Below are 70,702 nucleotides of genomic sequence, written 5' to 3'. Positions count from 1 at the left end.
AAGACATGACACAGCGTGCTGGGGCTTTGTGGTGTTGCACCTCTACACTCTGGCCCCCAGCAGAGTATGGAGCTGCAGCCCGGCTGCTCCACCAGCTCACCTGTGCCCATGGGAACCAAGCCTGCGCCAGGGATTTGGGCAGTGGTTGCTTTGCCTTCACCTAAGTCCTGGCCTTAAGATACAGAGCAATCTGGCAAGGAGCCTCCAGAGTCTGCAGCCATAACTTGTGCTTTCCTGGGTCTTGAAACTCCCTTGAAGCCTGCCACAAGAAAAGGTGTCACCACATCTCTGCTAATTCAGTCATGCAACTGACCCTTGAAAACTTCTAGCAGCACGTGCCCAAGACTTGTCCTTGAGTCCTGCCTGGAGAGGCTTGATAAGCCTGTACCCACTGCTGCTCAAAGGCAGCTTTGCCCAAACTTTCAGCAAGTGTCCACTGCCTTGGAGGAAGGGTTTGCCAGCTGCCAGCTCTCCAAACTGGTAAAATTATTTTTCTTCCTCACTCTACCTCTCAACCTATGTACCCTCTGATACATTTGCCCAGAGGGGTGGTGGATGTGCCATAGAATCATAGAGTAGTTTGGGTTGGAAAGGATCTCAAGATCATCCAGTTACAACCCCCTGCCATGAGCAAGGACACCTTATACTAGACCATGCCACCCAAGGCTCCATCCAGCCTGGCCTTGAACACTGCCAGGGATGGAGCATTTACCACTTCTTTGGGCAACCTGTTCCAGTGCCTCAGCACCCTCACAGTAAAGAACTTCTTCCTTATATCTAACCTGAACTTCCCCTATTTAAGTTTGAACCCATCACCCCTTGTCCTATCACTACAGTCCCTGATGAAGAGTCCCTCTCCAGCATCCTTTTAGGCCCCCTTCAGACACTGGAAGCTGCTCTGAGGTCTCCACGCAGCTTCTCTTCTCCAGGCTGAACAGCCCCAACTCTCTCAGCCTGTCTCCATACGGGAGGTGCTCCAGCCCCTGATCATCCTCGTGGCCTCCTCTGGACTTGCTCCAACAGCTCCAAGTCCTTCTTGTGTTGAGGACACCAGAACTGCACACAGTGCTACAAGTGGGGTCTCACAAGAGCAGAGACGAGACATTCAAGGCCAGGCTGGATGTGTTTCTGGGCAACCTGATCTAGTTGAAGATGTCCCTGTCCATGGCAGGGGGTTGGACTAGATGACCTTTGAAGGTCCCTTCCAACCTAAACCATTCTATGATTCTATGACTAACCAACACCCCCCATCCTGCCCCACAAGCTGCAGGACAGGCCGGGCGAAGCATGGGTTGGTTTGGGGCACCATGGTGACAGGGGGAGTCCTTTGGCCCTTCCAGCAAACACAGCCTGAGGCTCTCACACTGCTCACTGCCTCCTTCCCCCAGCTTCACAGTGCGCAAAAACTTCACCTGCTCTTAATTGTTTTTCTCTTGCCTGCCCAAATGCCTTCTAAAGCCAAGCAGGCTGCCATGGGGATTTACTGCCCAGCACAGCGAGGTCAATAGCTTCACAGCCGCTCATGGCTTCAGGATGCTTTGTGGCCTTTACAAGTGCGGCAGTGTGACAGCTCAGGGCTGCAGGTCTCCTCATTGCCCCTTGGCTCACAACTGCATTAGTGACCTGAGCTGACCATAAATACAAGCTGCTGAGTGTAAGATGTGTGCAAAAGGAACTTCAAGGCATTTTAATCCTGTTTCCTTCCCCCTCATCCCCTAGGTTTTGGATGACGCCTACCTGAATTTATATATCTTCGCACCCACCTCTCTTCATCAGACCTTTCTTTGGTCCGTTTGCAATCCGCTTACATGGCTTTTGGGAAGATATTTTAATGACTGTGTTTCATCGCAGTGCCCAGGCTTATTTGGGTTTGTATCTTTGGACAGCCTCCAAAGGACTTTATTCAAGGGACTTAATTAGTCACCATTAATAAAGCGTATAAACAGCTGCTTCGGAGAAAAACAGATCATAAACCCAAGGATTTTAACAAGGCCACTGGCTTGTTAAAATATATGTGAGACAGAAAAATGTTAGCAGACCATCTTGCACCAGCCTCAGGAGATGTTTGAAAAAATGCCAAAGAAACGTAGGTGCTGGCATCCTCTTGTCCTGTCGCTTGCTGCTTGGGAAAAGAGACCAACACCCACCTCGCTACAGCCTTCTAAAGATCTGGTTTAAAAATTCGCTTCTCTTTCCATAAGATCCCACGCTGAGTTTTGTTATATTTTTTTCCTACATTCTTATTATCTTTTGATTTTTTTACTAAGCCCCTAAAACACAAAGGTTCATTAATATTTGCTTGTTTGCTACAAGTAAAATCCTACAGATCAGAAATATACTGTTTAAACTAATCAAACATCTACAGGCATAGAGAAGTTTCTACTGAAAAAAGCAAATGAAAGGGTATTTTTGTCATTTATGTTCCCTAATTTAGTACTGGTAGTTTGTGTAATGTTGATACTAAAATGTTCTTCCTACAAACTGCTCAAATACCGCACAGTGTTGAAGCTTTTAACTGAAAAGAAAATATAAATCCACAAGCCTTAACTACTAAGAACAAACTGCTAACTCACCTTGCCTGGTGCTGGTTTTCCAAAGGAGAAGAAAATAATTAAAACAGATTAGTACCTGCCTCCAATCGATAAGAATAGGTTACTGCCTTCCATTCTTATATTTGATACCTTTATCAAATACAACTCCTATGGTTTCTAAAAGCTCATGGTAAAGCCTACAAAATAACGTCTCCCTTTTCTTGTCATTACAAATCCACGTCAGCAAAAGACTTGAGACCGTCCTTCAGTCCTATGCACTGAAGCATGTGTTTCCTTAAGTCAAATGTCCTTACTGTTGCAGGTCCTAGAAATACTTTAACTTTCTCTCTAATACATTGATATACTTTCAGAATCCGGAGAGAAGCATACAGCCAGCAAGAAATTTTATGGAAATATTTAGTACCCCAAGGAAGGCTGAGGCAAAGAATTAATTACCCGAATATTGTACTATGGTTGGCCAACACTGGTGAGCACTGACCCATTAAGGCAACAGCAGCTGGAGAGCAAGGTGAGCAACAGCAGTTTAGTCCTCTCCAGTCCCTCCCAGAATGAGGGCAAGTCTTGCACAGTGCTGCAATAACCTTTGGGTGCTTAAATGTTTCATAGCTTTATGTTCTAGTGAAGGAACAGCTCATGCGCAATTTCCATTTGGGAAAAAAATTTAAAAAAAAAGAAAAAGAAAAAATTAAACCAAGAAGAAAGAAAACCCTACTCAAGAAATAAATCTGCGAGGATACAGCCAGCCTTTTACTCTGGTTCAGTGTAGGGACCCTTGCTTCAGCTCTGGTGAGACAAGCCCTGCCTGGGCTGCTGCACCCCAGGTCTCCTGCCTTGATAGCACAGACATCTCTAATGAGGGACTGAAAAGATTTATGTTCTGCACTGGAAGAGAAAAGGTTAGAAATAACAAGTAGTTCTCTCGCTGCATTTGGTGTCTGGTCTTATTTTTTGGAGATATTTATAATTAATCAATGCTAAAGCTTATTTCTGCATACTTGAAAGTTTCCTTGCTTTGACTAACACAGTCATCCTGTAAATGTGAAGTTCCTCAATGCAAGTACACTATAGCTAGTCCACATCTTACTTGGGACAGTAACATATGCACTAGGCAAGGGGACAGCTCACAGGGCTGCTCTCATGAGAGCAGCAGGAGGAATTTGGTGAACTTTGCTGCTGAGTTTGCCTCAGAAACATTAATAGCAGCGACATGATCATTTTCTGTCTTTAGATATCAGCACTGTTACATGTACATGTTAACTTGGAGAAACAACGGGCTCCCAAACTTTTCCGTGGTTACAGATTGATTGCTGTTAATGTGAAGATTACCTTCCAAAGCAAAAACACCCCACTTTTTGCTCTGGCAGAGGAAACCCTGAGACAACTGACTCAGCTGACCAGAGGTAGCCCTGGGAGAAAGAGGAACCACTCGGACCATACCATCTGGAAGGTGACAGCATTACAGTGAGCTGGTGTCTCCAGGGGAGAGTGTACTGTGGCACTGGGGGGCTGCCCCAGGAGTCGTCTGGGGCCAGACTGGAGATGCCTGGGCATAAATCTGGATTTAGTGCAGAGACCTCGCTTGTTCTGCTGGGCATCAGTGTACAACCAAATGCTTTCATGGAGGGAACTCCAGGCTAAAATTTCAGTAGTGAACTAGCAACTATGGACTTCGTAACAGCTAGCAAAATGTGATTTATTTCATAGAATCGTCATAGAATTAGCATGGTTTGGGTTGGAAGGAGCCTTAAATCTCATCTAGTTCCAACCCCCTGCCACAGGCAGGGACACCTTCCACTAGAGCAGGTTGCTCCAAGCCCCGTCCAACCTGGCCTTGAACACTGCCAGGGATGGGGCATCCACAGCTTCTCTGGGCACCCTGTGCCAGTGCCTCAGCACCCTCACAGGGAAGAATTTCTTCCTAATATCAAATCTAAATCTCCTCTTTTTCAGTTTAAAGCCATTCCCCCTTGTCCTATCACTACAGGCCCCTTGTAAAAAAGTCCCTTTTTTGGACTTCTTTCTAGGACCTAAGAGAGAAGATCAGCAATCCCCCTTGGGTGTTCATGTTTGAATCTTTCTGGTCACAGATGGGAGATTGGCCTCACAACAGCAGATCTTTGCTTTGGGCAGTGCCATCTTAAACCCAATAACAGCATAATCAGGGCCAAGAACAGAGCCAGGTCGGTGACAAAAGTAGGACTAATTTCACTGCTGCTCTCCAATGCTGGTCAGAGCTGCTAGACAACAACTGGCTTTTTACTGATCAGTTTAACAAATGGCACTTGACTTAATACAATTTCATGTTTCTCCTAGGCTGGAGGTGAAAACACAGAGAACCAGCATTTTTAATTCCTTATTTCTGCCCTTCGGAGTGAGACCATCATCACCCCACTCTGGAGGAGGAATTGAAGTTGGACGTGGGACTGCCTCTGGAGCTACTCCAAGAGGGCAAAGCACCTTCCCCCAGCTGTGAGATCCCTGGAGGTCCCACAGGGAAGGTGCTGGCACAGGGACAGGTCCCCTGCTCCCACTGCTCCCTGTCACAGGGGCCAAAATGTGCCACAGTGGCTCTGCAGAAGGGGTTAGCAACAGCCACCTTCTCGCATGGGACTGAGGGGACAGTGTCCCTCCAATGCAAAGTGCAGGATTCAGGTGAACTGACTAAGCTGAGCTAAGCAAAAATGTGAAGGGCAATTTGGAGCTTCCCTTCAAAAAGCTCATGGTCAGGCAGGGCTGGCTGACCTGCAGACTGCTGGGGAAGGCGGGGAGGACAAGCCTGTGGGATGATGTGCATATGAAGTGCTCTTCAGGCACCTCACGTTACAGAGTGGGATGATTCTGCAGGCACCAAAAAAGCTAAAGTAACCAACAGCAGAGCCTAAGCACAGTGAAAGTTTGTAAGCAGACAAAACAACGCAGGAATATGCATTATGGCAGTAAAGACCTCGCATTCTGTAATCCAGCGAAGATCTCTTAAGAGATGTACATACAGAGCCCATTCCCTGGAAAGCCTCTGTTCCAAGGATATTAGATGTCATTAATTTTAACTCGTAAGAAGATGGTTGCTGAAATTAAAAGAGAAAACATTTGGTACTTACAAAGATTGTTTTTTAAACACCATCATTATGCTGTGTGACTCACTGCCACACCGTATCATTGTTACCAAGAGGTTAGATAGAATAAATAAAAACCATAAACATGGTGTTTACATGAGTCAGGAGCCAGTATGCAACTGTATTAGACAGGGAAACCAATGCAAGAAACCTCTCTTTCTTTAGAGCACTGGTCCTGTGAGACACTGGCACAGGGTGCCCGGAGAGGCTGTGGCTGCCCTATCCCTGGCAGTGTTCAAGGCCAGGTTGGACACAGGGGCTTGGAACAACCTGCTCTAGTGGAAGTTTTCAGGAGGGATGGAGACAGTGGTGTAGGTCAAACACCACAGAGCACCTACTACCTGAAAAGCCACTTGTAAAATACATTTCCAGAGCCATTGTGCATCCATTCTTCAGCCGGGCACCAACATCTTGTCCCCTCGTGTCCCACAGACAGGCTGCCAGCACTGCTTCCAGGCACATCACTCCTCTGCCACTGACACCTCGTGTGCCCTGTAGTAACTGTCTTTGCCTCACACCTTCCTCAAGAGCCCTTTCACTCGTGGGACTCAAGCATCTGCAGCTGCAGTTACAACTGTCCTGTGCTGTAGGTCTTGCCTGCATACAGGGAAACAGCTTCCTCTTACTACAGGTATGCCCAGTGCCCAGCTCAGGATGGTCTTTATCTCAGCCAGGCCTCCTAGGTGCTGTAGTAATATAAGCAATCAGTCCTGCTACTGCACAGGAGCTCAAGAGCCCACGTGCCCTCAGAGCAGGTCAAAGCACTCAGCCCCTAGACCTGTTCAGGAGATGATACCTGTATGCACAACCTCAGCTCTGGGTTGGGGCACATCAGACAAACCCCTTCATGAGCAGGAGAGGGCTCCTCTATAGCCCTGCAGCAATTCCCTGTCAAATTTTGAGTCTGAGCTAAAAAACACACAGGATATCCATTTTAAGAGGTAGGGTTTCAACAAAGGCAAAAGAGCATTTTTCTTCCCCCTGTGTTCTAGTTCTAGCTTAACATTCTTGAAAATATTCAGCATGAATCAGGCCACTGGCATGGAAAGGTGCTATGTGTAGCACAGTCAGAAGTGAAGAAGAAGGCCATGTAACAGGCACTGTTGGGCAAGTGATCAGTAAGCACTGCTGCAGGAGTACAGTGAAAATATTACAGGTTTAAACAGAATATCTGCTGTTTATCAGATCTACCAAACCAAATGCTATGGGCTTTTGGCTTCTGCTCCCACCACACTCACAGCGCTGGGCCCACTGCTTTTGCTCTGCAACTGTGTCCTGGGAGAAAACAGCCCCAGACTCCAACTATTGCACACTGAAACTCCTGATCTGTGGCTTTCAGATACTTGGCCTAATACAAATAAATAAGTTAGCCTAAAGCTCCAAAACGCTTGTGAAAATGCAAGTACCCTGCAGATGACTGACGAAGCTGCTATTTGCTTCTTCAGGAAAAGCACTTAGTGCAGGGTTTTAAAACCTGAGCAGCATGCAAATGGCAGTGAGATAGGAAGATGCAGTTTTGAATGACACCTTAAAATGCTTTGTGTCTTCTAGCACGCTTCAGGGATACAGGGTAGAAAACCAGGGAGGCAGCAGCAGGTCTCACCATTTTCTATCCCAGCAGACAGCCCAGAATAGAGGTTTATATTGAAAAATCCACAAGAAACCATAGGTAAAGCAGAGTTCACTGAGGCAGGTAGATGAGTAGGTCTCAGGGCAGGAATTTGAGGGGATGCAGGTGAGAAAGGGGTGGGGGGTCTGTGAGTAGGTTTGACTTCAAGGCAGATGGAAAGCAGAGAGAGACTTCAGTTCGCAGCCAGGGAAATGCGTAAATGCTACGCTCACCCCAGCAATTTTCACTTGAGATCATTTCATGGTGTGTCTGTATATAGCAGCTGAAGTACCTCTGAAAGCTATAATGAAGAGAACCAGAACGCAGTCTAATTTCTTGGCTCGCTGTTTGGGCTATAGTTTTGTCGGTCTTGCCTCAGCTCAGTGTTCTCAGTTCTTTTAAGTAAAAACAGTTCAGATGCTTTTAGCTTCATCGCTCTTCTAAGCAAACATGGCTCATGCAATCATACCACCTCTCTGGTCCTTAGCAAAGCTTTTGAGCCCAGTGACACAAGCCTGACAGAGGGAGTAGCAGCAAACCTAAAGAGGATGATATTACTCCAAACCCTGTGCAAACTAGGAGCACAGGGAGGAGAAAGGCAGCAAGCCAGGCTCTGCTGCTGCCTGCTCTCCGCCAGTGTTGCTACTGTGGCTTGCTTGAGACAAGCCTCCTGCTCAAGGAGGAGGAGCAGCCGTGGTTATGGTGGATAAGGGAGGCAGAGGTCTCAAACCCATGGGAGGACAGGACCCTGCTCCTCTCACTGCTCCTGGACAACACAGTTCTGAGAAAAGTGGAAATAGGATCTTCTCTTTTCTTTTTAAACTAGAAGCTAAATCTTCCTGAAGCATTCTTGGGTCATGCCTCAGGGCTAAGAAAGCCAAAATTTGGCAGAGGCAACACTCTTGTGTGAGGCTTAAGTGATTGGTGTGTGTTGTGGATATATGGGCATCTCAGCCAGCAGTGATTAGGACACTCGCAGGTCCATGTAGGAAGCATGGTATCTCCCCACATCCTCCCCACGTGACACGGATGATGTCTGCCAGTCAGTCACACCACAAGTCTGGAGAGGTCAGAGCCAGAGCCACTGCCCAGTGAAAAAAACCCCATGGGGTTGGTAGCACTGTGCCACCCAAAGAGAGAGGTAATTCTGGTAGACACAGGGGCCAGTGGTTTGATTAGTGACAGAAAAGAGCCACAAACACACTTTTCAACTTGCCTGCATGTATTCCTGTGTGCATGCAGCCTCTTACCTCAAACAGAAAAGACGATTAAAGATTCCTGCTAGCTGTGAGCAGCGGTGAGAGAAACCGAGAGGTCAGAGAACCAATACAAACACCCCAGCAGCCATGGGCGCCAGACAGTTGGGTTTGAGCAAGGATCCCAGGTGTAGCACAGAATAGCAAGCAGTACCATTACGGATAATGCCAAGACCCCAAACAGCCCTTTAGGATGGAGGAGGTGTGAGGGAAGAAGAGACATCACAGAAAGAGCTGCTGCTGCAGCAGACCTTTGCTAAAGGATCTGTTTACTGAGGATCATCAGACTGAGGTGGAGGAGAGGAATGAGAGAAGGAAGGACATAGGCTTGAGGAGCAAGCGTAGCTTTAGCATTTGGGTTTGGCTGATAGAACCCCTGTCCAGTTCAGATTGACTGGCTGTTCCCAGCAGGCCTTTGCTCCCTTCCAGCATCAGAGAGCCATCCTGTGCAGGAGGGGCAGTCATGCTACCCGAGGAAGACCCACACACCCCTCTCTGCCTTCAGGCACGACTGTGGCAGGCACTCAGCAATAACCAGCCTTTCTAAGATTATGGGCTGCTTCCATAAATGACTTTTCATCCCCAGCTACTAAAAGTCTGTGCCTCACGAGAAAGAGAGAGGCAAGACCCACAGCAACACAGTCCATCACAGACCAGACAGGTTCATTTTCGAAGGGGGGAAGGAGAGGCAGAGGTAATGGCAACCCTGCAACTCCACAGCCTTTCCTCTGTCAGGCGTCCCTGCAAGTCACCCTCCTCATTTTTAAAGGCCCCATCTCCTCTCTGAGTGCCTGTGGCTGGATGCAGAAGAACATTAACTGCAGCAGGATCCATCCTGTCACAGTCACGCTGCAAAACATGTGTTCTAACACTACCAAAATTTCATGAAAGGAAAATGGGATCAAAACAGTAATTTTAGAGAGGGGTTTGGTTGGGATGCTGGCTTTATCAGATCAGCCTGCTTTATAGGATGCAGAGCCTGAAGTCCCAGTTCTACCTGACAGAGAGAGCTCCTCTACCCCAGATTACACCCTTAGTGAAGCAGAAGGACTTGGACCTGAAAGTCCCAGCCTAATATCTAACCACCAGATTAGAGAGTTGCTATGCTACCATCTACCCTTGTAGTAATATTATTCTCTGTATAAAACCCGTTGCAGATGTGATTTTCGTGACAAACATTCCCTGCGGGCTAAGCTCACGCTGCTGTGTGCTGTGCAGGTTTGGGATGCGCCACCTCTTTCCAGACTGCTGGAAGAGGGAACAGGGAAGTTAAAGACTGAGCAGAAGGGAATCAATATCAGCAGGATCTGAATGTCCTGTGATCTTATTTTATACGAGGTGTGGTAGCTTTCTCCCATTTCTTGAAGGAGTCTGTACTGGTTCTGCAAGCTGCTGTGCATACATTATCCTGAAGCTGCTTGAGTTCCTTTTTGGTCACCACTGTGAAAACATGTGAGTTTAGTTAAAAATTTAAAGTGACCAAGGCTGAATAGGCATATCCTGCTTGGATGGTATGGGTGTGAACCCACAGTTTCATCAGAAGTCTGCATGTTGTGCCAGCAGGAAAGCTGTTTACATCCAGCGATCAAGGTTCATGGCAGCATAGGCCAATTCAGGTTGGGAACGGTCTCCCAAATGTGTCTAGTCCAGCATCCTGCTCCAAGTGGGGTCAACCATGAGGTGAGATTAGGGCTTTACCCAATCTTGAAAACCTCTGTGGATGCAGAGTATTTTAACAATACTCATTGTGAAGGGAGCATCCTGGCTTGCAGGATGAATGATAGAAGGTTTATTCCACTTCAGTGGCACATATTAGACACTGCACCTTAAACACTGGCTGTAGTGACAGTAACCATTGTATGAAAGCACAACAAATGCCATTTGCTAACAATCCTTCAAGCCACAGCAGCGCAGGGGGCTAGCAACCTAGCTAGAGATGGCAAAGTTCAGAGTTAGGAGCTTGGGAAGTAGTGTCCTTCCCCACTACTGCTTGGGAAGGAGCAGTAGTGGAGAAGGACAAATAAGCTGGGTGAAGCTGCCAGAGGTCTGGGAACTGGACAGGATACCAAGACTGTGGCTAGAAATCATGAGGGCTCAGAAGTGCACAAACACTCACTGAATGTACTTAGTACAAGAGGAACAGGACTGATTGGCATGGAGATAGGGAAAAAATAAGCAGGAACACTGAGATTTATCCAAGTTACTTGAAATCTTTACCAAAAGGCTTGGGGATATAGGACTGAAAAGAACAATTGGGAGAGTTGGAGGTAGGGCAGAGAAACAGGCTAGAGAGGACCAGAGGGAACGGACCCGGTGCAGGAACCATGGCCTCTCCCAGCGTTCTGCACACGGGGGCAGAAAGCCTGTGATGGAGCTAGAGATCCAGGAGTTTGAGGAGGCTTTGCTGTTAGGATACCCCTGTGAAACCTGCTGGCACATCCTCTCATCCTGAGTTTCCCACAACTCATTACTGGCCTGTTTCTCTGCTGTGCTCCAGTGACGCTGTATTGTCACAGCCAAAGGCTTGTCCAGTGTTTAACTGGGGCAAATATAAGACACCTACTTGATTTTGGAGTAGGAAGAATTTATGAGAGAGGAACTGCACTGAGCACTGTATTAAAGAAGACGTAATATTAAAAAAAACCCAAATTCCTGCAAATATCACAGTTGAGATTGCTTATGCAATTTTAGTTCAGCCTGTCTCTGTGTGTGGTATAACCTAATTTAAATTAAACGATCACATGGATTATTATCTTGCTCCACAAGACCTCTGCCGCAGGGCAAACGCCAAGAAAGTCATTCAAGTCCCTACCCCAAGAGCTTCCAGTCCCAGGAAAACCAAACAAGGGCGCATGAAAAGAGCCACCCGGGAAGGAGATGGGGAGGGAGCACTGCTGAGAAGGAGCTTAAATAGAGCAGCAACATTTGCAACTGGATTTTTTTTTCTCAAGTCACAGTAATATAAGAAAAGATATAAAAATAATTAAAGCAAGAAAGAAGTTTCACAAGCTGCCTCTGACCATCTGTCCCATTAATCTGAGTGGGTTGATGAGGACAGGTTGCCGCAGACGTTTCAGGACCAGATAAGGAATAAACTGCTGGAGCATCTGCAACGGGGGTCTCTGGGGACAAGAGGTAACATGGATTAGGGATGAGGAGGCTCCTGGAAGACGGTAGCACCGGCGGCTCCACCGAACACAAGAAAAGGCAACAGGGAATGTTTCAATGCTAGAAGATGTGAATCAGAACAACAGTGCTTTTTGTGGGTTCCCCCTGCTGAATCCCCCTATCTATAGAGCAGGGGGGCAGGTACAAGGTAATGCCTCTTTATCGACCTGTGGTTAGCGTTACATCAAATGGATGGCATCAGTACAGCATATTGCAGTAGTGCCTTGTGGTCCCAGTGTCCTAGAGACAATGTAAGCACCTTGCTGGGCACAACCCTTTGGGGATCGCCCACAAACAAACTGTGTTTAAGAACTGCTACAGTGAAGCTAAAATGCCTCCAGCCCCACACAGCGAGGGCCATGCTCACCAGCCATTTGCCACCCAGCCCGTGGCTCCCACAGCATCACCGCATGTGCTTTTTCCCTCCGGTTTTAAGCACATGAGTGTGGGTGTGCTGGACCTTTCCAAGCTCAAAGTAAAAAGCCTCTGCTGGGAGTTGGAGGGAGGGATTTCCCCCTTCCTCAACTGCTCCAAGTGCAGTTAGCAAATGCGTTTTGCTGAAGATGAGCAATATGCAATGGGTGACAGCAGTTCAGCTGCATACATATAAGTGCAGTAAATATAGCCCATGTTACACCGCTTTGGAGCTCCCAGGGGGACAAGGGGGCTGTATCATGGGTCATTTGGTCTATAGCCTAGCAGCTACATCCTCCACCAAGGACATCTGACCTCCAAATGTGTTACCTGTAGGGAGGAGGCAGTGACTCATGACACCCATTTAGTAGCATCCACTGACCTGACTTGGGGTAGTCACCACCTTGGTGCTGATTAACCCCCATCAAGCCCTGTATGGGCATTTCCACCACCCACAGCCAGGCTGAAGCTGGTACTATCACATCGCTCACACCTCATGGGTATGAGTACTCTTTACAGCACTTCACCCACCTACCACCCTTACCCACAAAGAGGCTGACCTGGGTGGCTGCAGTCAGGAGAAATGATTCAGGCAGCCGGAGTCCCAAAGCACACTTGTTAAAGCAATTTATTTCTTAAAAAAAATAAACTCTGTTCTCTGTGGCATCTCCTCATCCACCTATAAGTTAGTCCATGGCCACCCTGACCAGTGGGTGTATAAAGGGGAAAAGAACTTTCCCTCCTCCCTGCTGGGGCTGCAGAGCAGCTCTGGCAACTCTTGCATGCATGGGAAGGGAAACCTCACCCCGGTGGCTGAGCTTCCTACACCCTCATGACAACCCACAGTGAGCCCCACTTGCTGTGCCAGAATGGATGATGGGCACAGCTGAACCCCAGGAGAGAGGAGGCCCACTGGGATCCTTCATACCCCACAGAGCCCTCACAGTGACCACAGTCCGAGGAGAACTGGGCATCGAAGACCTGATCTTTGAGGAAGAAGCCACATATTGGAGGCAGTGGCTGTAGTCATGCTGTGGCCATGGTAGATGCGGCGTACAGTGCCCACAGGCAGGGAACCCAGAAGGATGCTTCCCCCACAACACTGTCCTTCCTGGCTTCCTCCCTGGTTACCCAGCACTCTTTCATCTCAGTTTTAAGGTAGTTTATGAAAGATTTATTTTTTTCCCCATTCTCTCCCATTTTAAAGCAATCCTCACTTTGATCATATTTTTAAACTAACCATTTTTAAGGGTGAACTTCCTATCCCAAGCAGCACGCTCGCAGCATCCCCCGAAGGGCTTTGCCTGTTTGTCTGCGCTGCAGACACGGGCAGCTCGGCCGGGGCATCTCCCGTCGGCTCCACCACAACACAGGCGCTTCATGGTCAAGGGCAGCGTCCGGATTTTGGGTTCCCCACTCTCTACTTCGCCTCCCAGGCAGAAGCAGGTCTGTCCCTCAGCAAAGCACACCCCTGGCTCCGGAATTAGCCGAGACCCCTCCCCGCCAGGTCCCTTTGGGAGAGGAGCAACCCCTTGGGAGCTTGAGGACGGGATGGGGAGCGCAGCCCCCGGCCCGGCTGATCCCCTCCCCGGACACCGCGGGGTCCCGGCCCGCTGCCGCCGGCGGGGCCGGGCGGGGGCGGCGGGGAAGCGGGGGACAGCCCGGCTCCGCCCCGCGGCTCCGCGCCGGGAGGGCGGCAGGAGGGAGCGGGTCGGGCGGGGAGGCGGCGGGACCGGCACCGAGACCGTCTGGGCGGCAGCGGCGGTGGCACGGCCCGGCGGGCCGGGGGTAAGTCCCGATTGCTGACGCCCCCACTCCTCTCCCGCCAGGTACCGGCGGTCCCCTTCCCCGCAGTGTCCCCTCGCCGGCTTTCCCCAGCCTCTCGCTCGCCCCCCGGGCATACGGCTGCCCCTGGGGTGCGGGAGCGGCGGGCACGGAGCAGCAGGCGGAGCGGGACCCAAAGCCGCGGCCACGCTTAGACCCCTCCTCTGCACCCCACGCCCGCACCATGGCATCCGGACCTAGACCTGCACCCGGACACCCCCGAGGTGGAGACCTACGGGAGGAGCATCCCTCCCTCTCCCCGCCGTCTGCTCGTCCCCGCGGCAGCGACCCTTGTCCCTGCTGCGGCTCGCTGCAAGGGTGGGGGGGTATCCCGGCACCCCGGTGTCCGTGGGTCTCACCACCCCTGTATCCCAGTACCCTGGTTTAGCAGCATCCTGGCTGCAGGCAGAGCAAGCAGAGCCACGGGGATGCAGGGCAGTCCAGGGCTGGGGCACCTGGCAGGGAGGAACTTGTGGGGGGGGAACTTCGAAGGGAACATTGGCCTCCCGGTGATAGTTGAAAATAGTGCTTGAGGATGTAAGGGACTAAAGACGAGGCAGTACACCCGCTGGCAAACTGTGTAGTACAGTGCCTTAAGCCTCTTGGTTCTACTCTGTATGATGTTTTGTTCATTCCCTGTCGTGGCTTAGCTTATCAGCTAGGCAGCTGCTTAATGTAGGGTTTTTTGCTACGCTACAGAACTGGTCTTTCATGGCCCCAGACAATACGTATTTCCCAGAGCAGGAGCTGTGTCACTGCAAGGGACACTCACTGCAAAACAAGCCCTGTCTGCAGAAGAACTGTTTTATGAAGAAATAGTCCTGGAGTCAGCAGCAGCGCTAATGCGCTTCCTTCAGGTCCAGTGGAAGGCTTAACTTTGTCAGAGGCTGGCAGAAGGAGGAGAGGCAAGCACAGGCACTTTCAAACAAAACACATGCCATAAGAGATTATTTCACCCCAGTCCTGAGGGATGTGTGTTCATGGGACAGAGGGAAGTTCAGTTTCCACCTCATTCTGCCCTTGTCCTCTCCCAACTACAAGCAGCAGGGGCAAGTGACACCCATTTTAAGGTTGCTGGAGCAATTTATACCCATTTATACCTATTGTACAGCTATTCCTCCAGGAGCATGTGCATCACAGATGCTACTGTTCAAGGGGCAAGGTGGAACAAGGAGTAATATTTATACCATTGGCATTGCAACATTTTGTCCTTGCTTTTCGTGCCTGTCACACTGATGAGGAGTTCAGCAATGGGAGCACTAGCAAAGGAAAAAAACCCTATCATATACAAGCGATTAAATGTCACAGAACAACCCTGGGACAGCAGCCTTCATAGCCCTGGAAAAAATTACCCTCTAAATCAACAAAGGATAGGTTCCTGAGCACAACCACGAATCCACTGTAAGAAAAATAAATGCTAAGTACCCTGCAAGCATCCATCCATTATTTCTTCCCAAACGACAAGTTGGTTTGCTCTTCAGAGCAGGAAGCGCATCTTGTGGCCAGGCATGGAAGAGACAGAGCACATTATGGATGAAACGAGGGCAGCAGTGGTAGTTGAACTTTGGCAAGGTAGGCAGGGCACAAGCAGAGCACTATTTGAACAGAAGGCCTGGGACAGAAACATGTTGCAGGAAAATAGTAATTCAGTAGGTGGTGCTTAGCGCCAGGGTTCAGGAGCCTGTTTGAGCACCATAAGTGTGGTCTCTCTTCCGGAATGCTGAGCACCCAAGTGCATGAAGTTACTGAAGACCTTTTTTGATGAGGGAAGGAGAAAGGGTACTTCCCAGAAGAAAAGATGATAGGTCCAAGCTTCTGGCCAAGCCCTGGTTTGGGTAAATGTGTTGTGTTGCCCTCAGTACTACAAATTGTCTTAAAGACTGTGCTCTTGCCCAGCTGGCTTGTACTGTGCTGTGACTTTGGTGTATCTTGAAACTACTGCTGCTTTCCGTGTATCTGTGTTGGTTGGTGAGATGCATCTCTCACACACACTGAGGAGGTGAAATATTGCATTCTTCTCTTGGCTTAGATTCAGTGAAAAACTAAACAGGCCAAGCAAGACTTTAAACAAAGCTCTGCTTATATATGAGCAGAAGAAAAAAAGACCTCCAGAACTGGCTTGAAGTAGCAATTCATAGGAAAGTATAAAAATCATACACCATGTACAAAGGGTACTGTTCTCCCCTGCTTAGATATTAGGAAAACAAATCTTCCCTGTGAGGGTGCTGAGGCGCTGGCACAGGGTGCCCAGAGAAGCTGTGGCTGCCCCATCCCTGGCAGTGTTCAAGGCCAGGTTGGACACAGGGGCTTGGAGCAACCTGCTCTAGTGGAAGGTGTCCCTGCCCGTGGCAGGGGGTTGGAACTGAATGAGCTTAAGGTCCCTTCCAACCCAAACCATTCTGTGATTCTATTTTAGAGCTCTGATTTTCAGCCACCTGTTTCTTCATCTTCACAGCAGCATCCCCATGGCCCTCTTCACAAGAGCCAGCAGTCATCCAAACACCACCAACCCCATTCCCTGTGGAGCAGACAACACTACGGAGCCTTACCTGCCACACTCACATGCCTACTATGCGCTCTGCTACTGCATCTTGATTTTGGCCATCATCTTTGGGAACGTCCTGGTCTGCTTAGCTGTGCTGAGGGAACGTGCCCTGCAAACCACAACAAACTACCTGGTGGTGAGCCTGGCGGTGGCGGACTTGCTGGTGGCTATTTTGGTGATGCCATGGGTGGTGTACCTGGAGGTGAGTTGGACGGAGCCTTGGGCAACATGGTCTAGGGTGAGGTGTCCCTGCCCATGGCATGGGGCTTGGAACTACGTGATCTTAAGGTCCTTTCCAACTCAAACCATTCTATGATTCTATGATTAGCAGAACTTAACCACAGTACGAGTTTACCATGATACTGCATGTGTGATCATGTTCGTAATGAAGTCAGTAGTAACATTTAAGCTGATCTGTGTGGAGCAGTGCTGGAGCTGGCCTGCAGGATGTGTACAGTTAGGTTGTGTTACATCAAATGATTAAAAAGCAGGGAATAAGGGGGGAAGCAGAGGAGGGCAGCCATTCCAACAAGACAGATTAGTCTCTGCAGTTTGGTGTCAATTAAAAACGTATTATTAAAACTCAAATTTGATGTTAGACTGGAGTAGTCCATCACCTCAAGTATATTCCAATCTTTAATGAAATCACAATATGCTTTTGCATTAAACTTAGCACTCAGTGTGGACAGGATGAGGCTGAGGCACATCTGTGGAGCAGCCTCTGCCCCCATGCAGTACTGTGGTCACAATTTGTGAGCACTAATGTAACCCATTCAAGATTTATTTCCATCTGTGGAGCTCAGATAATCAAAGTAGCTGATCCAAGAGTCACCCAAACAACAGGCAGAAGAACTCACACACATCCCAAACTACCACTGCCAGAATTGCACAGTATCTCCTAGAGAACCAGACTGCAGGACTCCAGCAAGACTAAGATTTAAAAAGCAGTCCAAAGCCATTTAGATATTTGCTGCTGTTTATGGATGAGCGATGCTACCAGTGAAGCAGAAATGGCATCATGCTTCAGTACACTATGGGCCTAGAAATTGCCAAGAAATAATTCAGTCTCCAAAACCATGTACAATACCTATTCACCTACTGAACGTTTGCCAAACCAGACATCTGAGACCTGGCCATTATTTATGGAGAGCTAAAGGTGGATGAATACCTCAGATTAAAATGTCACTGTGAACTTTGTGCTTACACTCAAATTTTAGAGCCAACTGTGGCCTGGACTTCTCCATAAAATTTGTCGTTTTATCAATCATGCAGACAAAAACTGTATCTTTCCAAAAGGCCTCTTGGGAAGGCTGTGATAGAGCAACTATAGGAACATTTTATAGCCTCAAAATCCTCATCTCCACCTAATGAAGTTTCTGGCACAAAAATGCATCAGCACTGTGTCTAGCAATCTCCTGGGGTCAACAGGTAGGTCTTATATGCCAGTTCTTGTTGCCCAGTTTCTTTACTGATCTCTGATTGCTGTGGCTGGTGCAACTACTGCCTCACCAAGGTGTTTTAAGAGAGTGGCTTTAGGGTATCCTGGCCCACTGGAGTTTGATGGCATTAAACACCATCACACCTTATAGTCATTGTGTAAATGGAGGAGGACATGTAGCAGCATGACCTGAAGCATCCTTCTCATCTTTTCACAACATCCAGTTCTACCTTCAAAAGGAAAAAAAGTTTCTGAAGGTGATTGTCCAAAAGGGAGGCAGACACTGAGTTTACTGCAGCTCATCAGCAGGCCTGACCGTGTGTGTGCTCTTAGTTATCCCACCATGCAAAACCATAAGCAGCCATTTCACAGCTGCAGGGAGCTAACACCGCCCCCAAGAAGAACACTCTTAAACATGAAACACTTCAGTGAGCATGCTTAGATGCATGACTACTAGGATGCCTGTCATCACCTGATACAACTTCATGTTCCTACTTTCCCACCCATGTTTCTCCTCAATACGGCCATCATCATATGTATCTGATTTACAGACATTCTTTTGTTTATTTGGAAGAATCAGGAGAGTGATGGATTTGCATAAGCTTATGAATGCACAGGAATTTCTTAATTTTCTTTTTTAAACTGGAAGACCTGCTTTAGGGTTGGAAAGTTTAAAATAACAATAACTGCAGTTTTATGGATAAAGCAGACTGTTCATCAAGAAAGATGAGGTGAGAACCTGACCTGAATAGTCTTTAGGAGCTTTAGCATTGTCTTTAATAGAGCCAGGATTTCAACCCGCCCTATATTCCCATTTCTGTTGCATATGCACTGAGTGGTAATGAGAGACTGCATCAGCTCATCTCTCTGTGGTTTGCTCTTATCAGCTGTAAAGAAGACATTTGACCATCCATCTCACCCAAGCAGTTGTGAGGATTCATTCAATTAATACCTGTGATGTGCTTTGAGATTCCCGGACAAAAGGCACCAAAGGGATAAAGAACAGCTACCCTGCCAGCACATGAAAACAGAATGCACACTAGGAAGTTCTAGCTGCTGTAGCAAAGATGAAGCAGAGCAATAAAAGGAATAGCAGAAATAGAATTTTAAAGATTATTAACAAGCCCTATAATAAAAAGGCTCTTCTTCATTATTAAATTCCAGAATAAATTCTGGGTTTGCATACCCTGCAATATTAAATTGCAGGTAAATATTAACTGCTTCACTGACTTCAGCAGAGCTACTCCCCATTTTAGAATTTGAGGCTGGTGGAAGTGAGGATGGGTTTTAAGCCAAACATTTTTGATCTGCCAAGCATCCTCCAATACAAGCCACAGCTTAGTATGCAGGTGGCATGGTCTGAATACATCATCCCTAGAGGGTTCCCTTCAAAGCCATTCCCACCAGCACCTTGAGTTTTAATGGTTCACATTCTTGGGCTTAAAACCTGAATGTGCTCAGGACCTTGGAAGCTCCCTTAGTTAAGTGCTTGCACATCTGCTGGGCTAGCAGCAGATGGCTTTCATGCAAACAGCTGGCACCAGCTCCTGGTGAAATATTCTTTCAAACCTCCAAAATCACACAAACACTGCATTGCATTTTGCCTCACGCTACCAGAAACACCCCTCAGTGCAAACCACTGCAAAAGCTTCCAGCAGTTACAATTTTATATATATATATATTTTGAGGTGGTCAGGCAGATCTCAAAAATCTGCAACTAAAGCAAAAATGATGAGGGGTTTCTTCGAAAACTGAGAAGAAAAGCTTAAAGAGTTTGTGTTTTGGGGTTTTTTTTCCCCCTTTTCCTGCTTTCTTAAAAGGAAAACAAAAGAGCCCCATAAGTATCAGAGAACCGAAGATGGAAGCATAGTTCTCCACTGCCTTTTGCAAGCCAATTCCTATTTCTCTCCCCTTCAAGTCCCCTTCCATTAGGGTTTCTAACGGAAGACTGTCTTCTTGAGTACCTGACTTGTGACACGTAGCAGCTGGTTGCAGCAGGGAACAGCCTAAAGACACAGCACACCTCAGCAAGTTTCTGTGCCAAAGTGCTGGCACACCAAAACCATTTATATTTTTCAGGATTATTTCTTAAACAGCTCTGAAACAACTGGCAACGAGTGAATTCTGTATTTATACAGGTGCTTCTCTCTGCAGAGAGCCACATCCTTCCTAGGCATCAACACTTGTTGCAGGGTTGACCCACTGCCTTAGAAGCCAAGCTTACTTGTGGCACCCTCTCCTGCTGAGCTGGGATGGGTATTTTTGAGTGGGTCTTAAAACCTCTGAGGATGGAGCCTGCTCAGTCTCACCAAGCAACTGGCTTCACTACCTCACTGTCCTCATGGTCAGAAAGTTCACCTTCATCACCCACTTGCACCTTTCTTTCAACTTACCCCTGTTTGCTGTGAAAACCTGACCCCAGCTTCTTAGTAACCTGTCTCCAACTTTCTTAATAACCTCCCACTAGGGGACTGCTGTTACTCTCCTACAAAGCACCTTTTCTCCAAACTGAACAAGCCCTGTTCCCTTAGCAGCTCCTCACAGGACAAGTGCTCCAGCGCTAGGGACTGTCTTGGTGGCCCTCCACTGGACTCACTCCTGTTTATCAATGGTTTTGCTGTACTTGGGCCACAAAACAAGTGGTTTTGACTTGTTTAGACCACAAAAGTCCAGTGGTCTAAATGTAAGCAGAAAGACTAGGAACCAGTGCCAGTTCCTGATAGCTTTCCAGGATCCAGCTGAACCAGCAGGATCTATGGGGTTGAACACTGAAGGCTTTCTCCAAGCAAGGACTTTCCTCCCTCTTTCTCTCATTCCAGCACAGCATTAGATTTGTTTGCTGTACTCATCTAACAAGCTTATCTGTCGAAAGCAGGCTGCCTCCTTGCTCATCTCCTACAAGGAGGGAGTACTGCGGCAGACCACCTCGCTTGAAGCCAGGCTATCATCCCCCAAGGAGAGCAGTACAACACAGTGTTTGGAACATATTGTTGTCAACTGAAAATGTTATTATCAAGAACTCAGTGGCTAGGCCAAAAAAACGCATTTCTCCATCACAAAGATTGGTCACAGCTAAGCTTTCATGATTGCACACTTCAGATTAAACATTCAAAACCACCAGAACAAAAGCTCAACACGGTGGCAAACCTAAACCCTTTATCTGAATAGCTTGTGAGTTCTCACTCAGATCTAATAATCAAAATGTGTAACTGAGATAAGAATCCAAATAAGGTTTTAGAGAAGCCTTGGGTCTCAGGTCTCTCTTTCATACATAAATGCATAAAATTTGCAGCACTTTTCCAGCTCACTGCCTGCAAGAGAACTCCAGCAGCTAAGCTGAGAAACACTTTCAGCCCTTAGATTTTCTCAGATAATCCTTAATCAAAGGCTATATACAGTGATACCAAATTTAAATCAATTTGTCATGCTGGGCCTTAAGGAAAGGGATAGCTGCCAACTATTTCTTCTCCCTCTGTAAGGGTAACTAAAGGGTTGAAACTGAGGTGCAGCTCCTTCTTTGCAACCTACCGCTGTGTTGTCTTGCACGCAACACAGGTGCCTCAGTTTCCCTCTGCACATCAGAGTGGATATGAACTCATGTAGCTGTTGAGATACTTGGAGGAGACCACCTCCTTACACATAACTTATCAGAACTCTGCGCAGAACAAGGCTGACACTTTTGTGATTGCTGGTGCAGGTGACCGGAGGAGTCTGGACCTTCAGCCGCATCTGCTGCGATATCTTCGTCACCATGGATGTAATGATGTGCACAGCCAGCATTTTAAACCTCTGTGCTATCAGCATTGACAGGTGAGAGCCAACAGCATCCAGGGGGATAGTCTGGAGGTGTGGGACAACCCCGTACCTGGCAGGGACAAGGAAGTGGGATTTGCACAGGCAGCATTGGGGTGCTCAGGAGTACAAACCTCCCTGCAAGTCTGTAACTGCTGCTATTGCTATCAATACGGCTTGGCCCACCACATGCTAGGTGTCTGCACTTAAGGGCAGAGAGGCACAAGCAATAAAACATCACCAGTAGGCAGTGAACCACATCCTCATGCTTCTTGAAAGCAGGAACCAGAATTGGTTATCTAATTCCTATTGAGTCTCAAAAAAGGTTTCTCCTCCTGGAGACCTCACTCACGAAGTTTTAATGGACAGAGTCCTGCCATATTCATAGGGAGGGGATGATGATTATTGCTTTATAATCTTCAGCCTTGCCCTACTTTTCTGCATCTTAAAACTGAGCCTATTCAAAATAGCCATGCTGAGGGCTGGGAGCCAAGACCTTGCTGCACATAGTGCTGTTAGGACCGAGAAGTGGGGGAAGGAAAAAACACTGCATGCTGTACTTTTGTGGCTCAAGGGTAATCGTACAAAGCAGCTCTCAATGCTGGGTTGTTCTGGCGTACCAGCCCCCAGGATATCCTAAAGACAAGTCTCCCGTGCCTTCCAAATCCCAGCCTTGCTGAGCTGCACCCCCTGAGGCACCCTGGCAGCTGAAAGCCCTGGACACCCACCCATGGGCAACTCTGTCTGTCAGTAAGGTCAACACCAGAGCGGGCAGCTGAGGCACAGAGTGCAGCAAGCTGTGGTTGCTCCAAGACTGCTCTTTCCCAGCACTGCGCATATAACCTTAGGGGTTTCCTGGGGTTTCTAGGTCCATCTGGTATCCCAAACCTTGTAGCTTCACAATGCCAGCAGATCTGCAGTGTTTTTCTGCAGTGCTGCCAACTAACTCTGATTTCCTCTGTTCCTCCTCCCAATGCCCCACTTATCATTTCTGCAAATTGCTGATCCCATCATCTGGTCTCCTTTCCTCTTCCATTTCTTTACCACGTTCACCATCATGTTCCCTACGTGGCTTTCATTTCTCCTTTTAAAACCTGGTCCTTTTCCTCCCTCCCTCTTTCTGGAGCTGGTTTGGCCCACAGATACACCGCAGTGGTGAAACCAGTTCAGTACCAGAACAGCACTGGGCAGAGCTCCTGCAGAAGGGTGTCTCTCATGATCGTGATTGTCTGGATGCTGGCGTTCGCAGTGTCATGCCCTCTCCTCTTTGGCTTCAATACTACAGGTAAGTGACATCCTTGAACAGCAGCATCCAGTTAGGGGCTGAAAATGAAGCTGCCCTGTGTACAGGCAGGTCATTTAACATGGGTCCTGCACACTTGCCAAGCTGCAGGAAATTTTAGGAAACTGGAAAGCACACTACGGAGGGAAAAATCTGGTGCTTCAGAGCACGTATGCTCTTGTCTATAAACTTGCCATTTACTCAGGCAGACACTGACTATTGCTCTGAGGACAAATCTACCTTTTTTACTGCCAAATCAATGCCCATCAAAGCATCCAGGTCTACAGATCCCCCCAGTCTACTGGGGGGATTTACTCAGCACATACAGAGCAAATCTCCAGATGTGCAGCATATCCAGTACACAGACTTACTGCATCTTGCCGATATCAACAGGTCCAGACACAGTTTTAAATGCGATACAGGACAGATTTCTAAACAGCAAGGACTGCATATTGGCACTGCTTGTGAGAAACCTCTTTCCCATCCAGCAGGCTGTCTGCTTCCTCACCTAATCCCTTGAGGAAAGCAAACAGTTTAGCCTCCTCCTTGGAAGCAGGTTGGTCTCTTTTCCGTCACCTAAGGCAGCCCATTCTCCCTGGAGGCAGAGGGGCAGGAGAGCCTTCCTCCCCTCTGAGCCACAGGAAGAAGTCCTTTGCTCCCCATCCATCCTCTGTGAAGTGCTTGAAGCAAGAAGGGAACAGGGGGTGGGAAGTACTGCTGTCCCCCCCTGCCTGGTCCAGACAGATGGGGGTGAAGGCACACCCCTGCAACCAGACAGCTCAGAGGCTGTCAGAGGAATAGGAGAAAGGATGGGAATAGACATGAGAGAAGAAAAGCAGGCAGATCCATGCTGGGTCATGCTAAATGGCCCTAGGTGGTCCCTTTTAGGCATCAGTTAGGTGAGTGGGTAGGGCACAATTAATTTGCAACAACAGAGATAGGAGATACTTGCACTTCTTAGACTTTGCCTTTGTCCACCAGCCACCTTTCAACTTGCATTGCCAGTGCACCAGAGCCCCCTTGTACTAAACCAAGGCAGCTCAGCCACTCCTTTCTTTCTCTCTCTTCTCCTCCCCAGGGGATCCCAGTGTCTGTTCCATATCCAACCCCAGTTTCATCATCTACTCCTCTTTGGTGTCCTTCTACCTCCCCTTCCTGGTGACCCTGCTGCTCTATGTCCGGATTTACCTTGTGCTAAGACAGAGACAAAAGAAGCGAACCCTCAGCCGGCAGGGCAGCCACAGCGCCAGCACCGAACCGTGTTACGCACACAAAGTAAGATTCATATGACTACAGAAGGAGCTGTCAAAAAGGGCAGGGCATGCATCATCTCTTCTGCTTAAAGGGTCAAAGCACAGAACAGAAAGCATAAAGAAGGGACATGACATGTTTTCATTCCATCCCTCACTCACACACCATGATATTTGAGCTCCAGTTAAATGCTTTTCGGCCCTCTAGAAAGAGGATGCTCCCTGTGTATCTCTGCCCTCTAGAAACAGGGCACAGGCTACTTCAATATTTCTTCAGAGCAGGGCTTTTTCAGCCATGCAGAAGTCTGGCTAATTTCTTCATTTATTGATTTTAATGTCTTCATTTATTGGTTTTTGCTGTGTGAAGCTTTGTTCTCAGGGCTTCACAGGCTTTAACCTAGATTATTTAAAAAAGGAAAAAAAAAAAAAAGAGAGAGAAAAACCAAACCAAAACAACTCTTCATCTGACAGACTTAAGAGGTCAAAATGCTCATGGTGCAGAGAGTATTTGTTCCACTGACCTTTCTAGATGAAATATCTGCAACCATGGGAACCAGCACAGTGGTTTGAAAGGGATCGCCTGGTCACGAGCATCCACTTGTTTTACCCCTTTCTCACAGTGAAGAGGCATTAATAAAAGGGTGGGGATGTTGAGGGGAGCAGGGCCAACACAAAAATACAAGTGAAAGGTTAGCAGAGCAGGTGTTTCAGCTTTTCCTGTTCTCATGCTTCTCCTCAGTGGGATGGAAGCAGAGACTGGTCCAGTGCTGGTTCACCCCTCTGATAAGCCAGCTCAGTCCAGAGGATAAGGCACAAACCTAAGCAGCAAGCAGGGCTAAGGATGACTCCTACAACTTTCCTTGTCATCCTCCGATCCAATGAATGGTTTGCATGGTTCCCAGTTCTTTTGTGAATCCTCTTTTGCAGGAACACTTGGAGAGAAAAGCTTTGCCAAACAGATGCCAAGGCACCTTTCCCCCCTGTCTCCCACTCAAATGCTCAGGCCAGGAGATGTCTACCAAAAGGAAGTTGCTGACTATCCTCAGCCTGCAGCGGTACCGCAGCTTCTGCCATGAGGCATCCCTCACCAAGACACCCAGGACCACACAACACAGCAGGCTGGAAGAGAGGAGAAAGAGTACCAAGCCAGGACTGGAGGTGCGGAGGCTCAGCAGTGGCAAGACCATCAGCTCTTTGAAGCTAATGCACCAGCAGCCCCGGCTGATCCAGCTTCGGGAGAGGAAGGCTACACAGATGCTAGCTATTGTCCTGGGTGAGTGAGAGCCACTCTATTTAGTGGGGGGCAAGGGGTGATGCTTTGGGACTTACAGGAGCAAGGAATCTCCTAATGCAGTATTGAGATTAAAAAAAAAATGCAAGCCAAGCCCAGACTTCAGCTTCACTGCACCACAAACTTAGGAGAGACAGAGATGGGGCATTTAGGGATCTAGGGAAATGCTCTCAAATGTTGAGAGCCAAGTATGTTAGTATTTTATTTGCTATGTTTTGTTACCCTTTTGTTTTAAATCAGTGGCCAACAATCCCTGCTAGAGGCAGCAATAGCCAACAGCTTTGCTTTCCCATTTCCTTTATTATAAAGGAAATTATTATATCCTGCACATGCAGCAGCTCTCAGGTCCAACTACAGAAGGGGAAACTGAGGCAAGGAGCAGCAAAGAAACCAGCTCATAGAGCTGGATAGAGAAACCAGGAGAATGGTGCCCCAGTCAGCTGCCAGAGTCACCAGGCACACTGCTTCCCCTCATTAACTTGGTAGTAGCAGGGAAGTAATGCAGCCGCATTGTAACTGTTAAAAGCAGCTAAGGCAGCAGTCTTTCCCTCCAAGTTGTGGCCACTGTCTTTTTGTCAATTGAGGCCACTTCTGAAGCCACATCCATCAATATAGATAGTTGGTCCCAAGGAGCCGAAGCTCTTGCTAAGTCCCTCTATCTCAGTAATAAATGTCACCTTCATCATCTACCAAATGCAGATACATGCATGGAAATAGTGAGAGGATGGAGGGAGAGGACACAAGTCAGTGCCATCTACCTTTCTGAGCAGTTGTTTCTGTAAAGTCCTGGATTGTTTTCTCCCTGTGTTTAAACCCAGGAGCATTCATAGTCTGCTGGCTGCCCTTCTTCTTGGTTCACATCCTCAACACCCACTGCCCGTCCTGCCATGTGCCCCCAGGGCTTTACAGTGCCAGCACCTGGCTTGGCTACGTGAACAGCGCCCTCAACCCCATCATCTACACAACCTTCAACACTGACTTCCGCAAAGCCTTCCTCAAGATCCTCTGCTGCTGACCGCGGGGCTGGCACCGGGCTGCACGGGCTGCGGTTTGTGGTACAAGTGCTTCCCACTTCTGGGAAAGGAGCAGAAGACACAGAGGCAAACCAGTGAGTCCCTCAGCACCGGGCACCGAGAGGCAGACCCAGGCGTGCAGTGGAAGATCAGCCACCACAGTGCACATGGGACCCAAGCAGACAGCATCTCTTCTCCCTGCCTATGTGCTGGGGATGCATTTGGCTTCCCAGCGCTGAAGCCTCAGTCTGCAGAAGGCACCCAGCTCATGCACAGCAGTCCTAACAGAGGGCAGATCATGACCTGGTTCTTAAGGATCCTATCCCTTTGATCATGAGCCAACTTAGAAACAGAGCACTGATAGAGAAATGACATCTTTGTTGTCTCTGTCAAAAGGTTTGCCTATAAAACTGGGTCAGTCTCAATGCTTGAGTAAATTGCCCCAGTTGCAAATGAAACCTTCCCTTGTGCTGCCAGATTGTATTTTATTGCTCCTTGCAAGGTAGAGAGGTGGCTACCATCCCTCTGGCAGGTCAGGTCGCATGAAAAGTATAGCACTGTCACAGGTGTCCTTTCTCTTCCTAACCCAAGGACCAGTGACAGATTGGCTGCTACTTAACTACCACACACCCAGTCATCTACTGGGGCCACTAACTAAGGAACAAGGCTCCAGTCATGCCTGCAATAGATTCAAACCTGTTTTTTTCACCTGGGGCTGGTTGCATGCACCTTGCCTCTAAATTTGTTCATGGTCTCTTTGGAACCAATCTCTGTACTCCTTTCCTCATCAGGAGCACTGCTAGATTATGGGTTTGTCTTGTCCTGTTGTGATATCTCCTGTTTCAGCCCATGCCTGGGGGAGAGGTTTCAGTACCATCCCTCCCTGTAAAAAAGGATGCGTGCCTCAGGATCAGACCCAGGACTCCCTCTGGCTCCCCTCACCGATATACCTGTGAGCACGCAGAGCATCCATACATCCCAGCTTCCAGGAGCTGGCCAAATACAACCCTGCCACGGTCTCCTTTCCCAGCAATATTTTACAAAGCCATCTCCAGTAGTTCCTAGATGAAAATACTGACAACTCATGCTATGCCAGGTAAGCTGGTCTCATGTCAGGGCACTCTAATGCTCTTCTTGTATAGACAAACCTGACCTGGGACAGCCTCCACACATTTGTCTCATTTCCCCCCCTCACTGTACTGGATAAGAGGCTCCAACTCTCACTTCCAAGACCAGGCTTAGCTGTGCTGTTAGCCACACTTATTTGACAGCTTTGGGTGTACCTGTGTGTGTTGTCTCTGCCTGTGTCCATGCCAAAGCTCCTCATCCGGGAAAGGGCTTCCTCTCTTTCCTAATATAAAGCCAAACCCATTCTCTGCCTCTGGAGCACATAGCAGAGGCCTAGCTTCTTCTCTTGTTTGTCTGGGCTTTGAGAGAAGATGCTCGTGGACAGCATGTGTTGTTTGCCTGGAGGGGGGTGCCCTCCGTACTGTATTGTAACTGTTAATCTAATAAAACACAGATGTAATTGGAAGGTTTGGTACCTTTGTGGTGAATGCAGCCCTTCCTTAAGCCTTTTCTCACTGGTAGCCCTCTTAACACTTTCCCTGTACAAAATGATCATCTGCCTGGAGACCTGTAAGAGGTCTTCATTATTACTTGCATTTTACTTGTAGCTAGGAAAGAAATCAATGGCTGTTTTAAGCACTTCCAGCAGATGAATGCTGAAAATATGGTCATTTTCCCAGCTATGCCAGGCAGGCGTGTGGTGCTGCTTATTCCATCTGCTCATAGGTGCTGGGCAACATGGGAGCTACTGAGCACACAGGATATTGGGGGTATCAATCGAGTGAATCAACCTGTGGACTGATTGCTTCTCAAGTAATTCTCATTAAAATGCTTCATAACACAGATCACCAGAGACCAGTTTCAGTTGCTTTATGTACACACTTACCAGAAAGGTGGAAACAAGGAAAAAGATCTTTTAAAGCGTGGCTAGGTCTGTTTCAAGCCCTGCCCTAGCATCTCTCAGGTGCCATGTTCCGTCTGATCTTACCTGAATTTGAACCTGTTCTTCAAACAGCAAATCCAAGGTGACTCAGGACAAAGGTGAGGAAAGGGAGATGTGACAGAAGACCAAGCAGTATTTTGGTACCCGCACACCTCTGAGGGATGGGGAAGGTTCTATATCTAAGTACATGGTCCTTTATTTAATAGTTAAGATTTGAACTGTAAGTCACAGAACTGACAGCAACCTCTTGAACTATAACTATGGAATAAAAGAAAAAAGGCACCACAAATCCCACCCACAATTACAATAACTCCAAAAGAAAACAGTATCTCTCCCGCCCTCTCTCAAGTACTGCTTGAGCTCCATGCCAAGTCTTATTATGGACATGTGAACGCACAGGAAAGGCCAAAGAACAGAAGCAATCAAAGGTGCAACAGGTTGATGCCCCCCCATCCCTCCCCAGCAAGCCAGAGGGACAGCTGAGGAGCCCCCCAGGACCTCTGCTTCATGCGCCCCCACTTATTACTGGCAATTGCATAATCCATACTCTTCCATTTTTTAACTGAAATGCCTCCTCCTGACCTTCATTTTCAACGTTTTCATCTTTGCTGTTTAGTTTTTGACTCCCCCCCCCCACCTGGCTCTATGACTGGCTGGAAAAGAAGAGGTGAGCCCTGACTCTGTGCTTTGCTGAAGAACCACAGGCATTCATTTAGATGCTGATATTCACTTTAGAAGAGCCTTTGGAGATTGCAGAAAGCTTCTCTCTGGCAAAGAGGAAGAGGGAGCTCAGACACTGCCGCAGGCTCTAAGTGTTTCCCAATGTCAGGAGACCTGCTCTGACAGCGTGGCTGGGCAGACGTGCAGGCACAGCAAAGGGTCCTGAAGTCTGTGCTCACCTTCGCTCTGCTCCACCAGGCAGCAGGAATGGGCTAAAGTCCGCTATGCTGGATGCCATTTGTAAATGAGCCAGCAGACAGAATAGCCAGGAAGCATCTCTACTGTAGCTGAGGAGAGTTAAGCCCCTTTGGAGATGAAGGAAAGCTGGCAATACCCACTGGGAACAGCAGCCACCCCTGCAAAGGTACAAGGCAGCCATCCAAGTGCTGCCTGTCTAGACACAATTACAGCACGCCTGAGAAATGGGCTGAAAAATACCATTTATCCCCTGCCTTCACCATTTCTCCAGACAGACGTGTGTCCCAGCTCACAGAGCCACAAGCTCTGACTGAGCTTGTGTGTGCCAGCTCACGGAGCCATAGGCTCTGTCTGAGCTGCAGGAGCCCAGGCAAACGAGGATCACAGTGAGTTATGCTTGCTCAGGTTAGCAGGCACATGCAGCACCGCACACCAACATGGATAAAGCTACAGAGACCCTGGTCTCATCCACATGTCATAGGGGTACATCAGTGGTAGCTGTGACATGCATGCATCAAGTTTGCTGCTTCCACCTGTGATGCTGCAATGTGGGGACCTCTGAGCAGCACAACCCACCAGGGCATATGTGTGCACTTTCCAGTGCCCTCCCTAGAGGGACACAGGACCCTGATGATGGCTGCAGCTTGAAGTGCTTTCATTTTAGTGCATAAAACAGGTAAACAAAATGGCTTATGAATCCATAGCTCAGAATAGGAGGTTTTGCTGAAGAAGTGACAAGAGCCTGGCTCTGGGCTGGGAAGGACAGCCATCCAGGCAGCAACCTGCTCTCCATGGTGCCTCTCAATCTGCAACCTCTCTGTGCAGTAGCCGTGATGGTAGAGAGTCTTTTAAGATGGGTGCTGATTGCCTGAAAACAAGGCAAGGCAAGGCAAGGCAAGGCAAGACAACCCACCCCAAGCAACTTTCAGTCACTCACTCCTAAAGCATGCCAAGCAGAAATAAGCAGAGAGCATCCCCATAGCTCACCACCACCCCTTCACAGACCACCAAAACTTTCTATTTAGGCTGCTATATAGTGGCTATCATAACCCTTTCTGCAGCTTGCTTGGACATAAGGGCAAAAAGGGATGTCCAAAGATCAAAGCCCCACATGTGGGCCATGGTTCTTGGCTGCGTTCTCAAGGGCTACAATTTACACTTCAGGTCTATCAGCAAAAACACAGGTTACCCAATTTACTAAAACCTTCAATGGTACCAGGCACCCAACTGAAGCCATCCAGAGCTAAAATCAGCAGTTCTTACATCAAGTTTTACATTGTAAAAGGTAAACAGAGAAGAAACCATTAAACACTCACCCCTTTTGGAGGTAGCAGCAGGCACCAGGTCACATAGGAGACTTTAAGCAGGAGAGCACAAAGGTGCATGGGGCAGAAGGTAAAACAATCTTCTCTGAAGGAAAGCTGCCCGTTGGGAAGGCAAGGATATGACGGAAGAGGTGGGTTTCACCTGCTGGCATGGCCCTGATGCTCTGCAGGTGATACTGCTCAGCTAATATGCCCCAGTGCACCTTGCAGCAGCTGTAGGACATCTTGTGTTAACAATCCCAGCTGCAGCCACACATTAAAAACCACTTTTGCCAGACTACAGCAAGGACAAAGCAGAGTTTTGCAGAAATTTAGGGGATGGACAGGCCAGCTACTTAGCTGAGCTCAGCTGGACCCTGCTGGTGGGGCTAAGCATGAGTGGCATAGTAAACATAGAGTCTGCTGTATTACAGCTCCTCTGACAGGGATCAGAGTGACCTGGGGACCTGCTTCCCACAGCTGGGGTCAGCACAACCTCCTAAGGCTAGCAGCTCCTCTGGAAGGGGCAGCCCTGTGCAAGACAGAGCTTGGCTTAAGCTTATTTGCAAAGCAAAGCCCCATCTCAGCCACTGTTACTGATGTGATCATTCTTGAAGATCACCTGATCAATGCCAGCATTTTGAGGAAGGATCAACAGGCTGCAGGCTGCTGATTCTGATGATGCTCAGAAAACTACTAATAGGAATTGTGGACACCTGGGGGATGCTGGTACCGATCTGATTAGTTTCACCCAAGTGTGTGATGATTTGCCCCCAAAATGACGGGCTCTGGCAGCCTTCAGGCTAAAAACACTCCTGGCTGTGAGGGGTCTCATCTCCCAAAGAGAATGGGCACATCAGTTCTTTCTTAGACCAGTGCAAGCATCCCAAACCTGAATCAGCCTTTGAGTGAGCCATTGAAGGGAACTTTTTCTTATTTGATTGTAATAATGAACTAACATAGTTGTCATCTCCTGGTGGTATCTTATCACCTGAACTGCTGCCTTAGGAGCAAAGGAAGGCTCACAAGGCTGCAGGCAATTCAAGGTGTGAGGGACTCAAAGCAGTACTTCTTCAAAGTCAGCACTGGCTGCTACATACATCTTGCTGAATGACACTGAACAGTAGGTAGAAGATATATCCCAGACCAATCCGGCCTCTCAAATGCCACTGATCCAGCTGTGCTGTTACTCTCTAGTCAATCTCAATTCAACACAGAGCAGTCACCTTTCTTGTTCTGCTTTCCTGGCATCACGCATGCCAATTCCTTGGTTTCATACCACCTCAAGCACCAGAACAGGAGCCCATCAACTCTGATGCCAACCACACCTTTCTCCAATGGGGGTGCTCTTTCTCCCAGGCCTAGGTGAGAAATTCTCCTGAACTTCTTTCATGATTCGCTTCTTGCCAGACACTGGTCTCATCTCACCCCTGAATGCCTCAGGAAACGCGAGGCAAAGATAAAGTAAACCCCTAGAGCCAAAGCAGAAAACGAACATAATGAAAAATTAATTTCAGTATAAGGATTTAAGCATCTCAGCAAGACAAGCACCAGGCTGCGGTACATTTGGCAATGTGGGGAAGACCTTTCTAGTTCCAGTCCCTGGGGACTCTTGTCAGCTTGAATAAGTTTCACCCCACAGCTGTGAGCACGGCAAATTGAAGAGCACAGATAAAGGCTACTTTTCACTGGGCAGAAGCACACTTACATTTCTTCCATTTCTATCTGCCACCCTATGCCATGGTGGAAGGGCTGTGATGCAGGTGGGCTGCTCACCTTGCTGTGCCCCAGCTGAAAGGCACAGCATTTCTATCTGCCTGTGAGGGACAGGCAGAGGGAGATGGGCAAATGGTTAACGCTGTAGGCCTCCCTTGAATGTCTGTGCACTGGCTGCAGGGATCAGGAGAGCCAGGTGTCAGGATGAGTCCAGCACCCAGTCTCAGGTCTGAAGGCCACTAGCATTACTCTGTATTCTTTTGCTTTTGTGAGCAGGAGTATAGCAGCCATTGCTAAACTTCCTGAACAACAACAGAATGCTGCTTCCTCCTCAAGACATGTGTGAAACAAGGGATGCAGAAAGGGACATGCCAGTGTCTTCTGCAACTCGATGTTGGCAATGCCGCACTTGGACGTACTGCACAGCTCCCACTCCTTTCTTCCAAATCCTAGTCATCCTGTTTGCCTATGGCTCCTTCCTCCCAGACGGTCCATCTCCTGCTCCCTTCCTTGAAGATGCTGCATCTCTTTGAAGGCTTCGGCTGCCTGCCAGTCTCTGTTCTCTCCCATCCCAGTTCACTCAGCTTTGTCTGAGGAAAGCATCTGTCTTTTCTAAGGGTCGGTTTCCTCAGCTGTTTTTTGGCACATAGTAGCATTACATTTGACATTACACTGTAGATGGTTCCGTTCCAGTCTGGAAGGGCAGCATGAAGAGCTCAGGACAGATTTGTGGCCTCTGCTGACTTCCTGCAAGATGTTGGCTACATCACTTCAATACCTCCCCTGATTACCTCATCAAAAGGCAAATAAGCTGTTCTCCTGTGGAGGGAGGCAGTAATGAGCACAGAAAATTGCCACAAAGCCAGCTTCATGTCATGCTTTGTGATACATGTCTAATACCTCAGAAAGGCAGTCAGCTCAAGAGCTGAAGGTCACACACACAGCACTGGAATGGGTCCAGGAACCCTGCAAAGGACCTTGAAACCACTCCTTTCTTTTGTGAAAATCTGTGCTGGGCCATTATATCTAAAGACCATAGATTACAGATCTTTTCTTGACCACCCATCTGCAAATCAACCTGCTTTGCACATACAGACAGGTGAGATACACCTTGTAGAGCCACAGGCAAGATCCATAGCCTTTCCCAGCGCATTGGCCAAGCCCTTGTCCGGAAAATGCTTTGCACTGTAGCAAGGGGATAGGGAAGACAGGAAGCAGGCTAATCCTGAGCTGTCTGGCAGATAGAGAAGCCTCTAGTTATCATTTCTTTACATTCTCTCCCCATCACATAGTTTCTGAAGTTGTCAGGCTGAAGTTTGAGATAACCCTGGTTAACCAAACAACCCCTTGTCATCCAAACGTGCTTCCCAAATGGCTCTGCACAATGTTCTGACACACAAAGGGCTGACAAACAGCGCAGGCTTTCTCTGAAGTTTTGGAAATGATGGGCAGTGAGCAAGGCCAGGAGCTGGAGAAGGTACATCCGAAGTGTGACAGAGCATCCCACTGTGTTGCACCTTCACCTGACCAGTCTAATTAAATCATACAGGCGATAGATGTAGAAGTAACCAGGCAGTCCATCATCACCTCACTGTGAGGCAGGGAAGGTATTGCCTTTCCCTGCCAGTATGCCACCGGGGAGGACACTGTGCCCTCTGACAGATGCCACTCACACTGGCAACAGCAGCAGCGAAGCAAGAACATTTTGCTGCAGGAAGATGTTAACCCCTTTTGCGCCAGCACCAACTTTGCCAATCTAGATCCAGCTTCTCAAAGGGATTTAACTTCACTCTCTTTTTGTTTGAAAAGTCCTATCGTGCCTACAGAATGTGCTTAAGGAAAAATGGTTACGTGCTTGAACCTCTTCAGTAGTCTGAAGAAGCAAGTACTGCATTACCAGGAAAGGGATGAAGTCCCCAGTGAATTATGTAGATCACCCCAGAGTACTACAAATGAGACCATCAAACTGGCCTGCACCATCATCTACTTTGTGTATGCATTCCATAACACAGAGGTAACCTCTCTGAAATTACTAAAAGGAGGGTTTAAACATTTTATTGGGGCCTTTTGTCATGTCAGGTTATAAATAAAATATCAACAGGGTTCAAAAAGGAAAAAAATAGCTATCCGATACTTAAAAACACCTTTGAAACACCCCTGCAACCAATTTTTTTATGCATAAACCCCCCATGATCTGAAAACCCTCTGGATTTCAAGGATGTAGAAATAAATAGGACACCCTGCTGGAACACTTCCAGTCTTGGGCAGCTCCTGCAATCCTATAAAGCCACAGAAGAGCAGAACTAGAAACTGCCAAATGAGACTTGATACAACCCATCACGGACACCTTGTCCTTGTAATTCAGAGAATGAACGTGTGGGGGAAGAAATTACATACCTGAAGGAAAGGAGAAAACATTTTTGCCATAAATCAATTTGATTTTTTTTCCCTTAACCCATTTTAAAGCGAACCTTTGAAACTGCTAAAGAGTTGCAATATTACAATAGCTCTGAAAGGAGTAAGTTACTGAGCAGAATAGCGATAAGGAGGCCAGAAGGGCACAGGACTTAGCATTTAGCATGCAGCCCTGCCAGTTATTCTCATCAGAAACACGAAGGATTTTTAATTGCCTTCAAGGGAAATGTTACACTAAAAGTTGTTAAGTGAAGGATGTTCCAGGCTCTGATGTTTTTGTAACACACCATCTCTTTTGTATTCTGCTCTGCTCTTTTGTATTCTGCCATTTGGGGATGGATAGCAGTCAAGGATGGTTTTTGCAGTCTTCATTGCTAAGTGAAGTTAATTTAGCACAGAAATTTTTCCGCTCCTTATTCATTTCAATCTTCACTACCCCATGAAAAGTTAAGTTCTTTCATGTAGTTTTCTTCCCCATATTAAAGCAAGAATAAAATACAAAACATTGCTTACTTTTTTACAAAGTGAACTAGGAAGTCCAAAAGATTGAAAACTTGGGTAAATACAACACATTAATCCTGAAACAGTGCAGTTCATTGCTGTTTGTTAGACAATAAGTAGATGTAGGTAGATTTTGTCCAATAGGAAACTGTTCGCTTTGTGCAGCTTTGGTACGTGCATGCACACACATACAAGCTAAGCAGAGAACAGGAAAACCTGACTGGAATGACTGGAGACTGAACAGGAACACAGCAGTATGGGAAGACCGGAATGCCAGAAGGAAGAACAGAAGGTTATTGAGAATGGCATGTTATTGGCACTTAGCTTAGCAAGTCACTAAGATTGCAGTATAGCTACATGCAGCTTCTCAGGACACCCAGGTTGGGAGACAAAGAAAAATGAATAAATCCTCATGATTCACAGAGATGGGGCAGGATGGGGGGGACTGATCATAGCTAGCTCCCAAAAGGTACAAAATAGCACTCTGAAACTAGCAATAAGGCTACCAACCTAAGAAGAGTGCAGGCACAATAACTAGCAGCCCTTATCCTCCATGTCTTTCCACAGCATCCCTGGCAGACCTCTTGGACACATGCATCTTGGTGCCTGAGTGCTGGGCTCATGCGTTTTGGTGATTTGAGTATATGGGTATGAAAGTGCAGTGAATGAAAAGCTTTAAAATAGTCCCTGTCCCCTCCCATGAGGTTTTGCACTGACATTTGCAACACTGTAGAAACAGGCACTGCAGAAACAAGCATTGCAAAGTCTCAACATTACCACTATATCCTTCATTCCTCTTGAAAGAAGCATAAGCCATTTTTTGTTTCATTAGAATTCCCTGCCCTTTAAGAGAGGCAGACCTTCTACCTCACGCTGTATATCCAGGGCACCATCTCCATATTTCCCAGTGCTGCATCACCATTAACAACCATAAGATACTTCTTGGAGTGAGGACATTAGTCATGGATTTTATGTCGTTTCTGCGTCTGAATTACTCCCCGTAATCTCTGTTTAAAGACAACAGTAAAGAAGTCTGCAACATTTCTTTAGGGTCCTGTGGAACAGAAGCGTAGTTAGTGCAATGCAGCGGGTACAACTGGAATGGTAAAAAGGACTCTAACACCATTGTGTTGCTGCCCAAGGAGATAGGGATGCACAGGCAATGCTGACAGGGAAGCTAAAAACTCCTTGTATTCTATGGTGAAGTCATTCTGATGCAAGATATTAAAATATTAAACCTTTAGATGCGAGATAGTAAAACTTTAAAGCATTACAGAAATGGTGAAGAAGAGCAAACTGCAGATTAATCTTTAATTGCTTTAAGGACAGCAACTTTACTGTAGTATTTTTTTTAAGCTTAATTCAGGTAGTAGAGTTCTTACGGGGAGAGGGACAGGCTGGTCTTTAACAGTTTAACATTTAAACACTAAGTCTTTAACACTTCCAGGTCTATTATGGCTTTTTTTTTGGAAGCAAATTATTTGTACCATTGCTTCATGACAGGATCCCACTGCAAGATGTGCCTCTGCTTCTCCATCAGGCTGATAGGTTCCGTTTCCAGGAGACATCTTCTTGAGCAGTGCACTCACGCTCTCCGGTACACCACCTCTGTCACACACTGAGGAGCCAGTGTAATGAATAACAAAAATGTTTTATTGTTGCTTCATAACATAAAATTAATAAATCCAGGATTCCAAAGTTTGGGGCATAAAAAAACAACAACCCTGAATGAGAGGAATGTGTCATAAGAAAGTCATATTTTAAAACAAGGAGCCACAAGAATCTTTTCTAAACACTTCTTCTTGAGATCCATCGCTTCCATAGCTCCATCTCACCCTGATGTTTGCGTAGCCTGATCTGTGACCAGTGCTAGGACAGCTGGAAAGAATGGTACATTCATCACCATCCACATGCTAGGCAGGAATCAAGTATTAGTCCATACAGGTGAAAGGCTACAGAGTCAAAAAAACCCTCTACAGCAGGACACGGATTACATACTTTCTCTTCTTTCTGGCTCTCACGTAACAGGCTGGGATTCCTGAGGCAGGGATTTCTAAGGCCAGGCAGAGGTGGAGGGCCTCCTCCTGGCCCAGAGAACATCCTGCACCACAGGCAGCGTGAGAGAGAAGTACACATACAGTCTGTGCCACTGAACACAGCAGCACTTCCAGGCAGTTCTTTTCAGGGACACAGACGCTGGCAGTGGCCACAAGGAACAGTGTGTTAAACTGAGGTGGGATCTCTCATCAAGGAGCTGCACGATGGGACAACCACACCACTAGGATTTTCTAGAAAAATAATTACCTGTAATATCCATTGGGTATTGGATAAGAGTCCCAAACAGCTGCTGAGCCTCCAGGCAGCTGGATTAATTTTAAGGATACAGAATCATAGAATAGTTTGGGTTGGAAAGGACCTTAAGATCATCTAGTTCCAACCCCCCTGCCACGGGCAGGATGCCTCACACTAGACCATGTCATCCAAGGCTCTTTCCAGTCTGGTCCTGAACACTGCCAGGGATGGAGCATTTACCACTTCTTTTGGCAACCTGTTCCAGTGCCTCACCACCCTCACAGTAAAGAATTTCTTCCTTATATCTAACCTGAATTTCCCTTCTTTAAGTTTAAACCCATTCCCCCTTGTCCTACCACCACAGTCCCTAATGAAGAGTCCCTCTCCAGCATCCTTGTAGCCCCCTTCAGACACTGGAAGCTGCTCTGAAGTCTCCACGCAGCTTCTCTTCTCCAGCCTGAACAGCCCCAACTTTCATAGCCTGCTGCTTCTTCAGTCACAGGTTCAATAATTCTGTCCTTCCACATGAAAGCCAACAGTGAGTAACTGAAAACAAAGCTATCCATACTGGTCTTGTGAGCTATTCAGGCTCTTCTGTACCCCAAGAATACACTTAAGCCAATTAACTGAAAGGGATGTTTGAGTAAGACCTTCCTTCCCCACAGAAGAAAGATCTTCTTCAAATGTCTCCTTCAGTTCCCTCCAGGAAAGCAGGCATTTTACTACTAACAGGTCCAGGTGACCCTGCTGGCAGTCCACCTTAGCAGTCCCACTAGATAAGGATGTAGCCTGCATCCTCCTCTATGGTCTCTGAAGTCACTGGCCTGGCTTCGCATTTGCTGGGGTTTGAAGTGCCTGCCTGAAGACAAACTCTTTTAGCTGATCCAGTTTATTGTCTCTTAAGGCACCCCGTATGGCTTCGAAGAAACCGAAGTAGTGCTGGAAGTTGTGCATCATGAGCAGGACACCAGCCAACAGCTCGCTGGTCACGAGGAGGTGATGGACATAGGCGCGGGTATGCCTCTGACAACAGTAACACGTGCATCCTTCCAGCAAAGGACGAAAATCGTCTTGGTATCTAAGGAGGAAGCAATGTTGGATTACATCAAAGGAAAGAAGACCCATTCAAACAATAAAGAGTATCCAGCTACCACATGGCCTTTTGCAGGCACCTGAGCCTTAAAGTCTTGAGGGCCTGAATCCAGCTGCTGTAAGATCTGTTGACATTCAAGACCAGCTCTACTGGCATGTAGGACTTCAAGTATCATGCCAGAACTCACTGCAGAACCAAAAATGCCACAAATCTAAGTCAGAGGATGACTTTTGACTACACCACAGGTAGCAGCAGAGAGCCCTTATCTAACGCCTTCCCTGACAGAAAAGCTGCAGTGCAAGACACGCCTCACTACCTATCACAGTCTATGAAAGAAGAAGCTATCAGAACCCAGGATTTACTATTCACAAAACAGTATTCCCCTCTACTGTGAGATGCACCATTCTCAAAGTGGAGAGAGGACTGAGTAGAGTAACACAGTTGTCTACTGAGCCTCGCAGTAGCTGTGTAAAAGAGAAGGAAGAACACATGGTAACACTGGCATAAGTTTTTGTAAGTATCTAGAAACTGCATAGCTGCCCAAACAGAGTCAGAAAGTGGAGGCTTTCCGTGGTTTATATAAAATCTAGCATCTCAAGATGACCCATGTTAGATTTGGAAGACCAAAACAATCCCCAGATAACCTTTGTGAACCTACTGTCATTCAGCTGGAACATTGTTATGACCACAGTACGTCTGCTGGATAAATGATCAGAAAATCCCCAGCTTTAGGTGAAGCAAAAGACAGTGCTTCCAGCCACACACTGTTGCCTGATCACAAGCTATAATGCTTGTCCAGCACTCTCCACTCAAGTGTCCAGAAGTACTGTCTTCAACACCTTCATGTTTTATGAAGTCTCTCATCCAGCTACTGACCACACGCCATCAAACACAGAGGACAAAAGCTTCATTTTTAATGATACAGCTGTATGTACCCTCCTCACAAACTCACGTACCTTTTGTCCTTTAGAAATATCTCAAATGGTGTCATTTCTGGGTCAGCTTTGGGGATTTCATCCTGGTCTTCTTCAGCACCATTCTTCTCCAGGTCCTGGGCCCCATTTTGCATGAAAACTGTTTTAAACCAAAAGACAACAGCCTTTTATGGACAGCAAGGGCAGAGGAAGGGTAGCAACCTTAAAGGTGTTTCTGCTACTCTCTTGACAGATGAAAACTCCTACCTCAAGTTTCCATCTCTTTCCTGTAGTAAGCAACTGTTTCTCTTTAATTATCATAGGTTAGTTAACACAAATACGATTTTAGATTATTAAAACAGAAAGAGGCAAGTGAAAATTTATCTACTAAACCTAATGAAGAGTTAGAGCTGAAAAATGCCAAAAATATTTCCAGTCTGAACTGCATGCTGGATAGAATACAATCACCTGAACAAAGTGATTTTATTGAGACTTTGTTAGAATAGACAGGCAACTCATCTGCATTCGATCATTCTACACTCCATGCTGTCATCAGGCTCAGAGATTTAGATGCCCTTTCTTTTCTTTCCTTGAAAACAATTGCAATCAAAAGAGGCTGGTAGCACTAATGCAGAAGATGTAGATTCCACATCTGCCTTGCCACAGTCTGTTTTAAAAATAAAAGACCACATGATTTTGTAGGTTTGCATTTTTAGGTTTGCTCTTAAGCAGGAGATGTTATCTGGAAACATCAATATTACTGTTTGCACAATCCATGTCCACTGAGTGTTAAACAGACACAGAACAGATTCTGTCCTTACCCAGATTCTTACCATTTAAGAATAAGGTGAGACAAGGTAAAGAAAAACAAACAAATAGAAGGGTTAAAAAAGCAGCAGCAAGCACAAAGAAACAAGATGTTCCATTCTATTCAGGTTTTGAATTATCCAGGCATGAAAAGCTGCTATGTGCAACCCAGGAGGAAAAATGTAAGATGTTTTTCTGTATTAAAAGCATTTAATAAGCCAAACCAAAACAGCTGCTTGAAAAACATTTTATAGATGCTTTAATGGGCGATACACATGCTCCCATCTCACAGCGCGATGAGGTAATGAGATATGAACAGCTCCTTTTTGTTTTGATACGAACTATCGAATGCAAGGCCAGAGAGGAAAGCTGCCCAAAGAAGTGGAATCCCAAACTTTTGTCACCTAGAAAGAAGGGACTTCAAAAAATACATCATCTAAACAGACACATACTCAATTAATTCTAGAGATCAAGTATCTTGGATCTCCACTTAATAGGTCCAGCCTTCACTGCTAACAGTAACAGAACATTTGCCAATGGTGTAGAACAAAAACTCCTCTATTCAGTAAGTGTTTAAGAAATAATTTTGGCTAATCAGACATTCAGATCCTAGCTGGAGGCCTCAAGTTCACCTCAACAGGTTTCACACCAAAATATCCCACCTTCAAAAACAACACATGACAGTGGAAACCCAGATTTTCCAGAAGTTACTGCACTTATTTCAGGAACAAAACCCTCAAGTATAGATTCCACCTAAGCACGAATTATGCTTCTCACAATACTGGCCGATACAGTAAAAACTGTAATGACCATCAAGGAGCCTACCTGCTGCTTCAGGATCTGGATGGCAGTCATAACTGAAAACCAAGGCACAGCCTCGCTCTGTCACTTGGAAGGGAAAGAAGCTCTCAAAAATGTCCACACCCCTTTCAATGCACTCAAGCACCTCATCTGGTTTGCCTACACCATGGATGAGTCTGTAAGAGACACACAAGACAACAAATCTAGAATATTCTGCCTAGAAAGCAAGCAAGTACCTGAAGGAAAAGACACATGTGCAGCACGTGTAGCTTATCCCTGCAACTGCTAACCAGAAGGTAAGTCTATACAACAGTCATCACTCAGAAACCTGCGTGCTTTCATTTCCCCACTTCCAACTTATCCAGTACATAGCAGGCTTTTCTTTATCTGCCATTTGGAAGACAGCAACAATCCCTCATTTACTGCAGAAAAACCTCATTGTGTTCATTATGTTTGAAGTACATACACAAACAGCCAGATTCAAAACTCACCTAGCATGTATGCCACAAAACAGATATTTTCCTCAGTCATGTTTGTGCCACAGGGAACTACCAGTTTCCAGATACATGGACCCCTTTGCTTGGTAACTGTTTAGAAGAAAGTCTAAAAAGATTTGACAAGAGCAGCAGAGACAGCAGGAGATGGCTAGTCAAAGATACAAGTCCTCCAGGTGACAGACACATCATATAGCACCTGAATAGCTGCCTGGAAGCGAATGCGCTAATAACAAATGTCATTGGAAAAAGAAAAGTTCCTTGCTTTCTTCTTCCCTCCTCTTTACACTCTACCTGCTGAAATGATTTGTCCAAAAACCTGGGCTGTAACATCTCCGAGGACATGGCATTAAGAGCCAGGAAAAGCCCAGCTGGATTGCCATCACTGGTAATAGAGATAGATCCTGCTGTTAGCCAAATTTAGCTGGCAGCTTCCCCGTTTCACCTACCCAAGAGTGGGTGAAACAGAAGAGAAGAGAGCAGGGCCTGCTCTCCTGCAGGTGCATGGCTGAGCTGACAATAGTAGAAGCTAATGCAGGGCAATGATCTAAATAGATAATTAGGAAAATACACAGGGGCTGATAAATGAAGTCACAAGGCGCCATTTTTAATCACTTTTCTAACTACTCCAATTTAATTTGTGAGCACAGAATAAGGACAGGAGAAGTTTACAGCATGAGTGTCTTATGTTTCAGGCTCTCATGTCACAGAAAAAAATTATACTTCTAGAGAATTTCATTTTGGGGTAGAACACAGCTGCAAAACAACTTCTCCAGCCAGAATGGCAAGGGTGATTCAGGAGAGCAGGACTGTCTGAAATTCACTTGAGGTACTTACAAGACCCCCTAGGGGTAACCAGCTTTCCTCATACAAAGAGGTCAGAAACACTTGTCTTAACCAGACAAGCAAACTATTTGATAGATGAAGCAGATGCACTGGTAGCCACGGAGGTTAGCTGAGCAGATTGGACTTTAATGCTCCCAGGGGATCTTTTAAGTAGCAAAACCAGACAGGATAGCAACAACACAGCAAGCCTTGCAATTGTCAGGAAAATTCAAATCCCAGGCACCACTAAGCATGAACAAGCTGCAACACCAGACACATGCTTTTGCATTTAATTGCCTTTTGAACATTGTTAGGTCAAAGCAACGCAGAAGGCAGCAGAAAGACAATGGGGTCTGGGTCACTCTGTTCAGGAAACGATATAAGAAGCACCCATGCTACTTCTGTTGCAGCTGTTCCTATAAGAGCAACCCATGCAAAAGCCAGCAAGCTCAACCCAATGCTAAGGAACCCCTCCACTTCTGAGCAAATATTAGTACATATTTTCTGGAAGTCTTTAATTACTGTTCAGTAATTTTTAAGAGTCAAGCAAGCTGCCACTCCTGTCCAGTCTCTGGCATGGATCTGATGGATGTAACTAGCACCTTAGAATACACAATGATCCCCACACTATGCCAGTCCAAGCAGAGAATACAATTGGTTTGGGCCAGGATCTACTACCTCTGGTAACTCACAGGCTCAGTTCCTCAGGTAGTAGGTTAGAGCTGGCTGCCATAAGACCATGTAAGCACTGGCTGGTTCTGTAAGCAGCCCTCTACTCTCCTACAGTACACACCAGAGAGAACTGGAAACATGAGAGTTTTTCTGAGAAGAGGTCCCTGTAAAATACATTGGTAATAACGTTCTTGTTTGAACTGAACTGCAAGTAAACCACAGCCTCAGAAGCCAAATGCAAGCAGCCCAGATATATCCTACCTGTAATTCCTCCTAAAATGTAAAGATGACTTGAGCTAAATACCTTGATTATTCTGCAAACATGGGGAATACTCAAACCCAAAACCCACAGTGTGAGCACAGCCTGGTGCCAGTTGCAGCTAAAAACTGAAACAGGGGTTGAAGACTGCAGCCTGACAGTGGCAGACTTTATACAGCCTGGCACATACAGACAGCAGTACAATACAGCGATATTGCACAGTAGCCTGTATATGCTCCTCACAAAAGGACAGATGGACTTCTTGGGATGTTGCCCATACAACTTACCTTGGTTTATCCTCTGGCAACTCTGCTGTGACAGAAGCTATCAGTTTCAACTTGGTCTCCTTGGCCATGGCACATCCCTGGAAGCCATCTAGCAGAAAGCCACCCACAGGTCGCTTGGCAGTCTCCCTGGCTGATCTGAGCCTCTCTTCCAAGATATCTCCACCTTCAATTGCCCCAAAGATTACACTTCTTTGTAGTTCCTGGCCCAGGAGAAAGCTACAAGTGTTAGAGCGTGCTCTGCCAAAGACACGCAAGACATCTCACAGCCCAGACTCCAGATGCCAACTACTTAAGCCCCGCATTCACAGGAACTTGGCAGAAGCACAGTGTTTCATCCCATGTATGACTATGCCCCATGTAACACTGTGAAGTCCAAGTGTAAGGTAGAACCAGGATTCAGAGACAAGATTCTGCTCCTTACCATGACACTAATTCACTGAGAATTTTGGTGCCATTCTTCCCACCTCTCTAGAGAAGGCAATAACCACTGACCATCTTTATAGATGACCAGCTTTTTAGAGATAGCCTCTCAGCATTACACGTGTCAGTGTAGAATACAAAGCAGGTGCCATTGTCCTGGCTGTCAGACACCAGATCTCACAATGAACTGTCTTTCAGGGGATACTAATATCAGCTCCTGTCACTCATTTTCCTTTGCAGTACAGACTCAGTATATTCCCTTTCATTAAAAGGGAGGGAAATTTCAAAACTGCTGGAAGAAATGAAGAATGGCACTGGCAACTTTTAGCTAGTCCTCCCTCATTTGGAACTGAGGGAACTTTAGAGCAAAAAGATGGGTTTTCTCATCTGAATGAGAAGATCCTACTTTGCCCATGTATATAGCATGAAGGGAAGTAAAAGAAATGCACTATGGTCCAAAAGCAGGAAAAAATTATATAGCTCTCCTCAACTAGTAGAGATTCATCCCTGGCAGTGTTCAAGGCCAGGCTGGACAGAGCCTTGGGTGACATGGTCTAGTGTGAGGCATCCCTGCCCATGGCAGGGGGTTGGAACTGGATGAACTTTAGGTCCTTTCCAACCCAAACCATTTTATGATTCTATGGGCATCCTGGTGCAGGAGGCAAGTTATTAAAGGAAGGAAGGAAGAAAGGAAACTCCACAGTGCTACTGGTTATACCTCAAGCAGGACTCTCACCTGGGCATTCTTTGACACATCTGTGTGACACTATTTCCTACTAAATCACATCCTGGGACTATTCCAGGATGCAGCACAGACCAAAAAAGCAGCCCCACATTTTGGGGACCTTACCGGTGATTCTTCTAGTATCTGAAGGCATGCATCCAGGAAGGAAAGTGACCTATCCACAGACTTCTTGGCCCTTTTTCTACCAGCTTCTCCAGCAACAGTGTCTCCATCAGAGATGCACTGGAACCAGTCTGGCTGGATAGCCCGCTGGATGTCCATGAACTTGGAAGCTGTGATTTCCATGCGCCCTGAGCTTCCCCACAGGGACACTGTCTGTCAAGGAAGAATAGGGATGAATGTTAGTTGCAAAGGTTAACAGATCTCAAGTGTCAAAGCAGAGAAGGAATTGATCTGGTGAAACACAAGATACTGGAATGATACTTCATAACCAAGTTCTCCAGGAGCATGGCCCAGGTAATCAGCTGCACTTGGCACAATGAGTGAAAGGAGATAAATGACTTAACTGGGATTTCTGGGATCTGATTTGATGAAACCCTCACACTCAACACAGTAATCCTCCACATACTTGAAAGTCTCTGAGATAGAGCATATGGCCTATCATCATCCAAATGATAGTGGCAGAATTGGAAAAAGAAATAGAAAATATTTAATTCCCATCAAACTTATGTTGTCATCTCACAAAAAGCAGAAAAGGATACAATAGGAATTACAATTCACTAGTTTTCTGTACATAATGCAAAACCAAGAAAATATTTCCTCTTCTGAGCACTGAATTCATACCACCTGTGTGAATATACATGTATAAATCAACCACACAGACACACTGAGAAGAATACAAAAGGTTAGGCAATTTAATCTTAGAATCCAATGTTATTTTAGGTCCCAAGTCCAGCCACTTAAGAAGGAATTGAAATACCAAACAGAAAAGAAACACACAGCTTTCAAACAGAGACAATGTAATAAATGGCAGGTACTTATTAGAATTTCACACACAGTCTTCTCGGTCTGCTCATGCACCTTCCCTTCTGTATCCACACATGGGCTTCCATCATCTACTGTTACTCCATGCTACACTCAAAAGATTTTAAAGCAAGACAAAAGCACCTTCACAGAGAGGTTATGTTACCTCAACACCTCTGGGCTAGCACCATTCAATTCACTAAACATCCAGAGCCACAGAACATTACTGCAGCCACTGTAACTATGCATGTTTCACCCTTTTCTGCAGAACCTGGAATTAACTTTTGAATGCAGCCTGGATGCTGGAGAGGGACTCTTCATCAGGGACTGGAGCGCTAGGATAAGAGGTGATGGGTTTAAATTTAAACAGGGGAAGTTCAGGTTAGATATAAGGAAGAAGTTCTTTACTGTGAGGGTGGTGAGGCACTGGGACAGGCTGCCAAAGGAAGTTGTGGCTGCCCCATCCCTGGAAGCGTTCAAGGCCAGGTTGGACAGAGCCTTGGTCAGCATTGTCTAGTGTGAGGCATCCCTGCCCAAGGCAGAGGGTTGGAACTAAATCATCTTAAGATCCTTCGCAACCCTATAGAACCATTCTATGATTGCTTTTGTTGTATTACTGCTAGACTTGTGACACTGCTGCTCCCAAATTTTAAAGGAGTATTGAAGTAGATTAAGTGTTGTGCTTGAGCCCTGTAGAAGTTAGTACTTCTTATCCCCATTAGTGCATTTTTAAATGAGGAATGCTTTTCGGCTATCAGAAATAGCTTATAGCTTGAAGTGTTACAGGGACTTTTTGGGACTTGAGAGTTTAAAAGCATTCTCCTAGCCTATGCCAGACAGATTGAGCAATGCATTTCTCATGCATACTAATAAACAAATTGAATTTGATAAGTTGATGCAAAAAAAAACAAGCAGAACAATTCTCGTTTGTTTGGTCTCTACAAAAAACCCAAATGGGTTGCACGACATATCTGCTGTCCAACCATCCATCCATCTCTCCTGATTACTTCTGGCCTCATCAGCCAATTTCACAAAATTTGAGTAACAAAGAAACAGGCAGAAGTCTTCCAAGGTTTTGAGAAATTTCCCATTAAAAAACTCCAAATGAGGGAGATCCCAAATTACCACCTGCAGAATAACTGGAATGCAGCAGCTCTACATTGTTCTGCAGCAGCATGTTGGCCAGTTACTACCTGCTGCCTCTTATGTGAGAGCATCGAGGAACAGCTGGTGAAGGCAGACAGAGGAAAGCCAGAACTGTTTGAGCCAAAGGGCACAGAATGTAATCAAGTCTACTTACCTTCACTCTGCTCTCCAGAGGAAAACAGCTGCTTTCATAAATAAAATAGCCACGTGACTTAGAGAACTGAGCATTACCCTCTGGTTATTTAAATCCAGCTTGTGTGAGGCTTTCTGGCACAGAATCCAAAGCTTTCTATCCCACCACTTTCAAAGAGCTTTCAGAAGTATTTGTCAGTGTAAATCTAGCTGCTGAATGCCTTGCAACAAGGTGACAAAAATCTTTAGCAGCTTCAAAATAAAAAATCCAATCAAACCTGAACCTCCAGGCTTAGATTGCTGCCATCACCTCACAGCTGCACAACAGTGAGACAAGCTTCAGGTGATTCCTTCCCTGCGGAGAGACAGTTCTCAGCCCGGTTCCCAAAAGAAAGAGCATTCACTGACAGTCATTACCCTCTGTTGTTCAGTGATGTTTCACCCAATGTGATGGCACCCAAACCGGCCTTGGCACTGCGCAGGTGCCAGGAGTGGCCCCTCCAAGTCAAAGCTATTATTGCAGGCAGCAGGCACCATGTGGATTGCACAGGGAACATGGGTGCCTGTGGGATGGAATGGGCAAACATCCACAGCACTACGCGCTCCTGGACTGCTGAGCCACCTTCCTGCAAAAATACTAAGATCTTCCGCTTTGTGGGCCTGTAGCAGGCTGTAAATACACACATAGAGGTTCAGGTTTATTGCTTAGCAGTGGCACTGTCATAAGCTTGTACAACATATAAGCTAAAATACATGGGGTTTTTCTTCACTACCATATTAACCACAAGAGTATTGGAGTCCATAGCTCTCCTTTCTACTTGAATTACCACTTAACTGTTCAGGAACTGTTCAGGGAACAGTCAAGTAAGAAAATGTCCAGCTTTATTTAGCTGGCGGTATGAACACGTAATGATGTCCCTGTTTGTGCAAGTATTTATTTTTATATAAAGCATAAAAAAATTCTTGTGGCTAAGTAGACCCATACAGCCAAGGGGAGGACTGACAGCTTTCTTTTGAGAACTTTAAGTGGACCTTTCAATTCTTTACAGTTACTATACCTTGTTAGTGTTGTAGCCAGACGGACAGGGAGTGACCGGGTCAAGAAGGGAGCAGTACAGCACCTTGTCTGGCATACCTGGAAATAAAGCAACAGACACAGAGAAGAGTTTCATGAACCAAAACAAAGCTAATGGTCTGTAAATTTGCAAAAGGAGAAGAGGGTATTCTCACACACATAAGTACATCCATTCTGACAAAGAAAATAGTGTTCACTTGATCTCTCAGCACCCAAGAAGGCAGACTTTTTCCCCACCTTTACTAGCTGCAGGGAGGAGAGTGCAGCATCAGGACAAACCATCAAATAATACCCTTTGGCTCTGCAACCTACATAGCTCCTTGTTTGTATTTCTTCTTGATTAATACTCGTCCTACTAAAATTTGCCAGACCAAACAGCTGACTTGCTTGACCACTCAACTGATGCACTGGAGACATGTGACACAAACTAAAGTGAGCATCAATCTCCAGCCTAGAACTTTTAATGAACAACAACGTATAGCGAGGCAGCAGATCAGCTACACAAATTCTAAATTTACCATCCCTGCCACTTTGGAGGCTTCAAATGCCAGAAAGCTAGACAGCATGTTTCAATGACATCCAGTTTTCTCTTCACAGATAGTCACGGAAATTGGTGAAGCCTCCAAGAAGTTTCAGATACAGAGGTTTTTAATTTTTCTTGAAGCAGTAAGTTGTCCCAAAGCAGTCAAAGTTTACTGAACGCTGGGAGCAAACAAACTCCCTTTAGAAATCCAAGCCGTAACTTCGCTCACGTAATGCAATGCATGTCCAAAATTCTGATGTGCTTTAAAAGGGGGAAGACAAAAAAAAAGTTAAAAAAAAAAGCAGCTTGGTGTCTGTATATAGGACAAAAATCATAGAATGGTTTGGGTTGGAAAGGACCTTAAGATCATCTAGTTCCAACCCCCCTGCCATGGGCAGGGACGCCTCACACTAAACCACGTCACCCAAGGCTCTGTCCAACCTCGCCTTGAACACTGCTGGGGATGGAGCATTTTCCACTTCGTTAGGCAGCCTGTTGCAGCGCCTCACCACCCTCACAGTAAAGAACTTCTTCCTTATATCTAACCTGAACTTCCCCCATTTAAGTTTAAACCCATCACCCCTTGGTCCTATAATTTTTAAAAATTATAATAATTCACATTATTTTACACATTCATAATGTATGTGCAACGGACACATACAAAACATTCATAAGAACACCTCAGCATTAGCAACTCAAAGTTTTTTTTCTTTCAAAGTCTGCTAGATTCCATATACAAAGAACTGTCTATAAATTACAGCAATTAAAGACATGCCATCACTTTGACAGGGTTTACCCACTGCAGCCTGAGACATGCAAACCACCAAAGCATCCCAGAGAAGTTTCTTGACTTGGTTGATCATCCTCCAGTTCCCTGAGCTACCTTCCCAGACATAAAGACAGGCTATAATACAGATACTCACAACAAGATGTTAAGCCTGTATTCACTGTGCATTCAGGCTCCTTTGCTACAGCAGCCTGATAACAGTGATCTTTCTTTGTTGCATAATGTGTGTGGTTACAACCACCATAGGAAAAACCCAGGACAGCCACAAATGTAAGAACTGCTGCTTTACTCATTCTTGTCACCGAGGTGTTAAGATAAAGATTTCATTCAGGAACTGCTCCAAGAATGGAGTACAGGGAATGAAGATCACAAAGGCTTGGGGCTTGGTGCAGTAGCTGAGGGCTATGGCAGTGTTGACTGTCTTAGATTTGATAAACTAAAATAGAGTTTATTCTTAAAACTGACTCTTTAATGTGGAAAAATGGAAGCAGAATACAGGGAGCAAGTACAGCGTGACTGCTAAATGGACAGGAACAAAGAACAGGGGGAAATGAGCTTCTCTACCTGCTTCTTTAGTTCCTCAGAGCTCACGCAATTCCAGCATGGGTCCTTCCCCTAACAGCTTCTCAGAACAGGAATAGCTCCGAGGCAGAAGCGTCCACCAGTTGAAACTGACTGGATGTGGGGTGCTTTGCCTGTTTATTCTTCATACTGGATGAAGATTTCCCATTGGAAATCTTTAGATGAAAACAACTATTTCATAAGAATCAAAAAAGCCAGCTCGAGCAGATAGATATTCTCAAGAAATGTATTTGAACAGCTCCATGGGGGAGGCCATTCTCATGAGAATTTCCAATTCTCCTCAAAAGAGGTCAGAAATTGCACATGGCAAGATTCATTTGCAGCTGTGACTTGGGGCTACAGTAAAACCTCTCTCAGTTCTAGTCTCAACTTCTGGACTAAGCCCATCCTAGTCAGTGCTGAAGCTCCCAAGGAGAAAGCTGGGTACAGAAAAAAAGATAAAGCAAAACTCTGTATTTTTGTAGCCTGTTTGAAGGATTTGTGGCCATACCAGTGACAACACACTATTTCAAGTCTTCCTTAGTGCCACTTTGAGTGAGAAAATGCCAAAACAGGGAAATCCTATGCCTACTGTTCTGCCTAAAAACTCACCAGTGAGATCCACCTGCATTCTCTCTCCAGAAATACAAGCAAATACACACATTTTTACCTATAAATTTTGCAGCTCCTTCTTTATATTCTTCCAGGACGTCATGAATTTCTGCCCTGCATCCAGATAGAGAAACACATTAACTAAGCAAACAAGAAAGATCAGTGATTTCATCACTAAGGCTCCTGCTTCCCATAGTTACGCGTTGTGCGAACTTGGATTAGTTTAGGCACTGATAGCTGCTATCCAGCTATCAAGCAACAAAGCAGGGACAGACAGAACTAAATGCCAGAGCTGAAGAATCACATCTTACAAACCAGGGCACTCATAATTCTGTGGCAAAAAGGCAGAGCTTTTACCCACACTGACCAGCGACCACTGACTTGCTGGAAAGCATGAAAACACGCTGTGATTTTCTGGGTAGCATTACTAACCTTATTCCATTCTCTTTTCAGGCAGCTGTAGAAAGCAATAAGGTCCCCCCTGAGCCTCCTCCAGACTAACACCCCCCTCCAGTTCCCTGAGCCCTCTACATCCCTAAGTCACTTCGACCGGGAAGCAACAAAGGACCAAGCGACTCCGCCGTTTTGCCTTGCACCCGGGGAAGCGAGAAGCCCGGCCGCCCCCGGCAGCGTGTAGGGGCTCGCTGCGCCCCACAGACAGACGGACAGGACCGCGGTACTCACAGGGCGGGCAGCGTGAGCTGAGCCACGGCGGGGACACCGCCGACGGTCTGCAGGGTGTCGTGGGTGAGGTGCGGCGCCGAGCCGGTCCGCGTGTAGAGCAGGCACCCCGGCAGCGGCAGCACAGCGGCCCCGCTCCTGCCCAGCCCCACCAGCTTCCCCAGCCGCCCGCCGGCCGCCCCGCACAGCTTCATCTGCATCGCGGGCCCCGCAGCGGCGGTACCGCCGTGCCCGGACGGAGGTGGCATGAAGGTGCTGCGGGTCCCACCGCCTCCCGTATCCGCTGCATCATCACTGTGCGCCGGAGGAGACACAGCGCCCTTCCGCCTGCAGCGGAGGGACGGCGGCGTTGCCATGACGGAGGTCGCTGCCGCGGTTTAAAACACCTCGAACGGTTTAAACGGCGGCGGTGGGGAGAGGGCGTTGGGTCCGGCCGAGGGTTGTCCCAGCCGGGAACCGGGTGGTTCTAACAGCAGGGTCAGGCTCGGCAAAGGGTTTCCCCTGCCGTTTGATTTGGCGGCGGTGGGACGCTGTGGTCGCGTGAATGGCACTAAACTTGTCAGCGTTAAACTCTGGGTCAAAAAGAGACAGGTAGTTGCGACACTGTTTATTTTTATTAGTTTTTAGATCTTATTTCCAGCCGAGGTTTGGCTCTGATAACTTGGAACGCTGGGTCAAGGTGGAGTAACTTGCACAGCGCTCACTCAGGTGTAAGGTACCTTGATGCAATGGGTAAAACACGAGTCACACACAGAGCTTGCTGTTGAGCAGTGCTGCAGGTTGCCTGTATGGGCAAGTAATACAAGAGGTTCACCCCAAAGCACCATCTCCTGCATCTACAACCACCTGAGATCAAGGAAAAGTAATTCTAGGGTGACCTGTTGGAGAGCAAGTCCAGAGGAGCCATGAAGATGACCAGGGGGCTGGAGCAGCTCTGCTCTGGAGACAGGCTGAGAGAGCTGGGCTTGTTCAGCCTGGAGAAGAGAAGGCTCTGGGGAGACCTTAGAGCAGCTCCAGTGCCTAAAGGGGCTATGAGAAACCTGGACTTTTGGAGAGGGACTTTTGGCAGGGGCATGTAGTGAAATGACAAGGGGAAATGGCTTTAAACTGGAAGAGGGCAAATTCAGATTAGATATTAGGAATATATGAGGGCTGTCTAGGTTACAGGTGTTACACGTGACACATCAGGACCATTTACACCTCAGAGAGATGAATACAGGACAGAAAATCACACAGTGGCCAGCCTGGTTATGACAAAATGCTGATACCAAATTCCATAGTTGGTGATTGCTGTGGACTAGCTCAGTAAGTCTCCATCCAGCCCCCACGGGATGGGTGCTTGCATTCTCCCTACATATTCTCCAATCACTATGATTGGCACTAATAGCAAAATGAGTGCCTACTACTCAATGATTTCCAAGTCCAATTTCTCCAGTCAATTAAGCAGTCAGAGAAATGTGTTTCAAAGTAAATCTATTTCTTAGAACAGCCGTGCTGTCTTGTGTTACATTCCCACTGATGTTTGCTCTCTCTAGAGGAGAAACCTGGATATAGAAAGCTTAAAAATCAATATCCAGCAATCCTCAGAAATGTTTTCCTTTCTTTAATTTAAAGAGTGTGGACCAAACCTCTGAGTATGCTGTCTCTGCAGCTTTTTCCCTTCAAAAGTCAAGGTATCCACAGGAGCCTTGTGGTCCTGTGACAAGTTTGGAAACTGTGGAACACCTGCAAGATCACGATGAGGCCTGTGAGGAAGGCGAGCTGAAATAGCTCTTGATCCAGCATTGTTCTGATCTGAACAGGCTCTTGCAAAACTTGAGACCATAAGAAACAGTTCATAGTAAGATGTCTTTTATCTAGTGGAGAAAGGCATAAAAGGAATCAATTGCTGGAGTTCAAGGTAGGTCTTAATTAGCATATCTAAGAGAAGGATAAACTCTCTGTCTCTTGGAAATGTCACCTCAAAACAAGGATGAACATTGCCCTTGAAGACACATTGTGTGGTCAAATACAATTAGTGGGCTGTAGGAAACTGGGTGAAAATACCTGAGGTATTTTTAATAATAGGCCAGCTGTGAAAATGGAGTCGCTCTGTGTAACTTCCAGATCCATGAATAACTTTGTGGTTTTACTTCAATTCCTATGCAAAATTTTCCTCACTAATTATCTAACTAAATATTCCCTTTCTAATGCCTGCAGCCACAAGTGCTCACTGAAATTTGAAAACAAAAAAAGAGACATTATCTCCCCCCAGTGCTGGAAGTACATCTGCAGTGTAAAAACCTGACAGGAGGCAGCATTTTAAAACCTGAGTTCACCATTCTTTTAAGACTCCAAAGTTGAGCCTTACAGAATGAAGACATGTCTCAAGAGCATCCACTTCAATACAGGAAGTCAGCTGTTTCACTTGCAATCACCAAGGGTTCAACTAATAGCACAGAATACACCTATCTGCTTACCGTGCACCATCTGAATGCATTATACAGCGTAATGGCTCAAAAGGAGCTGTTTTTGCAATGGGTGGAAAAGTTGCTTTACTTGTTTTTCTTATTTTTGTTTGCCCTGTTTTGTTTCCTGTTCTTTTATAGACCAAGATAAGAACAGAACAGTTAGGAACGTATTCCACTTTCTGTTGCAGATCAGTTTTCAGTCATTTTAGATTTTAGACAGTCTACCTGGCATGTGATATAACTATCCCAGAGTCTTGGTAGTTTATACTTACTTACCCATATATTTTTTAAGCAAGTCATGAGTCTTCATCCTTATGATAGCCCAAGAGCTGCTCAGTAACTGGATGAAGTCCAAAATGCAACTGGATCTGATGAGCGATGGAGAAGAGGAAGTTTTCCTCCTGGAAAAGCCTTCTGCAGCCCCTCTCAAGTATGAGCGGTTTGATGGTGAGAACAAAACAATTCCTTTCTGAGGATGCGCTGGGGAAGGGAGCCAGGCCTTGTGCCTTATCAGACTGAGAGGTAAAAATTGCTTTGCACAGACCAGGTTAGTGGGTTTAGTAGAAACAAGATCAGAGATACTTTTCTTCCCTAGCTCTTACAGTAGGTAGCTGTAGGGCTGCATAGATGCACCTCATAAACATTCAATGTCTCCCTTTGTAAAAGAAAAATTCTATTTCTTTTGTGTATGGGTATGTGAAGTCTGTCAGATTTATACAGCTGCTTGAGGTGGTCAGAATCAAGACAGTAAAAACGGGACAAAATGTTCCTGCTCTAGTGTGTTCAATGGAACACTGATTAAGACTCTTTGGGGATAAATGGAGTGTAGTCAGTGTGTCTGCTTTCATCAGAAACGCATTCCCAGTGTGGGAAAGTGATCCCTTTAATTACATTAGGCTTTGTGATCTGAGACAGAGGGGTTTATTCATTTCAGACTAGCCTTAGGTAATCAAAATTCCTCATTTCAGACTTGTGCAGCTACCTGGAATACAAAACAGAAAGTTCTTCTGTCCAAGAATACCTACAGCACCTTTTGCAGGATGAAGCTGTGAGCTATGGGATAGTGGAAGGCCTTAGACTTGAAGACATCAAGGAAACAAGTGATGGAGCTGAGACACAAGCAGGTGGGCAGGCAAGGCAGCACAGTTCAAAGGAATGAGATGGAGGATTACAGGATTAGATACTGATGCTTCTAAAGACTGGCAGGAAAAGCCACCATGGCAGTCATTTCTGAGTTTGCTCCCACCAAATAATTCTGGTTTAACCTCACTCTTGAATGGAGTTTTTTGCTGGTCTGAGAGCAGAACCAGTCAGTACCAACTATGGATAGGGTTGCTTGCTTCATGTGAAAGGTGGGTTGTGATCCACCCTGTCAGTGTACAACGAACCTCAAATTCTTCAGCCTTTTGCATCTGCTTTGACCTTTGCTGATTTCCTCCTTCCCAAGTGAAAGAAAACCGAATAAGGCATCAGAAGGCATTAGAGCTTCAGAGGCAAGAACAGTCCCCGAAGAAATCACTTCAGTCTGCGGCCTGGCTCCAAGCACAGGAGGAGGACAGAAGGAAGGCCCTGAAGGCCAAGAAGGAGGAGATCCAGAGGGAAATCTTGAAGCTGCAAAGGAAAATGGCTGAGAAGCGGGCCATGGCAGAAGCATGGAGAATTTAAGAGGGAGAGGGGGGCATGGGAAGAGCCGTATGAAGAACACTTACCAGCTTCTTTTGCTAAATGTAAGAGGAGTGGTGGTCCCAAAGGAAACATCTGCCATTCCTCTGTCTCTGAACTCTCCCAAAACCTTTTACTCCTATGTTATCAACATCAGTGGCAGAGTTTATCATTAGTGGTGTCCTGGATTCAGCTGTAACAGTTATTTTTCTCCCTCCTAGAAGCTGATGCAGTGCCATGTTTTCAACTTTAGTCTGACAACAGTGCTGATAACACACCAATGATTTAGTTGTTGCTCAGTAACGCTTACCCCGATCAAGGACTTTTCAGTCTCATGCTCTGCCAGGGAGGAGGGGCACAAGGAGACTGGAGGAAGCAGAGCCAGGACACCTAACCCAAACTAGCCAAAGGGATATTCCGTACCACAACACAGCATAGAAATTGGGGGAAGTTACCTGGAGGGGCACATCACTGCTCGGGTTGGGCTGGGTATCAGTTGGTGGGTGGTGAGCAATTGTATTGTGCATCTCTTGTGTTTATTATTTTTTTCCTTTCCCCTTTTAGTTTTGTATTCTCTCCCCTGTTATTTCCCTTATCATTATTATTATTGGTGGTAGTAGTAGTTTTGTATTATACTATAGTTATTGGACTATTCTTATCTCAACCTGTGGGATTTACATTCTTTCAATTCTCCACCCCATCCCTCCAGGAGCTGGGGGGGCAGTGAGCAAACAGCTGAGTAGCTCTTGAGTTACCGGCTGGGCTGAAACTAGGACGACTTGCCAGAGGGCAAAGATTTTGGAATGTCACCGGAGGAGGAGGTGATGTGTGCTGAAGAGGCCCCACCATAGAATGAACTGTCAGAAAGTGAGAAGCCAATATGCCTTGTGTACTGATGGGTCCTGCTATGGTGTGGGAGAGCATCGGAGGTGGAAGGCAGCTGTATGGAGTCCCCTGCGACAAGGTGCAGAACCTGCTGAAGGAGAGGGTGAATCGAGTCAGTTTGCAGAGGTGAAAGCCATCCAGCTGGCCTTGGACATTGCTGAACGGGAAAAATGGCCAGTACTTTCTCTCTGTACTGACTCATGGATGGTGGCAAATGCCCTGTGGGGGTGGTTGCAGCAATGGAAGCAGAGCAACTGGCAGCGCAGAGGCAAACTCATCTGGGCTGCTGCCCTGTGGGAAGAGATCGCTGCCCGGGTGCAGAACCTGGTGGTGAAGGTACTCCACGGAGATGCTCATGTACCCAAGAGTCAGGCTGCTGAGGAACACCAGAACAACCAGCAAGTGGATAAAGCTGCTCAGATTGAAGTGGCTCAGATGGACTTAGATTGGCAACATAAGCGTGAATTATTCTTAGCCCGGTGGGCCCACGACACCTCAGGCCATCAGGGCAGAGACACAACATCTAGATGGGCTCGTGATTGAGGGGTAGACATAACAATGGACACTATTGCTCAGGTTATTCACGAATGTGAAACGTGCTGCAATTAAGCAAGCCAAGCGGTTAAAGCCTCTCTGGTGTGGAGGACCATGGCTGAAATACAAACACAGGCAGGCCTGGCACATTGACTATATCACACTCCCACCAATCCACCAAGGCAAGTGCCATGTGCTTACCGTGGTGGAAGCAACCACCGGATGGCTGGAAACATATGCTGTGCCCCACGCCACTGCCCGGAAAACTATCCTGGGTCTTGAGAAGCAAGTCTTATGGCGACACAAATATTACCATGCCAAGAACAAAGGGGGTGGAGAAATCCTAAACATACTGATCGGTAGTATCATAGAATCAGACTGATTTGAGTTGGAAGGAATGCTAAAGCTCATCCAGTTCCAACCCCCTGCCACAGGCAGGGACACCTTCCACTAGAGCAGGTTGCTCCAAGCCCCTGTGTCCAACCTGGCCTTGAACACTGCCAGGGATGGGGCAGCCACAGCTTCTCTGGGCACCCTGTGCCAGCACCTCAGCACCCTCACAGGGAAGAATTTCTTCTTTCTACGTAATCTGTCTCCCCTCTGCCAGTTTAAAGCCATTCTCCCTTGTCCTGTCACTACATGCCCTTGTCAAAAGCCCCCCTTGTCACCCCTTCAGGCACTGGAGCTGCTCTAAGGTCTCCCCGGAGCCTTCTCTTCCCCAGGCTGAACAAGCCCAGCTCCCTCAGCCTTTCCTCACAGGAGAGCCGTTCTATCCCTCTCTTCATTATGCGGTTCCAGTGCTACAGCCGAGGGGAACGCAGCAATGTGGGTCTGCCCACTACCCCCATTCACACGAACGGCATGCAGTCAGCCGCGCTGACGGCTACCACGGGCTCCCCAGGCCGGAGCCCACCGCCGCTGCTAAGCCAAGCCGCCGCTCCCGGGAAGGCACAAGCCGCCCGTAGGGACGGTAACGGGCGCTAAGCTCCTCTCTGGACAGGACGGCCGCTAACACTCGCTGCCCCCGACCCTGGTGAGGGGAGCCGGGCGGCAGGGAAATAGGAGATAAAGCGGAGGGCTCAGGAAGGGTCCCCGCCACGCCTCCCCCCTCACGACTTACCCAAGAAGTCCAGGAGCCACCCCATCAGCAGCAGCGTCAACACCCGCATGTCCTCGCCTGGCCGCACCGCACCGCGCCGCCAGCCTGCGCGCTTGCTCGCTCACCCTCCGCTCCATCCCTGCTTCACTCACAAGCACCGCACACCCGCTCCCTCACTGCCTCACTCACAAGCGCGGCTCCACTCACAAGCACCGCCCTCCGTTCACTCACTCACAAGCGCTGCCCGCCCTTACAGGCGCTGCCCAAGTAAAGCCAAATGCCGAGGTAGCGCCCTCGCTCTTGGGGCTGGGTCCGCCTCTGGAGCCGCCCGGGGATTTCACACACGTCCCGGTTTCTTGTTGGGTTGCGGCTGGCAGAGACGAGCTGGTGGCGAGGTGGTGCTGCGAAGGGGGGCTCTGGTTCGTGGGGTGCAGCTCCAGCGACCGCTGGCAGCGCAAGTTGTTGCGTTGCTCGCACAGCAGAGGGAGCTTCAGCTCTGCTGGTTGGAAAGCTGACATGAACTCACACAGAAGCGCCAGGGTTGGAAGGGACCCCTGGAGAGCATCTCGTCCAACTCCTGCTAAGGCAGGGCCACTTAGAGCAGGTTACACAGGAACGCGTTCAGGCGGGTTTGGGAGCCCCACAGGTTAGGGGGAGAACAAATGTCAGCAGCTCACCACCTCAGAAAACGATGGGCATCCAAACCGAGGACTCCCTGTAGCTTGGTGTTTGACACCCGTGGTCCACAAAAGCCTGCTGTTCTCTTTGGGGGACACCCAGCAGTATTTCCTTCAGTGGGGCGGTCTCGAAGGTAACTCTGACCATGCTTATCTCCCTCATCCAAGGCTGGGCTGGCTGCTGTGAGGATAACCCTTCTGCCTTGAATGAAGGGAAGAAAATAAAACAGGAACCAGCTCTGACGTTTAGGGGGATTCCCTCGACAGGCAGGGCTCAAAAGCCCATTCACAAAACTAAACCAAACTTTACATTCGCTTTCCCACATGACTGGCCTCTTGACACTGCAGGGTGGTTTTGAGGAAGAAAGGGAAAATACCACAGCAGGGAAAACATAAATACTCAGTAGCCCTTGAAAAAGTTGCTACTCTGGCAAATACTCCAGTGGCAGCCATGATCCAGCTTTCCTCCCACAGCAAAGAGTTGCTGCGAGCGGATATTTCAGCTTCCTCTGCCTGCATCGCACTCATAGTGCATTGTCCTGGATGAGAAGATTCCAGCTGCCAACAGGTCCAGCTTACAGCCTCAAAGCATGCACAGTTCCAGGAGCTCAGCTGCCGGTCCTGGGGAACACCAGCACAGCACTAGTGCAGGATGGGGAGGTTCTCAGCCCAGGTTTATCCCTTGGCTGAGAGAGACTTCAGGTTGAAGCTTGTTGCTGTGAGGATGCCACCTCCCACCTTGCACATGTCAACTTTCCTGCAGGTTATGTGATCTTAGGGGTTAGCAGAGAGAAATCTGAAGTAGGGACTGACACTTTTTCTGAGATTATTTTAGAGTGGAACGAACCACAGGGAATCACCCATATGCATTCAAAGCAGGGCTACGTGCTTTCTACCAAGCTGCTCCACATCGTAGAGGATGATTAGGGCTTCACAGGGCAGAGAAAGTGCGGATAATGAGAGAGAAACTTGAGCCTGGTGGCTGATGCCCTCATCTAAGCTCATCTGGTTTTGGGGACTACAAGGATACATAGCAAGGATACATTCTTCCCTCTTGTGCATATTTATACAGTCATACTAGGTAGCGGGTCTCTAAAGTACTTGTGAAAGACTCGATAAATGGTGGATTTTCCTCCTTTCCTGGCTGAGTACCCAATGAAACCTGCCTGTGTTTTACCTTCCTCAGTCACCAAGTCAATTTTTAATGTTTTCTTTCTACTATCTCATACTTAGGACACTCTTCTAAAAGTCAGGAGTTTGAATCGCTTTTTGTTGAGGTGAGAACTAAACCCTGTTCCTCTGTCAGTCCTGGGAACAATATACTGGAGCCTCCATGCTTCAACTCCATGGCTTCTACGCCATAAGCAAAGGACAGAAAATAGCAGAATTTGTGCATAAAATGGAGTTCGTTTCCTTTCATTACCCTTGACTCATTCTCAAGTGAATAACTCTGTAAGGAACTGCTAAAAGAAATCTAATGGAACGTCTTTGCAACATTGCCATTATCATCACTTCCATAGGGGGGTAAAGTGAGTGACACCGTTAAATTTCTGATCTAATATAACTGTAGTTACTGAGTAAAAAGTTCACAAACAACAAAAAAGAAAACCTTCATACCAAAATAGTTTTCACTGGCAAGAGCATTTTCAGCACAGAGGAAGCAAGTGGCTTTCGCTGTTAGCACGAGGGACCCCTACGGTGTGCTGATACAGTACAAAATTTCTTGGAATTACTAAACCTGAGATTGCAGAAGGAAAAAAAACCAAAAGCTAGCACCCAAGCAGAAAATAAAACACAAAGCTGCTCAGGAAACAGAATTTGCAATGTCATGAAAACATTGGGGGTTTGTTGTTTTGTTTTGTGGTGTTTTTTTAGCATACCAGGACTTTGTTTAACAACTCTACAAATGCACAGAACAGTGTAAAACTAAATCAGATCTGCACATCTTGGCCATGGGTTTGTTCTTCTCTAAGGCTGTGATAGCCGGTGCCTGCCTTATTATGTGGCATTACATGGTATTTTAAAACGTCCACAGAACCTGGCAAAGAGTAGCAGTTGCATCCTGCTACACAGAGTAGTGCTTATTGCCAGAATTTTAAATAAAAAAAGGTAAGAAGTGCTTGCTGGTTTTCTTTAGGGGCTCCGATTTGGTTTACCTTAAGAAATTAGTCATTTACACAATTATCCTTTTGCCCTGGAGGCTTGTATTGACATATCACCGTCTATTGGTATTTCACAAGTTTATTTCCTTCTTTCTTGATTGAAGGATTATTGAGATCACTAGAATTTGTGGGTGTAATGAAGAAGGAGTGAGCCCACTGCAGTCTATGGGCTTTTATCTTACAGTCTGTGAATCATCTTGAGTCTAGTGCTGGGATTGGAAAGATGAAGAGTGGGCTGGAAGCCAGGATTTGGCTATTTGTATTGCAGCTTTCATTCTTAGAGAACTGACTGGGCTGACAAACTCAATTGCATATTTGAAGAGACACTAAGAACCTACTTCTCTGACGAGAAGCCAGCTTGACCATGGAGCCAGGTATTTCAGGATCAGAATGTATCTCTATACGTGTCTCTGGGACAATACAGATGGGGCAGGGATTCAGTAGCCCTCCAGGCCAGGCAGCTGATGCTGCCTAACTTCCTGTGAGAACTGGATAAATTTCTCTCAGGAACAACTTGGAAATAAAAAAGATCTTCTGCCTAAAACAGCCCCAAAGCCTTTGGTTGGAGAAAACTGGGGCAAGGAAATGACTGCTATTGCAAATAATTGCAAAGGAAGATAATGTTTGATGCTTTTGGAAAGATCTTTGGTCATCTTTCTGATCAGACTGACCCAATTTCTTCATTATATGGTGCGGCCTCTTCAGCACGCATCACCTCCTCCTCTGGTGAAATCTTTGCCTTCTGGCCAGTCCATAATGACTTCTAGAGTTCCCGGACTGTGGAGAGATTTTGCGAAACATTGCATGACCCGAAGAATGTAACTGTATCTTCAAGAGCTTTAGCAAGAAGCAAACAAAAGCATAACTAGTGCCTTGACAGGTCTTGACCAGCCTTTCTCAGGGAGTTCAAAGCATAGCTGTGTGTAGGTGTGAAAAAGGAATGTGTGGTAGTGGTGGTCAGTTTATGGCTTGTTTATGGAACACCAGAACAGGTCAGATCACCTTTTGTCCCGGAACACTGGGTCGTGTATGTTTAAGAAAGAGTGTTTGCTGTGTGCATAAACATCCCGTTTGGCTGCATAGTCAAGTTCCTGAAATGTAACTATAAAAGCAAGGCACTGAGAGAAATAAAGGATTTAGCTTGGCTTGGCTTGGCTTGAGCATATGCTGAGTCCGTGCGTTTCAGTCTGCCACATACCTTAACTCAGGTCCTTCCTGCTCAGTGGTTGCACCATGCATGACCTGAAAACCACTGTTGTCTTTATTTTTAGGGTCGGCAGACCTGACTCCTCTCCACCATAAGATGGGGCCAGTCCCATTGGAATCAACGAAAGAGTCCTATAGGATCAGATCCTCCCTTTGTTTCCAGCCTGAAAGATCATTACACATACAACTGTGCACTGTTACCTTCCATCGTTTACTTTCTGTCAGTTTGAGCATCCAAGTGAAATGTTTTAAGAAAGCCAAGAGCCATTTTAGTAGCAAACTCTTTATGGTTACCAAAGAAGGTTTTGAGTGTTAGATTTTGAAAAGCCTTTCAACTGAGTTGTGCTACATCTCAAAGTGTGTTACTTCTTGCACCCTGTGAGATAGGCTCTGGTTTTCTCCTTATGAATAAAAGCTTAGGACCAGGTTCATCTCAAGAGTAATTCTCAAAAGAAATATGTATGTGATGGTCTTGTTGTGTACCAAGTCATGTTTAATGTTAAACCATGACAATGGTAAAAACTCATCCAATCATAAACTATTTTCTTCAAAGTGGGAAGTCCTTGGTATAGATTAATGATACTGTACAAATTTCCTGTGTGAGGTTTTATTTTGTGCTTGCCTTCTAAAAAAACCCAAAACAAACCCCACAAAACCTTCAAGATTCAAGACCGTCAGCAGCCTCCTAAAAGGGTCCTCTTTAATCTGTAATCAAAAATGAACTCACAATCTATTTATCTCACTTCAACATGCACAGGGAAAAAAGTATCCAGCCGTTCTACCTTCTCAAGAGTTTCTCATGCATTTCTTTGTCTGCAGATGAAGTGCTTTCTAGAATATTGTTTCCCTGCTAAGAACATATGTTTATGCCTTCAGAATTGGATAAGATCTGAAAAATCACCCTGAACGTAGAAGTGGATTTGAATAGATCATTGAGTACAGATACAATGCTCTTTTCTAGGATTTACTTCCATAGCAATAGTTCAATTCATCAACAACGTACCACACTCAGTGTCTCTGTGTGCCTATAGCCTGTATTGTTCCCACTTAAATTGATTTTTAAGTATTTCTTAGCGGTTGTTTAGCCTGCCAGTGGGAAATAAAGTGTCCAGAAATTACCAGGGAAATTGTGGCATCAGCTTTTGTATAAAATGCAGAGGCTGTCTAGTTCTCATGCACTTAAAAGAAGTGTTGATTTCTTCAGTTCTTAGAAGGAACAAGAACTAAGAACTATGGAAGAATTAAGTGGGAGAAACACAAACACCATGAGGAGCTGGGACAGTCAGCTTTCTACCCCACTGCCAACTGTCGAGATCCACTCCAGCCTGACAGTCTTTGGGAGTGTTCTACACATTTATGTGCCTCTGACCACTAGTTCTGTGTGACCAAAACCAGCCAGGAAACAGACTATGAAGCCCCCCTTGGAAATACATTATGAAGCTCCCCTTGGAAATACATTTTCACTTTGGGACTTCCAGGAAGAAATGTAGACCCCTCTTCTTTCGTTTCTTATCCTTTCTTCAATGCCATATTTTGTTACAGGAGAAAGATTTCCAAACACAGGAGTAAGCAGGAGATGCTGAACTCTTTATGGAAGATAGGTAATGACAGCTTCTGCTGCTGTTTTGAAGTGGTTTTGTCACACTTTGGACATTCTTGGACTAAGCCTGTTACTTCTGCAAAGCTATTTTTGGATACCGTAATGATCAGATTTGAATGATAGATATTAAAAAAAAACCCCAAGCTCTCTTACAGACATGGCAGTAACAGTTCACATTTTTCAGAGCTTAATTTTTGTTATAATGCTCCCTATGAATACACAATAGGGTAAAGTCAGATTTAGGCAAGCCTGATTATGCTCTCAGTGGCATAGATATGAACTAGGTATGACCTGGAAGCCTTATAACTATATTAAGGCAACATTTGCAACTGAGCTGATACAACACAAAAAAGATGGGAAAGAGTTGTATAACAGAAGACGTAACCATGACAGTGTGTAGTTACATAGCTATCCAGCATGGTCCATTTTGGATAATGTCTCTGGATGAGCTTTCCAACTGCAGGCCGGTAGTTTAATAATAAAGTTTTGGAGGATTAGAAACATTTTCTCAGTTGCAGAACTGCTTACAGAACAAAGGGATATTATCTATGACCTCAGCTGTGCCCCAGAAATATACTTTTCCCCTTTATACCTGGGCTTTCGAAAGAACAAATAGTGTCCAACCTGTATTTGTGTCTCTCAGCATTTCAGCACAGACTAATTTTCTACAATAAACAAAATGCTTCTTGAAGGCTAGTTAATGCTTCAAGGCTAGCTCCTTACATGTTTAGGCAGAAAAAAGCCAATTCTAGTCACTAATTTAGAGAGTGGATTTGTTTTTGGTTTTGGTTTTTTTGCTAAACTAATATTAATTAAAAAAAAAAGCTAAATAGCTTTGTCTCAACTAGTTTGAAATCCAGTGTGCATGATGACACTTTCTGATTAGGTTTGTAGGAATCAAAGGATAGTAAAATGTTAATGTACTGAATTAATCTTAATGCAGTAATCATTTGCTGTTTTACTCCTTTCTTACAGACAAGTATTGGATATTATGGAGCATTCTTCTATCCTCAGAGAACAGTAGACTACGTGAGATTTGAATGAGACTTTTGAACTATCTGTTCAAAATCTGTTCACTATCTAGTGTTTTGTTTTAAAGAAGGGCACTTTGAACACAGATCTAGTTTGAAGTGTACCAGCTTTGAACAGATAAAGTTTGCTGCAGTTTTTAATGAATACAGCAGTTATAGTCTCAGAAGATGGTGCTATTCATCAGCCTAGGAATACAAAAGTATTGCAGCTGTTTGGAAAAGCAGAAGCAAACTGTTGGTATTTAGAGTCCCTGGAAACTGTGAGCTATATGTTTTGTTCCCACTGGGATATGGCCTCTTTTATTTTCTCTCCCAAACCACAGTGTCATATTGGTATGCAAACTGGTATCTTACCAGAATTTGGCTACATTTCCAGACTGAAGGAAGAAATCACCACTGTAGTTTATATAGTGATTTATTTCACATCCCTATATTGTTTTGGCATGCCCGTAAAACAAAATAGCTACAGAGACATGTATTTTGACACCGACTTTAGTTCATTGCTTCATAAGCTTCATAAGCTTCATGAATGATTTGGCTTACCCATTAATGGTGCTTAATGGATGTTCACAGCCATGGCAGCAGAGATTTAACACTGCAGAGCAGTTGGAATGCAGTTGCTGGTGCAGACAGGGGTACACAATAGAAAATTGGCGTATCTGATCCTAATTAGGAAGCAAACGTAAGAACTTAAAAGTCAAAGAGCTACATCTACTAATGCATATTTCTGAACACGGTCAATATCCAATATTTTAGTGGAAAAATAATCAGCAGTTATGCAATGTGACAGGTTTCTTCCTAAATTTATGGTAAAATGCCAGTTTATGGCCTGAAGCATGAATGTGCTCTCGTACAGAGTTCTGTGCATCAGATGTAAGACGAAGTAATCCATTTATCCATATTAGTGTCAAATTCTTGATTGACAGGTCAGATTAATTAAATTTCAGAGTGTGCCTTTATTTACCTTGTAGACCAAGGAAAGCTGGGAAGCCTAAGACAGAGTTGTGTTCTGTTCCTCCTAAAGTCCACGAGTCACTTCAGAGACAAAAGGACAGTAGCAAGGTGTTGGTAGAAAAGATAAAGTGTCTTTTTTTATCCCTACCTGAGAACTCGTGTTTTTGGGAATACCATCCACTGATCTTGTGAGTATTGGAAGACAAACAGAAGACAGATTTGAAAGGATAGTGTGCAAAGACCCAGCATGCAAGCAAAGACTGGCTTTAAACAGATAAAAAAATCTATTTGTTTGTCTCTTGATATTCCCACAACCTAGTTTTATTTTTATTTCTTTTCTCGAATGCTGCTTTCATGGAAGCTCATTTTCTTTCCCTGCAGACTGCATCACTGTCAGATGAATAAATATATTGTTTACTGGGTTTCATGTATGCCCATTATTATCCCACCAACTGTCTCCTGGCCTGCAATTATCTACCGGCTACAGCAATGGAGAAGAACACCCAAAAAGCGAACTGTGAAATTGCACTACCCCTCAGCTAACACACAAAAACAGGAAAAGGAAAAATCTGCTTGTCCCCAAGCAGGAGAAAACAAAACCAACATGCAACCACACAACACCTATTCAAACGCAGCAGCACCAGGAAAATAAATAAATAAACAAATCCCAGTGCCAAGAGCTAGTGCCACTCTCATAGTAACAAAAGAGCTAATGTACATAATAACAAATGCTAAATCCCTTCCCCAGTTCTATTCCAAAGAAGAAAACAAAAGTAACTTTACATACATCAAGCACATCATGGAGAGAAATAACAGAAATAACCATTCTCTTCTCAAGAGATTGAATATGTAAATTGGCCATCAGAGAGGCTAAAGTGGTGGAAAACACAGAAAAGAAGAAAAAAGTTAAACCGTCCGGGACAAAAGATAGAAGAGTGTTACTATGTAATGAGCAATATGGTGATTGCCACCATATAGCGGTTAGGGTTATTGCACACATCCAAAAATGTTTGCCTCTTCATATATTTTAAAAGTTGATGAAGCAATCATAAACTGAAACACACTCAAATATGTACATAGTATTCCTCTACTTATTAAAGCTGGCATCTTGCTGTATTGGACTTACCAGTTTCAAAGAAGCTGTGTAACTTTCTTGCCAATGCCATTATAGATATTTGTCTTTCCTCCTGTTGTGCCCCTGATAAATTGTGGTTTTGCCTCTAACCTGTGTCGAGCTACAAGCTTACCAGCTGCGAATACTTCTCCCAGAGCTACAGATACCTAACTCATCAGCCTGTATTATATACATAGTTCAAGCAGAATTTAATTTCCAATATTCCTTTGTAAGAATACCTTTCCTATTGTATTTATACAGTGCTTATAATTTAGAAGTTTCTTCTGTTAAAAAAGCCCAAACACACACACACCCCCCAGTTTGAAACATACTTCCAGTACTTTCAAAACAGCTATTTCCAGTGCTTAGTGAGGAAAACTACTGAAACTCATTATTTTACAAGACAGGAAGAACTGTCAGTGAAATAACTCTAGTTAAAAAAGGAAATAGTGTACTCTTCTATTAGGATTGTCAACCACCAAACAAATAATGGAGTTGATCAATGAATAATGAAAAAAGCTTTCTTTAAAACTAAAATTTATTCACTTAACCTAGGCTGTTAGGCATCTGCCTCGAGTTTTGCATGTCCCATTTCACAAACACAGGATGTAACTGCCAGAACTTAACCCCAGAGAGCTTCCATCAGGGGAGCACATAGAAATGATATGAGGTTGGGTTATGAAACTGTCACAAGTAAGCTACATTATGTCACAGAAAACATGCTTTTCAGGTAAGTTGAATACATGCAAAACCACACTTGAAATTAATTCTTCGAATTCTAGTTTTGAATTCATCTGTTTTGCATGTTTTTTTTATCTTTGTAAAATCTTGTCCCTAAAACAACACTAAGTATGACTTGTGAGAAAAAAGAGACAGTCAACAATGTTGAAATTTACAGAATTAATATCAAACGAACAGGTTGATAATGGCAAGTTCTTCCCTTTCAGGTATACTTTCTAGTTGAAGATTTAGATTCAAATACGTAACATCTATTTACATTCATTTAACAGTCAGAAAGAACTCTTGCAAAAATAATGAGAAAAAAAAATTAAAGAGTTGCTTTGTATTTGAAGGGGGAAATCTCATATCTGGAAGGACAATTATACAGTTCATAGAGCTGAATGATCACACCACATGAAAGGTATGTATTTTTCTCGGATGTGTTTTTTCAGAGCAAAATCTAAATTTGTTTCTGTGATGACTTGTAATTTTCGAGAGGGATGGAATCACATAGGTTGACGGTTTGCTACACACCAGGAAAATCTTGGGTAATACGAACACTCACCAGCTCGAAAAGAACAAGTGGATCTGCCTGCACAGGAAATGCAGTAAAACAACATTTATATTTGTCTCGGTGCAAGATAGCTTTTTTTCCTATAACTATAGTTTAAAATCCAAACAGTCTTCATTTCACTGATTGAGAAGGTGCAACAGGAAGGATCTTATCATAGAATAGCAAGCTGCTGTACCTAGTGTGTGCCACACTGAATGCCCTGTATATGCTCTTATCTTGTAGTAAATGTAAGTTCTGTAATCACTACTCTGAACTGCAGTTATATAAATTTACATTGTATTTCCAAAGTAACTATGACCTGTCTAACACTGGTAAATATTTATTTTCTGACGTATTCTTAGCATAAATGTGGTAGCAAATAACCAGCTTAAACACTGTTCAAATTGCTGGGAGGTGATAACAAGGATGGCTTTCTCCCTTGTTTTGGAAAATACCTGGTAGGGTGCTTTCGTATCACTGCTTGAAGGTATTATTCATACTTGCAGCCTAAGACCTCTATGCACCATTGAGCAGACTTCATTTTAGCATCTGTTTCAAGCCCAGAAAATACAGCAATAAAGCATGAGTGTTTTAAAATATATATATTATTATTACTTGAGATGATTTGTCATCATTCATGCTGAAGCTTTTCTAAAAAGGAAAAAAAGAGTAATTGAAACAGGTCATTTATTGTGGTTGCAAGAAAAGCTATACAGGGCTTATTTTGATTTGTTTAGGTTAGTTGGCTAATGACAAAACTCCTTGAGAATGAGAGAAAGAGAGAACACCAGACAAATGCTTGGTTTAAAGCCAAGGACAAAATATTTAGGTATAATTCAGTCTGTATATATGAATTATACCATTAGCACACACACTGTTGTCATGCCAACTAAAGCTTCAGAATATAAACTTTGAGCTCAGAAAAGTAACTGAAGAAAGTGCTATCAGCATCAAACTGAACATCTGAAATAGGAAGATTGATTATTTCTTCCTTTTGGCCTATTTTATCATTTCTGTCTAGTTATCTCAAGCTCCATCAGTTTACCTATGGGGATGCACTGAGATGTGTGGAGTTTGGATCCAACACTCACACCAAACAGGTACCTACTGAAGTGTGCTCATCTGGAAGAAAACCATAGTTTCCATAGAGATCAAGCAATAGGACAAAAATTGAGGATGGTGATGGTGAGTAACCAAATCTCAATCCCGAAATGGGATTATAAGAGAGTCATATCTGCTAATACAGGTATAGGCTTTATTTCCAGACTAGATAGCAATTGATGAGGGATTTATGAATTTTCTGGCAACTTCTGAACAACTCTCAAAGTGGCTACAGTGCAGATTTTGACCTTTCCCTTAACAATCCAGTGTATTCATAAGCATATTTAAAGAAATTTCATTTGTTTCAGTTAATGGTGTAGTGATAATAATAAACACTTCAAAGCTTAGCCTTCATAGGCTTCCATCTTGTGCTTTTAGCACCTGGGTAGGTTACTGTAGCCGTACGTCAGCTGTAGTACTAAAATGAAAACTTTAATGTCATAGCCAATTTAAAATCTCTTGGACACCTAGAATAAATTAAAAGAAAGGGTCAAGGAGTAAGTCTGAGCACAGGGCTCATGACTGTCCATCCTCTTAGTTTAATTGTTAGCTCAATTTCTGATTCAGTTTTGGATTCTAACTAACTCTAAGACAGATTTCCTACAGAGAAAACTAGCCATAAAATGTCTGCAGTGAACCAATCCATGCCATCTAGTTTCCAAAGCAACAAAACCCATTGCTCATGTATGTGTTTACAGATACATATGTAGTGTGTATATAAATACATGCATTTTCCTCTCTATGTATGCATATTTCAATCTTAAAATAAGAAAATAAATGTTAGATTTACCTCTGTCTTATTTAGCAATAACCAAAGCTGCCTTCTGAGTAATGATGGATAAAGATAAATTTCAATTGTGTTTTAAGGACTCTGTCTTCTTCCATTTAAATTGAGATTAAATAAAATGAAAATCTGACACAGACTCAGCTGAGATCTTCTTGTTAGATATGAATTAACACTATCAAAATTCTTTTTAAATATGTGATTCTGGTTTTATTAGAAAGGTGTAATGACCTTTGGCTCTGAGTTGTGCCCACTGAGCACAGAGGTAGGACAGCTGATCAAGGGACTAAGCAGCCTGCCATATGAGGAAAGGCTGAGAGAACTGGGTTCGTTCAGCTGGTCAGGGTGCTGGGACATCTAGTCTGGGTTATGCTTTGCCTAGAAAGGTTGGACCAGATGAATCTTGAGGTGCCTTCCAACCTGATTGAAGGTTGGAACCTGAAGAATGTGATTCTATGGTTCTATGAACTGTATGAAGCCCTGGTTTAAAGTTCATTATTCCATATAGTAAGTATCACTTCTGGCAGCCTTATGAGAGGAACTGAGAAATTTCAATTTTATTTGGCTTCTACACTTGAGGAAAAAAAAACCAAACCAAAACTATGGGACAGAGTTATGAGATCTCTGTATATTTTCACTGATAGAATAAAAGTGTCATTCTCCTTCCAT

The 70,702-nt window shown here is 45.6% G+C and overlaps 3 protein-coding genes across 5 annotated transcripts; 2 read left to right on the top strand and 1 right to left on the bottom strand.

Annotated features, from left to right (window-relative positions):
- The first annotated feature begins 16,401 nt into the window (after positions 1–16,401).
- DRD3 (dopamine receptor D3) lies at positions 16,402–26,549 on the top strand. The gene is made up of 6 exons (XM_030471732.1): positions 16,402–16,683; positions 21,617–21,729; positions 22,854–22,996; positions 24,072–24,268; positions 25,171–25,516; positions 26,353–26,549. The coding sequence occupies exons 1-6, from the start codon at positions 16,402–16,404 to the stop codon at positions 26,547–26,549; spliced, it is 1,278 nt and encodes a 425-aa protein (XP_030327592.1).
- A 10,332-nt stretch (positions 26,550–36,881) lies between these two features.
- Positions 36,882–58,535, bottom strand: QTRT2 (queuine tRNA-ribosyltransferase accessory subunit 2). 3 transcript variants are annotated; one of them, XM_030471848.1, is made up of 9 exons: positions 58,153–58,535; positions 51,505–52,285; positions 50,879–50,934; positions 48,321–48,397; positions 45,127–45,336; positions 43,857–44,056; positions 41,344–41,495; positions 39,754–39,871; positions 36,882–38,782 (listed from the first exon to the last, which is right to left on the bottom strand). In XM_030471848.1, the coding sequence occupies exons 2-9, from the start codon at positions 51,855–51,857 to the stop codon at positions 38,521–38,523; spliced, it is 1,428 nt and encodes a 475-aa protein (XP_030327708.1). In that variant the 5' UTR covers positions 51,858–52,285; positions 58,153–58,535; the 3' UTR covers positions 36,882–38,520. The 3 variants fall into 3 exon arrangements, with proteins under 3 accessions (XP_030327708.1, XP_030327710.1, XP_030327707.1); XM_030471850.1 differs by lacking the exon at positions 51,505–52,285 and having other exon boundaries at positions 58,153–58,533; XM_030471847.1 differs by lacking the exon at positions 58,153–58,535 and having other exon boundaries at positions 37,639–38,782; positions 51,505–52,400.
- On the top strand, positions 52,552–55,918 carry CCDC191 (coiled-coil domain containing 191). Its single transcript, XM_030471851.1, has 3 exons — positions 52,552–54,398; positions 54,920–55,075; positions 55,398–55,918. The coding sequence occupies exons 1-3, from the start codon at positions 54,266–54,268 to the stop codon at positions 55,580–55,582; spliced, it is 474 nt and encodes a 157-aa protein (XP_030327711.1). The 5' UTR covers positions 52,552–54,265; the 3' UTR covers positions 55,583–55,918.
- Positions 58,536–70,702: the final 12,167 nt, after the last annotated feature.

Source organism: Strigops habroptila, chromosome 2, assembly GCF_004027225.2.
Source record: "Strigops habroptila isolate Jane chromosome 2, bStrHab1.2.pri, whole genome shotgun sequence".
Lineage (NCBI taxonomy): Eukaryota > Metazoa > Chordata > Aves > Psittaciformes > Psittacidae > Strigops > Strigops habroptila.
The sequence above is the reverse complement of the archived record's forward strand: the minus strand, read 5'-3'. Positions and strand labels throughout refer to the sequence as shown.

Excerpts from the sequence above, each read along its gene's own strand:
- QTRT2 (XM_030471848.1), bottom strand. The coding sequence starts at position 51,857 with ATGGCAACGCCGCCGTCCCTCCGCTGCAGGCGGAAGGGCGCTGTGTCT. Across the intron at positions 48,398-50,878 it reads AGGAGCTGCAAAATTTATAG|GTATGCCAGACAAGGTGCTG; the intron begins GTAAAAATGTGT and ends CTTTATTTCCAG. Across the intron at positions 41,496-43,856 it reads TTGCCAGAGGATAAACCAAG|ACTCATCCATGGTGTAGGCA; the intron begins GTAAGTTGTATG and ends TGTCTCTTACAG.
- CCDC191 (XM_030471851.1), top strand. The coding sequence starts at position 54,266 with ATGATAGCCCAAGAGCTGCTCAGTAACTGGATGAAGTCCAAAATGCAA. Across the intron at positions 54,399-54,919 it reads CAAGTATGAGCGGTTTGATG|ACTTGTGCAGCTACCTGGAA; the intron begins GTGAGAACAAAA and ends TCCTCATTTCAG. Across the intron at positions 55,076-55,397 it reads TGGAGCTGAGACACAAGCAG|GTGAAAGAAAACCGAATAAG; the intron begins GTGGGCAGGCAA and ends CCTCCTTCCCAA.
- DRD3 (XM_030471732.1), top strand. The coding sequence starts at position 16,402 with ATGGCCCTCTTCACAAGAGCCAGCAGTCATCCAAACACCACCAACCCC. Across the intron at positions 21,730-22,853 it reads TGTGCTATCAGCATTGACAG|ATACACCGCAGTGGTGAAAC; the intron begins GTGAGAGCCAAC and ends TTTGGCCCACAG. Across the intron at positions 22,997-24,071 it reads CTTTGGCTTCAATACTACAG|GGGATCCCAGTGTCTGTTCC; the intron begins GTAAGTGACATC and ends TCTCCTCCCCAG.